Source organism: Lactuca serriola, chromosome 3 (genome assembly GCF_051521515.1).
Source record: "Lactuca serriola cultivar US96UC23 chromosome 3, Lser_US96UC23_V15, whole genome shotgun sequence".
Lineage (NCBI taxonomy): Eukaryota > Viridiplantae > Streptophyta > Magnoliopsida > Asterales > Asteraceae > Lactuca > Lactuca serriola.
This window is the reverse complement of record NC_136410.1, coordinates 302,892,667-302,964,755: the sequence shown is the minus strand read 5'-3', so window position 1 is coordinate 302,964,755 and position 72,089 is coordinate 302,892,667. Positions and strand designations below refer to the sequence as shown.

Here is a 72,089-nt window from a genome sequence, read left to right as displayed (position 1 = left end):
TCTTCTTAAAATCTCTCTTAGTGAAAGCATTTCCTCACAGTCATTTTCTTGAAGGATGGAATCTTATGACACTTAGATTTTATGGTGTATGTGTTCCTATCCATGTAAATTTTCCAAAACCAAGTTTGCGACAAATCCAAACTCATATGGATTGAACTTTCTTAATTTGATTTCTTGCCTTATGGTAATACGAGTGCCCACCATGTCTTCCAAGTAGTTTAGCAACTTATCCTTACATATCAATGTACTTTCCATCGATCAAGGTGTTTTGTCTTTATACATTCAAATGAAAACTCATAGAACTCACATACATAATTAACTCAATTGGAATGGCACAAAAACAAAATAATGTCAACACGATAGGTTGTAAACCTCAAGTCGTGTGCTAGTGATGATCGATAAGGTTTATTCTTGATTTGTTCTTGAAACCTTTTTCAAGATCATTAAAACTCCCACTGACCTCTTGACATATATGACTCTCTTGTCAGGAAACTTTCCTAAACAAATATTCAGCAGTTAGTGCGAAATCCTATCAAGACTAACACTTCACACAATTGGTCCTAGTTGGTCTATGTCTTATTGTAAAGCCCGAAAAATGGATCTACCAATTATCAAAGACAAATAACAGAAGCAAAGATGAAATAATAATCGAATAACAAAATGAACCAAGCTTGCATACGCCTTAAAGCAATAAAACGCCAGATACAACTTGGAGAAAACACGAAGGCATCAACAACCTTTAAAGACTGACACAACGCCGTATTTATAACCATGACTTACAACCGCAAGGAGTTTACGGCCGTAAGGAGTTTACGGCCGTAAACACATACCAACCGTAAACTAGACAAAATTGATTTTTCTACACAATCACTACCACTAATCAGTATACATAGACCAAACCATTAGACAGGGTCTTTCAATCTCCCCCTTGGTTTGGACTAGCTCGATCCCATTCCTTTGTCGACAATCATCACGTCCATCTGGCCCATTGCTCCATTCCACATTCTCTTGCTTAGAATCTCCGCGATCATCGTTGTGTACACCTTGTCTCCTTCCTCGTAAATATCTTCAACAACCTTAATTTGAAAGTTGCTAAGATAGTGAATATCCCATTTCCTGAACTGTAGCAAGTCGCTGCGATCGTACAAATGAATACACCCATTCTTAAGTTTGATAACAGCTCCCGATGTATTTTCATCATAAACCCAACATTCCAAAGAACTGAGAGACCCATCTTGATAGTCTTGAAGTACAGGAAATTGCTTGACTTGTTTTGTTGCTGGCCACATCACTACCTGCAACGGCTTGTCAGTAGACGGTTCCAAGACATCTGGGTGTTCAAATACAACTGACTCTGCCGTCGGCATCGATGGAAATCCTTTCTTCACTTGATCATCCAGAAAGTGTTTAAACTGAGTAACCTGAGGAGTGTTGAAAAGATTGATAAACGGAGCTTGAGACAATTCCGTTAGATCAATTCTCGTGAACGACCTAAATGCATGAATGTCCTTATACAACTCTGAATTACCACTCTTACGAATGACAATCCACATTCTGAGAGCATCATGAAATCCCCAGGCAGCCACTCCTGATGTATCTCCAAATGTATCTCGGAACCTAACAACTTCAAGATCAGTAACAGTTATTAAGGGTTCGCTCCGAAATGTATTCTGATTAATATTCCGTTTAAACAACAATTGTCCTTTCTGAACATCATCTCCTTGATTGCGACGAATAAGTTCTTGAATGTGTGGAGCTAATGGAGGTTCAACAACAACACACTCAGCAGTACCAGAAGACTGACCGACTAGTAGGTCAACTGGAAAAGCTTGTACGTGAAGATTAATCCTTTGTTCTTCAACAGCGTCTGGTATTTCTCACCAAAATCAGCTTCAAGTTTCTTATTTAACTCAAAATAACTCAAAGTCAGCAGATTAAAATGATCTTGTAAATCGGAGATCTGTTTGCTTTTCACCTTCTTATCCTTCTTAAGTCTAGCCAGTTGTCCACGAAGATCGACATTCTCGGCACGAAGCTCTGCCACCTGAATATCAAGTTCAATATTTTTCTGGCTAAGAATCGAAATTTCTTTCTGCAGACCAGCAAGAGTAAGATTGTCATCCCTCATACCACCTTCTTCAATGGAAACACCCTTTCCTCGAGAATCTGGCGATGCAATTTGTTCTTCAACCATGTGCAACGCCAGCCTTTCAGAAGCAACATCTCGACGGTATCTAGGGACTGAGAAACCAGGCGGTGCAAAGGAACCACCCACATCAAATGTTGAACTCGGACCAGTTGGAAACATCTTTGTAGTGGTGAGCCTTGTAGTAGTAGTAGTGAAAGGTGGGGTAGGAAGACCACTAACCAAACTTGTGATTAGTTCAGATTGTCTTGCATCAAGTCTTCTTCTTTTAGATTGTTGTTGGTCAGCTTCAGGAGAAAACACACTCACAAACGGTTCACGAGTAGGAGAAACAGACACAGGAGGGGAACATCCCATAACAATCTCCATAGGAATAGAAGTTGACACCATTTGCTTTGAAGTAGGAGTTCGCGTATCAAACATCTCGCTCGATTTCCTTGTCTCAGTTGTGTGAAGACCAAACTCATCGACATTATAGAAAATTGTGTCAAGATTTTCATGAGACACAACATTAGCACTGCTTGCCAACGAAGCTGCAATATCATCGCGATCAAAACTAGTCAAATCTAGATCATCAAAAGAGTCATTTCTCTCTTCACCCATACTCATCTCTCCACTAACTTGATCATCACTCAACTCTTTTTCATGTTCTGAGACAGTTTGAACTTCGGGAGTTGGAGAATCTTCTTTTTCGGTCTCTTCATCTTCGGACACATCTATAACAATGTTGTTTGGCGTTGACCTTTCAGCAGATGTCTGCTCCGAGGAAGTTTGCTCAGACGACTCATATGACTCTGGAGTCTCATCCAGTTTAGTAAATTTCCCAAACTTTTCAAGAGGATATAGTCCTCGAAATATGACTTTGCCTTTCCGATTTTGTTTGATGAGTCCCACCGTGTGGGGACCTAAGGACTTCATATCCAATGTCTCTCCCGTCTTCCTCACGTTTGGAAATTGAATGTTGATGAACACCTGTATGAAGCGGGGATACAACAGAAAAGTATCCCAAGTAGAAGCTCTGATGTTAATAACAAATTCCTCAAGGATGAACTTTGAGAAATTAAAGCGAAAACTAGCAGCAAGAGATACCAGAGCACCATTTGTGCGCTGAGAGATCTCATCTGCCCCAGACCCCTTTCCCGAGATGCAGCTTACAAAAACATGGCCCAAAAACCTCCAGTATGGGTGTAGCAACTTTTTCAGCGTCGGTGGAAAGGTTCCCTCGTAACTCATTCTTCGTAGAATCCTTTGAACATCTTTGATTCCAATCTCTGACGGGAAATTGGGTTGATCATCAATTAGCAGCGCTTCACGAATAAAGCCTTCATCAATGACAATTTCTAGATCCTGAACTTTCGCCTTCACCGTAAAATTGCCATCATCATCCATGTGTGTCTCCGCAGTCGCCCAAAACTCGCGTATCAAACTTTGATAAACCACCGGATTGATAGTGATTGCGGATGTTAAGCAGCATTCACGCAATTGATGAATCATCGAATGCATATCTGAGTGAACAGCTGGAGGGTCCGCGAGTACAATTGCCAGGTTGTGCATATCTGCAAATTTTAGGTTCGCCATTGTCTGCACTCAAACACAACTGTAAGAAACCAAAAAAAATTATTTTGACCAAAAAAATTATGAGCACAATAAAATTTCATAACATTAAGTTTACTGCCAAGATGATAAAGGAAATCGTGATAAATAGTGATAACGTAGTTTACGGCCAAGAAGTTGAAAATTCTGTTCTTGGGCCGTAAACTCGAGGTTTACGGTCTAAGAATTCTTTTGAAAATCAACACACGATATCCCTTTAATTATTTTATTCAAACCAAAAGCAGTAAACACATTGTTCCTGGGCCGTAAACACGGAGTTTACGGCCTAAGAACTTTCAGTGGAAAAACCGCAAAAATCGATTCTATACTTCGAATTAGCGCATAGGACTTGAAGATACGTAAATGTAAACGTCTATGGCACCAATATAAATTAAAAACAAGTCCAAAATTCAAGTGCTCGGAGTTTACGGCCTAAGCTTACGGCCGTAAGCTCCGTCGAATCATTTTTCGTGATTTCTGGTATAATAACACGGTGAAACACGAAACAAATTACATATTTGTGATCTAGAAGTGATTACCTTTGTGATGATGTAAGTGGTTTTCCGAAAATCAAAGAATTTTTTTTTTGCCTTTTGAGAGGGTTTAGAGAGAGTTTGCGGCCGGAAACTCGTGAATGAGGAGATTCCGGCAGTGAACTCCTTTTTACTCCTTTCACCCTCACTTACCCTCTTACCTGATAATTACCCAGTATTTCCAAAAACTTTGAGGATTTATTTAATTTTTGAAAAATAAAATAAAATAAAATAAAAGACACGAAATTAAAATAAAAAATTGAAATAGCAAAAGTAATTAAAAATTAAAGTCAAAATTAACATTTTTACAAAAAATAAAAATAAAATAAAATTAAAATTAAAAAATAAAAAATAAAAATAAAAAATAAAAAATAAATAAAAAAATAAAATTGAGAGAAAAATATTTTAACTAAAATAATTTTACACAACAAAATTTAACCACTGTAACCTTTGTGATGCTTGGATCAAAGTTGTTAGACGGCCTTATTCCGCTTGTCGGTACCCTTATCTTCACATCTTCGTCTGACCGATTGTCAGTATTGTGGTCCACTTAAGCACGAAAGATTTGTGACATTTTTTGGACATTTTACCAATGACATGATTCAGGCATATACCTAATTGTAAATTTCTGTAATTATGATAACTCCTAAATCTTAAATAAATTCACCTTATGACCATTTAACTGACTACAACCAGGGATATTGTTGTCCACCTAAATCGAGCAGCGAGATCTACAGACAATCTGTATGAGTTCAATTTTAAGTATACTGGAACGTGTTTCCCGCTTCCTGATATGCCCCAGCCATCAAGAACTTCCAGAGTACTCCTTACACCGGGTGAGCAGACAACCATTCAGAGAGAGAAGAGATTCAGAATTCTATTGCTAACTACTTCAGAGGGGTTGAGAAGAAGAAGGTTGCATATGCTGTGTACCAGGTCAGATTAGAAGTCGCGCAAAGGAGACAGCATATGGCTAACAGATGAGAAGTATTTCACACATATATTTCACACATATATATATCCTGCAGAGAAATAGAGTTGCATATGTTGTGTACCAGGTCGGATTAGAAGTCGCGCAAAGGAGACAACATATGACTAACAGACGGAAAGAAAGAAAATGATATTCTACAGACCTAATTTATCGGAATTTACCAGTCGCCCCATCCAACCGGAATTAAGGACAAAATACACACATCGAGGAAAAGTTAAGTCACGGTTCCAAGTACGGGTTCAATTAATGTGACGAGTAGATTCTCATGTTTATCTCCCTGCTCAACCTATCCGAGCATCGTGACATCAGGTTAAACGGATCTAACTAGGTCAAAGTTCGTCAAGTCCTCAAATTCATTAGGTTCAACTTTCCTAGTCAAGTCCATTTAAAATCTTTCGTGCCTACCAGCACATCGAGTACAGAGCGTAGACGATTCAACTTAGGTACGTTACGCCGATTCAGGTTGCCCTTTATCACTTGTTAATTTCATTTCCCATCACAGTACTTACAACCGAAGTTGTCAACAATAATTTTAAAATGCTGAACAGAAATGACACTATTTTTGGATTTTTGTAATTTTTTTTTGTTTTTGGATTTTTATTTCTCCCCCTAAATTTGTGCATGGGTGAGAATACGAAACAAAATAATGCGCAAATTTTAAACTATCCTGAAACAAAAATTTAAAAGGTAAACTAAGAAAACCAAAAATAAATTGAGAAGAAAAAGAAAAAGAAAAAGAAAAAATAAAGATAATAAAAAATAATAAAAAAACTTAATCCTCAAAACGTATCATTTTCAAAAATCCAACAAGCACATCGAAACGAGCTTTGTTAAAAGGCTTTGTGAACAAGTCCGCCACATTGTTATCAGTGTGGACTTGTTCAATTTGAATTAAAGATCGTTCATAACAGTTTCTGATAAAGTGAATTTTAATGTCGATGTGCTTGGTTTTAGAGTGTTGGACTGGGTTTTTAGCTATTTGAATTGCCGCTTCATTATCACAATAGATAGGGGTTTCGAAGTAATTCAAACCGTAGTCCAACAGCTGATGTTGGATCCAGATAACTTGAGAGCAGCAAGCTGAAGCAACAACATATTCCGCCTCTGCTGTTGAAGTCGAGACAGTGTGTTGTTTCTTGCATTGCCATGAAACTAATCTGTCACCTAGGTATTGACATCCTCCTGAAGTTGATTTCCTGTCAAGCTCACATCCTCCATAATTACTGTCAGTAAAAGCATAAAGATTAAATTCAGAATTTTTCGGATAACAAAGACCCAATTTAGGGCTTCCCTTGATATACCGAAAAATTCTTTTAACAGCAATAAGATGAGAGAGTTTAGGATTAGCCTGATATCGAGCGCATTGACAGACTGCAAACATATAGGTCGACTTGGAGTAAGATACATCAGCAATCCGATCATTGATCGATAGAGAGTTTGATCTACGGACTCGCCTTCAGGATCTGGAGTCAGGAGAGGTCGTTCAGCCATCGGTGTAGAAGCAGATTTAGCATTGTGAACCGCAAACTTCTCAAGAATATCCTCCACATACTTGGCTTGATGTAGCAGGATTCCGGTTGAATTCTGTTTAACCTGAAGCCCCAAAAACATGGTCATTTCCCCCAACGAACTCATTTCAAATCTTTTCTTCATTACACATTCGAACTCTTTGCAAAGCTTTTGGTTTGTTGATCCAAAGATTATGCCATCGACGTATATTTGTACGAGTATCTGATCCTTGTCGACATGCTTTATGAATAATGTTTGATCGATAGTGCCGCGAGTGTAACCATGTTCGAGCAGATGCTTTGTTAGGGTTGCATACCATGCTCTAGGAGCTTGATGTAGCCCATATAACGCTTTGTCCAACTTGTAGACATAATTAGGATACTTCGAGTCGACAAACCCTGGAGGTTGATCAACGTAGATTTCTTCCTTCACCTTTCCATACAAGAAGGCAGTCTTGACATCCATTTGAAAGAAAGTAAAGTTCATATACGAAGCATACGCTAGGAAGATACGAATAGCCTCCAGGCGAGCTACTGGAGCATAAACTTCAGTGTAGTCAAGACCCTCGACTTGTCGAAACCCACGTACTACCAGTCTGGCTTTGTTTCGCACGATAACCCCTGAATCGTCCTGTTTGTTGCGATAGACCCATCGTGTGTCAAGAGACTTCTTGCCCTTTGGTAACTCAACCAATTTCCAAACACCGAGTTTTTCAAATTGATGCAATTCTTCATGCATTGCATCCACCCAGCTAGGTTCATTTACAGCCATTTCTACATTCTTAGGCTTAATTTGAGAAATAAAGCAAGAATACAGACATGTATTCACGTCTCCACTCTGACTTCTAGTTTTAACACCAACATCTAGCTGGCCGATGACGTTTTCGATCGGATGATCCCGTTGAACCCTAGAAGGTATTTCTTGGCTGATGTCATTAAGAGAAACAGGTAGGGTGTGAATGTTGAGACCTCCTTCATTTTCTGGTTGAGTAGTACCAGATGGTTCTGCGACATACTCATCTACAATAAGGTCAGGAAAGAGTAATTCCATCAGGGTTGAAGAGGCAACGGAAGCATCATTTGGAACGAACTCTTTCTCTGAAGATATGTGACGTCTTGATTCAGCATCAGAAGAATCAGTGTGGTCTGATTGAGGACTATCATGTTCCAAGAGCGGCCTCCCTGGAGGAGTAGTAGAGGACTTTTCCGAGGGTGTTGCAAAAGACTCCCCCTCAATTGCAGCAGAAGGCTCCCCCTCAGTTGCATTGTAACAGCCCGGAATTCCAGGTAGTGTTACATTTATGATTTTGGGTGTTTTAAGAGGGGACTCGGCGAGTTGGAGCTCAGACTCGCCGAGTAGGATCGCGGATCTGGTCGCGGGTTCGCGACTGGACTCGGCGAGTCCGGATATGGACTCGGCGAGTCCGCGCTGTTTAGCGAAACCCTAACTTTCCAGGTTTGGGACATATATAAGGGGCCTTATGGCCGTCATTGTTCACCCTAGTCCTTTGTGTGAAACCCTAATTCGATTGTGAGCATCTGGAGCAAGGTAGAAGACCATTATTGATCTTGGAAGTGTTATTTTGCAAAGAGGAGGAGGCTTGGTTAAGGGAACAACAGGAGAAGCCATATTCTGAGGGTTGGGGACACAGAGCAACGTTATTCAGGTAATATTTTTGAGTTGTTCCCTTATATGTTGATGTGTATATGGATTTAGGGTTTATTGAACCCTTTTGTGGCTAGATTGAGTGTTTCCTTAGTCCCCCATGCGATTGGAATCCTATATTGGGACCCTTGGAAGTCCAGAGTGTCCCATGCCTGAGTTTTTCGGGAATCAATGGAGGTTTTGGATTGGAATCCTTATGCCTTAGGTCAAAACGTCAATTATGAGTCATGGGGTGTATTATGAGCACCGAAATAAGGACTTTACGTGATGAACCAGTCTAGGAAGGCCAGACCTATGAATTACCGGAGCAGATCTGACCTTAGAAAGCAGTTTGAGCGGTTGCATGGCATGGACTCGCCGAGTCTGATGAACCGACTCGGCGAGTAGCTTGAAGATTGCCTTAGAATGGTCCTGTCTGGGTTATGGGTTGGATCGGTGAGTCAGGGCGAGTTAGAGAGGGTTAACAGGTGGTCTGAGTCGAACTGGGACTCGCCGAGTTGTTCTTCAGACTCGGCGAGTTAAGTCGGGGTGGCCCCGCGATTCTTCCAAGAGGAACTCGTCGAGTCAGGGGAGATACTCGACGTGTAGAAAGGGAATCTTAGAGAATTGGGGAGGACGTCTAGACTCGCCGAGTCGCCCTAGCGCTCGCCGAGTCCGGTCAAAGTTGACCGTTGACCGTTGACCGTTGACCATTGACCAGAGTGGACCTGTGTTGACTTCTTAGGGATAGTCAACATTAGAGATATAAAGTGTTAACTAGGGACATATGATGTTATAGGAGGATTAGAGCTCGGAGAATCGGGCACGAGGGATTCCCAGGGTTGTGAGATATCGAGACACGCGAGGTGAGTCTTCTCACTATACTTTACCTTGAGTATGTAACCAGAGTTATGTGACAGAGTATTTGTATGCTATGTATGATATGTGTTGTACTGCATTATTTCTATGTGATTTATGCTGTGCCTGTTTGCAGAGTTGGAACCGAAGGGTTCCTAGAGTTAGAACCTGAGGGTTCACAGAGTTGGGTGCGCGGACCCATAGAGTTAGAGCCTCGAGTGGCTTATATGTGTTACATGTGTGGTATTTTGGGGAACTCGCTAAGCCTCGTGCTTACAGTGTTTTGTGTTATGTTGTTTTCAGGTTTCTTTCAGTATCACGGGACGGCACCGGCTTGATTGTACACACCAGAGAAAGAGTCATATTTTGGAGGATCCTGGCTTTCTATGCAAGTGGAAATGAAGCTATGTTTTGTAATTCAATTATGAATGAGATTTTAAACAAGTGTTCTAAGATTAAAATGATTATTTTAAACGAAAATTTTGTCTTGAAATTTACGGTGTTACATGCAGCAGAAGGCTCCCCCTCAGATGCAGCAAAAGATTCTCCCTTGTGCGAGTCAGAGGACTCCCATTCAGGTGAAGCTTTAGACTTTCCTTTCGATGAATTAGAAGGTTTATATACAGGCTTGTATACGACTTCTTCGTCTTCATCTTCAGAGATACTCTTCCAATGCGAACCAGTTCTAGATACATCATTTGAATACACGTTTAAGGATTTGAAAAGTGACGTATAATCAAACAACCAATCCGGACCCACTCTTGCGTCTGTCTCATTCTCTTCCAACCAACACACGTCATAGGATTCCACAATCTATTTGGTTTTCTTACTGTAGACTCTATAAGCGGTACAAGCAGCATACCCAACAAAATAGCAGTCATCGGCTTTGGCATGAAACTTCAGGTTGGCATCTAGGTGAAGAAGGGTGAAAGGACAGCCAAATACTCGGAAGTGACTGACTGACGGCTTGTGTCCATAGTAGATTTCATACGGAGTTTTCATTTGAGCTTTGTTGATGAGCACTCGATTCTGAACATAACAGGCAGTGTTTATCGCCTCCGCCCAAAAGAAAACAGGCAGCTTTGAGTCACACAGCATTGTTCTTGCAGCGTCTTTGAGTGTTCTGTTCCACCTTTCAGCAACACCATTTTGTTGAGGTGTATGAGCTGAACTGAATTGACGCAGGATACCCTTTTCAGCACAGAAGTGATTGAGAACGGAATTCTTGAACTTTGTTCCATTATCGGTATGAAGCGCCTTCACCCTATGATTGGTTTGATTCTCAACAAGTACAATGAACTTCTTGATCAATTTAGTGACACCCGCTTTGTTGGATAGAAAGAAAACCCACGTAAATCGAGAGAAATCATCAATCACAACTAAACAATAAGAACTTCTGTTGATGCTTAGCACGTTCACTGGACGAAACAAATCCATGTGAAGTAATTGAAGAACCTGACTGATTGAGTTAACCTGTTTTGGCAAGTGCGGCTTTCGATGGTGCTTTCCTTGAGCGCACAACACACATTTTTCAAACGTAATAAAGTCCTTGACGGGAAATCCACGGACCATCTCGTTTTTCACAAGACAATTTAGATTCTTGGCGTCAGCATGACCTAATCTTCGGTGCCACAGCATTGCAGTTTGCTCGGAAATCTTGGAAAATAGACATGTAACTTGTTCTGGGAGATTGCTATTCATATCAATAATATAGGCGTTCCCATCCCTTTTTGATCTTACAAGAATCTATTCTTCAGGGATGACAAAGCCTGGCTTTAAGACCATGCATTCCTTGTCAGTGAAATGCGTAGAATAGCCCTTGTCACAAATCTGAGAAACGCTTAACAGACGGTGTTTCAACTCGGGAGCGAAATTTACGTTTTCGAAACTTAGAACTCCATTTGACACGGTTCCCCTTTGAATGATTTTCCCTCCATCTCCACCCGCAAAAGAGACATACCCCCCATTAAATGATTGAATGTTGCGCAGTTGGGTGATATCTCCCGTCATATGCCGGGAACAGCCACTGTCGACAAACCAAGGTCTGACGACATTTCCCCGCAACTGTCCCTGCAAAATGTGCAAGTTTAATTAGATTTGGGCACCCAGGTCATGATCTTCCTGGGTGATCCCAATGCCTTTTCAGATTTATTGCACTTAAACTTCTCTGAGGACACAGATGATGTATTGGGAGCAGGTTTGGGCCTCCATTTATAATTAGGTTTTCTGAAAAACTCAGTCAACTTTGTCATTTTATGTTTAATAATCTGCTTAAAGCATGTGTTACTTCTACCAGAGTTGGTTGAAGATCCACTATTGCTTTGGGATGAGCTTGACCTTGGCGTGGCTATGCTCCTTTTTGGCAAACTGCTCGGGACAAAGTGATTAAAAACCTTTTTATGTCTGTGAGAAATATCCCTTTTTCTATTTCTTTCATCTGCCCAATCATCATTTCGAGAGCGACTTCTAGAGGAATTTCTTTTTAAAGACCTTCCTCTGAACTTGTTCTCCCCTCTTGGAAGATTATGACTCACAAACATTCGATTAAGACAATTTCTAGCAATATGACCACTAGTACCACAATTAAAACAAATCTGCTTGTTATTGTTAGAACTTGTATTGCATTTATCAGATTCATTTTCCCTACAAACACCCTTGCTTGTCTCATAGGAACATGCAACATTATTAGGTTGTGAGGCAAGTGAGGGAGCTATACTCATGGAGGGTTGTGAAACTAGTGGTGTCTCAACATTTTTATCACAAACATTCAAATTGTCAACCAAATTGTTCAAAAATTTATCAGTCATATTAAAAGCACTCAAAACGGTATCAGAAGTAGCAGCTACTGTATCAGAAGAATTAAAAACACCATAACAAATATTGTCACTTAAAACATTTGAAAAAGAATTGTCTTTATCTAAAATGAAAACTTCAGGTTTGGACTCGATTTTATTTTCAGAAACACATCCTTCAACTTTGTGCTTTGACTGATTCAAGGATTGATCTGCATGAGAAGTAGAAATGTTAGTATTTTCAACATTAATAAATCCTCCCGAAACAAGACCGGAGGGCTTGCCATAAATCATAAATGATTCATTGACAATCTCTTACTTGGACAAAGGCTTGGACACATATGAATGATTGAAAGGAGGGGGTACATGATTATACCCTAGACCTTTTGATTGATTCCTTTTAAACTGCATACTTTGGTCTATCATATTTGCAACCACCTCACTTGAGAAATCATATTTTTTAACATCAAGTTTGGCGGTCTCAAATTTTCCTTTCAAAGATTCAACTTCAGCCACTAGCTCAACATTTTGTTTGACTACATAATCATAGTTGTCACATTTGTTATTGTAGTCTTCCTGGAGTCTCCTAAAGTCTTTAATTTTTTATTCTAGTTGAGCTTTAAGTGGTTTTTGTCCTTTTCGAAGCCGGTACCCTTCATATCTAAGGTCTTCTATGTCTCTTATTAATTTGTCATTGAGTTCACGAAGAATCCTAAGATTTTCTACTTCATTGCCTAATGTCTCAATTTTATCCTGTAAAGTTTTTACATAATCTATACAAGCCTTAGAGCATGATGGAAGACTCACCTTGGACGAATTAGGTTCATGGGAAGAGGATACCATCAAAGCAAATTGTAGCTTCATCACACTGTCTTCAGCTGCTACAATCCCTGCAGTAGTATCATCCCTTACCTGTGCCAGATGAGCATTTTCTGGTCCAGATAAGTTGAGAGCTTGTATTTGATCATCCCAATCGAAAGATTGCGCAACCATAGCCTTTTCATTGTTTGCTTGACCAATGCTTCGGTTGTTCCCAACTGCAACCATTGTTCTGTCATTGTTAACCCTTCTATCTGGGTGTGGGCAATCACGAGCAAAATGCCCTGGCTCGTGGCAATTGAAACATCGAAGCTTTCCTTTGTTGAATCCAACTTTCTTATCAGCGCTCATTTCCCAATTGTTCTTTCCTGTCTTTTTGGCAAACTGTTTTGCCCTAAATACAGCCATGGCAATTTGCCATGTGATGTCCATTTCCTCAACATCCTCCGAATGAATTTGATCAAGATCTGCAAATGACAATTGAGGCGGAAGCTCCCCAGCTACAAGTGCATTGTAGCAATTCACAAGCCCTGCTGCAAAGACAAGGTTTTCATCACCCTCCTTTCCTTTTGAAGAGGAAGCCACATTAGAGGATGGAGCAGTTTGGGCAGACACGAGAGGTTGACTTTGTGGGTAGAGAATGACTGGTGCAGAAGAAGATGAACCTGTAGGGGTATAAGAGAAAGAAGAAAGAGCATTGTTAGTTGAAATGCCAAGATTGGCAGCTGAGTAGGAGTTCACATGATTGATCTCTCACTGCTTGTCATCAATATCACACGCTTTGATGACAGCCATCACTTCAGCTAGAGAAAGGCGATTGAGATCCTTAGTCTTCTTAATCACAGCTACGTTCATGTCCCAAGATTTTGGGAGAGCATTTAGTAGCTTCTTATTAATTTCTGACTTTGTATAGAAGATCCCTGCCACAGTCATCTCCGTATTGAGAGTTGTGAATCGCTGCAGTTGAGCTTCGAGAGTCTCTCCAGGCACATAGTTAAACATGTTGAAACGATGCCTTAGCATGTCTTGGCGACTCTCTCGCATGTCTTCATTTCCCTCATATATTTCAATAAGAGCTTCCCACAGTGATTTAGCAGAAGTATACTCTCTGAATCCTTGAGCAATGTCTGGAGATAAGGCCATAGTCAAAATAGCCAATGCCTTTTCTTGTTCTTCTACACTCTCAAAATCTTCATCAGTGTAGTTTTCAATTTTCTTGTCAACCACCTGCCCCCCAACTGTAGTGGTGATTCTGACTGGATCCTTTATAACACATTTCCAAATCTTGAAGTCCTTCATCTTTATATATTTTTCAATTCTATATTTCCACTCGGGGAAACCATCAGCGGACATGAGTCGTGGAATGCGCGTGGTTGTTCCCATCACAGCATCGAGTTCTTGATATTGATTAGGACTTTGTGATTCCATTTTTTTAAAATTAAAGTTAATTATTTATTTAATAAGTCTTAAAAAAATTTAATTAATTAATTTACTGTTATGAATTCCGAAAATTAATTAATTAAGATTTTAAAACAAGTTTACTGCCGAGAAAATGTTTACTGCCGAGAAATGTTTATGGCCGTAAACTAGGAGTTTATGGTCCGTGAAAATTTTAAATTCTTAATCAGAAAATGAAAGATGCAATTTATCTGAAATCGATTATCAGATAATCGATTTACGGCCAATGATTTTCTGAGAGAATTTTGAGTTTGCTGTCAATGAATCCGAGTTTACGGCCAATGAATTTCTTGTTAAAAAATTCCTTTTATTTGAGAATTAAATGCAATGAAATATTATTCTAAAAGCCTTAAGTCAGGAACTCGATTTGCTGGAGAAGAGATTCGATTGCAGTGTATGAACCTTGAATAGCTTGCGGCCGTGAACTTGGAGTTTACGGCCGTAAGCTCGGACCGTGAACTCTTAAACACACGAAAATTGACTGGAATAAAACCCTTCTTTCGCTGCGAATATCGTTTTGAGCTAAAACACAACTGTAGGACGTCTTTGACACTGGCCACGCTCTGATACCAATTGTAAAGCCCGAAAAATGGATCTACCAATGATCAAAGACAAATAACAGAAGCAAAGATGAAATAATAAGCGAATAACAAAACGAACCAAGCTTGCATACGCCTTAAAGCAATAAAACGTCGGATACAACTTGGAGAAAACACGAAGGCATCAACAACCTTTAAAGACTGACACAACGCCCTATTTATAACCATGACTTACAACCGCAAGGAGTTTATGGCCGTAAGGAGTTTACGGCCGTTAGGAGTTTACGGCCGTAAACACATACCAACCGTAAACTAGACAAAATTGATTTTTCTACACAATCACTACCACTAATCAGTATACCTAGACCAAACCATTAGACAGGGTCTTTCACTTATCCAAGACATCACAAGTTACCAATTTCAAATGTGCAAGAATAAGAAAACATTTCCAAATTCCACATTTGATGAGTTTTATAAACCTAGTTAAGACTTGTCACTCAATTCGCAATCTTGGAGTATGACTCTAAGATTTGATATTGGAACGAAGTATGATTAACTTCTTGATTTAACCATTTTCATAATTCCTGGTTCCTCTTCTTAGACATATAAATGTACTTAGACTCACTTAGAGGACCAATTGAGATATGGTTCTTAATCATTAAGACTTTATCATAAAACACAATAAAAGGTACTCTCCCTTCTTCTTAGAATAGAGAAACTTTTATCTTTCTGCCTACTTGATTCTTCTTTATTCGTTCTGCTATTCATTGAAACTCTTTCAATCAACTCAGAATTACACTTAATCTTATAAGTATAATCATATTTACTAAACTTTTAGTAAATCATGACGAATATCTTATCTCTCTTTATGGTGGACTTGATCAACGCACAACCTAGTGTACTCGATCTCCTAGTCCTTCACTTGACACTTTGTCAAAGAATTAATCTAATTTCAAAATATGAAAGTTTTCATTCATCACGCAACCATGTTGTATGATTCCAAGTTTCTGTCCAATTGAAACTTGGGCGATGAGAAACTCTCCCTATTTGGTAAATTCTTGACATCTCCACAAATAACATAATTAAGAATCAAATCCATTATTGCTAATAACAGAAACCTTCAAACATCAATTTTTCATACACACCATTACAAGGATAAATAAATAAGATAAAATCAAAATTTTTTTTATTGTGGAAAAATTTGTCCTTACAATGCAATTCAATTGAAAAACTATGTTATTACATATTTCTCAGCAATCTATTCTAACTCCAAGTAGTAGCTCAAGAATCTAATCTTCAAGCAATGCGATCGAAATCCATTTCTTCATGATTAGATTCAGCTCACTTCTTCCCTTAAGCTTCCTCTCTTTTCTTCGATCCTACAAAACATCAAAATGTAATCTTATCACATCATGTATTAAGAATCTAGAATAGGAACTTAAAAGAGTTAGATAATGGATTTTACCTAAAGTAGAGCCATACGTCTTGACTCACCTATCTCTTAGATCTCAGGTAAATAGGGCAGCTTTGTCTCAAATGCCCCTTCTCTTGGCAATAAAAGCAAATGGACTTTTTTTGGAATGACACAACGAACTATCTTAGAGTTTACCTTTTCTGGATCTCCAATGTCATCATTTTCAATGTCCATTGAAGTTTTGGAATTTGATTAACCAGTAAAATTTGCTTGACCAGCACGCCAAATCATTGTTGATTCGGCAGCTATAAGCAAATAGGTGAGATCAATGAGGGTCACGTCGTGATCCATCATATAGTACTCTCTAACGAACTCACTATATGATTCAGGAAGTGATAGAAGAACCCAGTCAACAGTCAAATCCTTGGGGATGACAACACCCAGCATACCCAACTTGTCAATGTGTAACTTCATCTCTAAGACGTGTGCACACACAGACTTTCCATCTTCATGCTTAATTGCCAATAGGGCTGAGTGAGCTTGAACTTTTCAAGCCTTCGAACTTGTGGGTTAGGGAGAACAATTAGAGGAGGTGGAGGAAGTGAATTATGATTTCTTGTTCCTCGATCATATCGTGGAATATCATCTTCGTTTGGAAAACTTGTTCCAAGGGATTTGGGAAGACCACGATTGTTAGAATTAGACATCTACAAAACGGGAGAAAATTCAAGTTAAGTTGATTGAGTCCTTAATAAAACACCTAAATGAATTATTAAGGCTAGGATCCATGTAACACCCAAAGTTTTGAAAAGCCAAGTAAAGAAAGAAAACCCCAATTTTAAGGGGAGACTCGGCGAGTCCAAGGAGGGACTCGGCGAGTCCGAGTGGGATCCGGGTTGAGGTGTAAGCGACCGACTCGGCGAGTCGGCCAAGGTGACTCGGCGAGTCTGGTCTGAGCAAGGAAAACCCTAAATTCGGGACTTGAAGCTTATTTAAACGTCTCATTCTCTCCCCTAGGGTTCCTTTACTGCCTCTCTAGCACATAACACTAAACCCTAGCCGCCATAATCGTTTTGGAGCAAGATCTACCCTTAGCGAAGCTTTTGGAGCTTGAGAGAGAAGTTAGTCTTTGTGGAGCAAGAAGGGGGCCTTGGATCCAGAGTTGGTGGATCATTTCTGAGCATTTAAAGGTAATAAATCGTTACCTTCCCTCTTTTGTTTAATAGATCAACCTTGACTATGTGATTTGGGGATTTTATGCCATGCTTAAGAACTATTTCGACTTAGAAGCCTAGATCTGAAGTTGCTACTTCAGACCTGAGTGTATCTTGGCCTAGAAAGTCATAAAGCATCTGTTCTTGGGTTGATAGTGAAGCTTCTTTGTCTTAAACCATAGTTTGGATTGTTTTAAGCCTAGATCTCTTGATCTACACGTAAAGTTTGCCACTTTACGTGGGGGATAGGCCTTAGAAATATGGATCTATGAGTTGGAAGCCCTGTTTGGCTCGAAAAGCCACTGCATGGATTAAGGACTGAATAGACTCGGCGAGTCCTTCGAGTGGACTCGACAAGTAGCTTGAAGATGAAGAGGAACTCGACGAGTGGGATGAACAGCTCGTCGAGTCGGATGAAGTTAGGCATGAACTCGGCGAGTTGGAAGAACAACTCGACGAGTTGGTTGAAGATTGCCTTGGGCTCGGCGAGTCTATTCTTGGACTCGGCGAGTCAGGTCGCGAAACCCCAAACCCTTCGAGTTGAAACTCGAATCAGCGAGTCGGGTGAAGACTCAGCGAGTTGGACAGGTCAGGACTCGGGAATAGTTGACTCGGCGAGTCATGGACTGACTCGGCGAGTCGAGTCGCGAATAGAAGGACCCTGAGCATATGAACTCGGTGAGTCATTAGGTGGACTCGGCGAGTAGGGTTGACCTGGAAGGTTGACTTTGACCAGGACTTTGACTTTGACCAGAGTTGACCTTGTTGACTTTTAGAGGACTGTAAAACTAAGTGTTATTTTGGCATTGGTAGCTCGAGGAGCTAGTGGAGCAGCAGTTCGGAGTCAGAGGTCGAGTAGCAGTCAAAGGATTAGCAGCATTAGTTCAGCAGTCTCAGGTGAGTTTCCTTCCAGTAGGAACGGGTCTAAGGCCACAATGCCGGCCCGTTTAGCTAGTAGTAGTTTCCAGATTTGATCCGATGCAGTAGTTAGCATGTTTGATGCCTTCGTGGCTCAGACAGGATTTATGTGTTATGTGATCCGGGCTACGGCCTGATGTAGTATATGTGTGTTCATGCTAATGCATATGTTTATCCTATGTTCAGTCAGCTTCGGACTTCGGTCCGATGTAGGGGACAGAGGTCCCAGTCAGCTTCGGACTTCGGTCCGATGTAGGGGACGGAGGTCCCAGTCAGCTTCGGACTTCGGTCCGATGTAGGGGGCAAGGCCCAAGTTAGCCCAGACTTCGGTTCGATGCAGTGGGCAAGGCCCAGTATGTGCTTTATATGTTATTGTGTGGTATGTGGTAGATTGGGGAGCTCACTAAGCTTCGTGCTTACGGTTTTTCAGTTTTGGTTTCAGGTACTCATTTTTCAAAGGAGGAGCTCGGGAAGATTATAGTGCACACACCATAGTCAGTTAACCTGGGAAAGTTTGACTCTGATAATGATAATATGATTTGAATTAATTCTCGAAAATTATGTTATGACTTATGATACAGTTTTTATAAATATAATTTAGTAATGTTTTTAAAGAAATTTTTAGCTGTGATTTTTGGGTCGTTACAAGTTGGTATCAGAGCCAGGGCACGGGTCGATGTGTTCGACGGGGACGTCGAACCCTATAATGGGGGGTGAAAGTGGGTTAGATCTGATCCCACATCGGCTTGAAAGGAGAACGAAACATTTCCTTATAAAGGGGTGTGGATACCTTCCCTATCACAACGCGTTTTAAAGCCGTGAGGGCAACAGATCCCATAAGAACTCTGCAGTTAAGTGTGCTCGGGCAGGAGTAGTACCAGGATGGGTGACCCCCTGGGAAGTCCTCGTGCCGAGTGGCCCAAAGCAGACAATATTGTGATACGTGCCAGAGGGGGATGTTACAATCCAACACAATACTCTACAACCTAGAAGAGGGATGTCGTAATCTAGTTGCATAATATTTGAAAGTCGGTAATTGACGATTTACCAATTTCCACCATGAAAAACGAAAAGGAAGTTTAAATTTTAAATGAATTGAAACTCCTAGATCTTTTGAGATTCATTGAACTTTTCAATGGCATGTTTAAATCTCGATTATGCCCTTCAATTTGTGACTGGGATGCCGAGGATCACAAATAAGGTGTGAATAACCATACGAATCACGTGGTGCACCCAACGCTACTATCACCTAATCAATGTGCCGGTTAGCCACACACGCTCCATTGATCTATGATAAGCACCGAGCCACCCTTCTCTACCAATGTCATCCCCAAATTAGTGTGCCGGTTAACCACACACGCTCCACTAACGTTTGACAAGGGTACAAAGTGTAATTCCATGGATTAGCATACAATTTCACATTTTTCCTAAAGTAACTATGATTTGGGAATTTGTAAAAGCATTTAGTTACTTTGCACTTCATTATACTTATAATGGAAGGTTTCTGTCCTATCCTACCCGTTCGGCTAACGACCCTCCACTAGTCAAGAGTGCGGTGGGTAAGAGTGGATACCCATTCAATCGTAATTTTATAGGCAATTTCCCTAAGCACCCCTTATAGACCAGCTTCGTGAATGAGGCCTACTAACGGTAAGACTGACTCTTTACTCATATATAGAATATTAGACTTTTAATTTTACATATATATAGTATAGGGTGTATTTTACACTTTTAAAATACTAGGTGGTTTTATTAACTTTCTCTTTTAATTAAACCTTTAATTAATTTAACAAAATCATTAGGGTGTAATTTGAACCTTTTCAAAATACTAGGGTTTTAGAATTTAACATTTCAACATTAAACTTTTAATCAACTTTTAAATTCCAAAACTTGAGGGCAAGTTTTGAAACATTTCAAAACATTAGGGTTTAGAATTTAAATATTTCAAAATTAAACTTATAATCAAAAATTTTAAATTTCAAAACTTGAGGGCAAGTTTTGAATCTTTTCAAAATATTTGAGTTTAACTTTTAAATTTCAAAAACAAAAACTCTTAAGTTCAAATTTAAACTATAAAACCTAAATGGGAAAATTGAAACTTTTTCAAAAGATAATTCAAATCTAATTACAAATAATCAATCTTTATCTAATAAAACAAAAGATTATCTAAATTTTGACAATTATCTTCTATTTTGGTAAGGATATTCACCCAAAATCAATAAAAAAAAAATTGGATTTTATCAATTAAAATTGTTTTGGTAATTATCCCACAGCAAAATAGGCAAGAAAATCGCAAAAACAACCTGCCAGATCCATGGACTCGCCGAGTCAGGGACTGGACTCGCCGAGTCAACCTGACTCGCTGAGTTCATCCACTGACTCACCGAGTTAGCAAGGTAGAGGGCAAAAAACTTCGTTTTTCATGCAAAAAATTGATCAATCAAGCATCAAATTCACTAACAAACAACCCTATGCTCTAATACCACTGATGGGTTTTGAGCATACATCATTCATATGGTGTACATGCAAACCCTAATAACTTTTGGATCTAGTTTGTCTAATGAACATGCAATTGAATATCCAAAGCTATAAACCCTACATCTAGCATACAATTAATCATATTAACATAAAATAGGGTTTAGATCTGGCCTTTGATTGTTATATAGCAATAACAATCAATCCTTAGCTTCAGAAAGCTTAGTGCTTCAAATGTTGCACTTCTAATGGAATCATAAACACCACTAAGCAACAAGATGAAGAAGAGAAGAGAGGGGAGGCACCAAAATCGGCTGGAAACCATAATCCAAGTGTTAGCCACGTTTTTGGTGCATAGAGCGCCTTTATATACATCTAGGCTATTAGGGTTTACAACTAGGAAACCCTAATCTGGCTGCTTAAGCCCTAAGCAGCCCATGGACTCCTTTAAAATATCCCTTGGACGAATTCCTTATGGGCTTCCCATAGAATTCGTCCAACCTATATTATTTAGGTAATCCATAGCCCAATTGCAATTATCTTTTAATTACAAATCCAGTCCCCTAAGCTTAATTAATCACTTTTAGCCACAAAATTAATTCTTAATTAATTCTTGATTAATATTAGTTAAACAATATGATTTCTCCTTTAATATATTATTCTCATAATATATTAATAAATCATAATCAAACATTTCTCTCCTTAATTCATCCTACATATTGTTATGGTGAAGGTAACCCAAAAGGACCATGCTCATAACCGGGTCAAGTACATACCAAAATAGTTATGGACTTAGACACTAATCCAAAAATATACACGGAGGGTAGAACTCTAAATTTTTTCATTGATCCGAGAGCATGGATTAGACACAATCATCCGTCCTTAGTCCGAGAATATGGAAAGGACATATTTATCGTTGATCCGAGAGTATGGATTAGACATACCTGATCCGGGAGCATGGATTGCGTAAATCCGTCCATTTTTTATTCGAGAGCATGTATTAGATATATCTGATCGGGATTAGGTAAAGCTGTTAATTTTAGATCCGAGAGTATGGATCATGTCGTTGTGAGGATCGACGGGGTGGGGTAAAATTGCTTATATGAGGTGGAGTTGTATATTACGAGTTCATATATATATATATATATATATATATATATATATATATATATATAGCATTGTGAGATTGAAATCTCTATGTACTCACTAGATTTCCCAACCTGATCGACTCGATTTATTTGTATCACAGGTGTCGATACGAAGCTACATTACATTAAAAGATTAAAGGAGATGTAAATCATTAGTGTAAATGAATGTAAGGTCTGTTTATGCTTATGTTTTTGTATTGACGATGACATCCCAATGTTTTTATATAAACAAAATACATTTCTTCGAAATGTTTTGATAATATATTTATCATGTTTTCTGGGAACAAATTCTGCAATATTATTCTTTAAAATAGATACTCTGATTTTTAAATAAGCATAAATAAAAATTTTAAAATAGCTGTGAATTTGGGGATGTCACATATAACATATAACATTTAGCACATATTAACGCATAAGACATTACTCCTAAAGTATGTTAGTGTACCTAATAGCAAGTAAGGTATACAACCTTAGGCATGTTATAAAATAACTTTATTGGGACTTAATATTAATTAAGGCATGTACCATAAAATATTCTATTGTTTGTGTCTTTTTAATATTAATTTAGGTAAACAACGTAAAATATACTAGACACATCTCTCATCATCATCGCTTAATCTCTAAGTTTATATATAGAAATATTCATTATTCCTTGTTCGCTTAAACTAATACTCTGATACCAATTGTGACATCCCCTATTTTTCAGAACCAAAAAAAAACCTTTTCTTTAGGCTTTAAAATCATATCACTTTTGTTTGCGTACAAATCCCAGTATAGTAAAACATTTTGCGGAAACTATTTCGCTTTATTAAAATATATTTGAGTAAAGATGTTTCAAAAGACAAAAACTCTAAGGATGCCATAATCAATACATAACATTGTTACAACGTAAAGACCTAATGGTCCTGAACACTATTGCAAATTATCTCTTAATCCCTCGACATCCTAAACAAGTTCCAACAGCTTTAACCCTGTTACATGTGATGCATTTAAATTGAGAAGGCCATGTTGGGAAACTTGGTGAGACACATAGGTTTTCAATCCCACAATATTATTATGATAATAATTTATAATTATCAAACCTGTAAAACCAACTGTTACCAAAAAATATAGATATATCATGTAACTTAGATATTTATAAAACATTACACCCATACATACCCATCACAACCAATTCTCACAATTACCAGTCTACGATTATCGGGAAAAATCAACTCGTCTGATGTATCGTTTAGAGTAATGGTTTGACTACACATTTGGGAGCTCCCTTGGTTAGTATAAGTCATAAAGACACTTAAGCAATCAAAGTATTTGATAAAATATGGTATCCCATTTCATCTACATCTGTGGGTAATGAGCCCACACTAGCAACATAATTCATAATACTATCTAGAATGTCAATTGTTGTCGTGCTGCCCTTTTAAATGACCAAACATACCCTCCAGTTTCTTGATTTGACCCACCATATCTGGCTATCCAAAGGAATACTATGTTGGAATAGTGTCTAAGGCTGCAAGTATATTAGGCAAGTATTTGACCCGATTGTGCATGGTCCTTTTGGGTTGCCTTCACCATAGCAACTTGATAGGATGATTTATTAAGAGAGAATAAATATTATTAATATATTATGAGAATAATATAAAGAATAATAATATTGTTATTTGATTAATATAAGTCATAAATTAATTGGTATTAATTTGGTGACTTAAAGAGATTAATTAAATAAGAGGGTATAAACTGTCAATTGTTTGATAGTTACACTTTAGACTGTAAATCCTTATTGGATAGGGGTTGGACGAATTCTAGAGCTAAGGATAGCTCAAAATCGTCCAAGGCTATCTATGGTAAGGATATGGATTGCTTTAAGAGAAGATTATCCAACTAGGGTTTAAGTTGTAACCCTTAAGGAGTCTACAAGTATAAATAGATCCCATGGCTTAGGGAAATCGGCACCTCATCGAGAATAGAGAACCCCTGGCCGATTTCCTCCTAGCCTCTCTCTCCCAAATCATCTTCTTTGCTTATTGGTGTTTGTAATCCATTAGAGGAGTGACAATTGTGACACTAGAGCTCCAAGACAACAAGATCAAACAAGAGTTTCAAAGGTATATTTCTAGATATAATTTTGTATTGTTTTATACCTAATTAGTTGTTAGAAGTCTTGGATTCAAAGCATGTTTAATTAGAAAGCCTAGATCCAAGCATTAGGGTTTTGCATGCGCACATAGGAAAGTTCTTATGGCTAAAACCCATCATACTATTCGTACTCCGGTACATAAACCGTACATCGACATTGTCATAGAATATAGTTCTAATCTTTGTTCCAATCTCACACACCATTAATATGATTCTACCTAAAATCCAAACTTAATTGAACTAAGCATCCTTTATATATATTATTTTATTACTAGGTAAGACTATAATACTTATAATGGATCTTCAAACCATTTTCCTGTTTATACCATACTATCGTAATATAGTATGTAACTATTCTTTTGTCCAACTCAACAGGATCTAAATATTCTCTATATGTCATAGTTTGAATCTTAAATAAGATTAAAATCCTTGTAATCAACTTTTAATACTAACTATTGTTTAAATGACACTTATCGTAACTTAGTGTCTATTTTTAACAAATAGTATCAAATATTTTAACAAGAAATAATATTTTAAAGTAATAATACTTATTTTTAAGATCATCATGTAATAATATCATATAAACATTTTAACAAATAATTAACCATAACTGGTTCACACAATGCATTTTATCAAATACACATTTAACAAATATTCCAAATAATAAACATCTAATTTCACATATAAACTTTCAACAAATATATAATACTTTTAATAAATACTGGTATTAAGTCATGTTCATGAAAGTAACTATACACTCACATGATTTAGGTGGAAGAGTCGTGGGAAAGTCAGATATTTGACTGACACTTCAGATTCCCTTTTAAAACGACCTAAACACGAATATTACTAAGCCTTAGTATTTGTTCATATTTATAAAGTTTAATCATTATAAGTTTTTATCAGATTAATCAGCAATCCCAAATGAAACAGTGACGTATAGTTGATAAGAAACAACCGGCTAAGATCGTATCAGAGGTAGGATCCGTTTGGTAAGATATACTATTTGGGAAATCCATATGAAACACCTCACTGATCTAGCCTTGTCATCATTCTCGTAAGTAGATCGGTCAGTATAACGACTGGTATTATTGATAGATCTTATTTATAAGTTCATAAAAACGTTTATAAACATAAATATAAGTTAAACTTAAAGCATGATAAACATAACTCAAGTTACAAGTTGTTTGACAAAAAACCGGACATAACTCATGTAGAACTTCGAAAACGAAAGCTTTATTTCTTGGGGTTCTCTGGCGCTCCAGATATTCGCTACTAACATCTAAGAACTACTAGATTCGAGCCTCAAGACCTCGGGAAAGTTTGGGAGAGAAATGAAAGGAATTGGCAACCAAAAGTGAAGAAAACCGAACCAATTTATAGGAAATAAATGGGGACGCGCTACGCCCTATGACGTGTCACAAAATTAGAGCGCCACATGTCACAATTCGGTGGAAATCCTTTGGGAAGAAGGGTGTCTTATGATTGCGCCACGTGTCAATATTTGGGACAGTCGAACTATTATTTTTCTAAAATTCATAACTTTCGTATACGGACTCCGTTTTCGATGGTTTTTATATTCGTGCGTAGCTATCGACTATTACTACAACTTTAATTTTGACCTTATCGGCTAATTTTCAGTTTATTTTTCATTTTACGGTTCAAGGAGGCTTAAACTATAAATAACATTGCGAAATTCATAAGTTCTTCATACGAACTCTGTTTTCAACGTTCTCTATATTCCTGACTTTGTATCGACGAGTACTACAACCTTTATGTAGTCTCCATTGGCTAATTCTCATTCTATTTCAATTTTGCAAATTTGAACAGATTTCGCCTGTGTTTTGAAACTTAGGGACCAAGTTTCACTTATATCCTTCACATACAAGCTTCGTTCTCGACTGTCTTTATATCGATGGATTCATATTTATGAGATCTTTAACTTCTGTTTACATTGTTTTGGCTAAAAATTAACAAATTTTAATTTCGATTTCTGTGTCGCACACTGATGTACTAGGTCGCATTCAAAATTTTGAAAAATCATTACTCCTTCATACCAAGTCAGATTTTGACGTTCATTATATCGACATGTTCCTATTAACGAACACCAAGACTTTCGTTTAGATTACTTAGGATAGTAAGTAACCTATATCCAATTCACTTTTTAAGATACATACATTCTGTCGTATCAAACGCGAAACTTAGATAAATAATAACTTCCTCATATAAAGTCTGATTTAAGCATTTTTTATATCTGCATGCTCATAATCACGACTACTACAACTTTCGTTAAGATTATTTTTCTTAAATAATATTTAATATTTAATGTTTAATTTATCGTTTGACGATAAATTATATATTAAGGTTTTCTACAATATTAAATGATCCTAATATTTGTCCACTTAATGTGTATATGATAATTATTTATTGGCTCGCAACACATACGAAGAACAATTACCCTGATCAAAATTTTTAATGGTTCGTTAAAATGTATTATTATTATTATACCTTAGACATGTAGTCCGAAATTACGGACGTTACAACAATATATATACTACAATATGTAACTGATGTATTAAAAACGAAATCCTAACAGTCAATTTAAAGAGCATAATTAATTGAGAAATAAAAATTTAAAATCATGATTAATAACTTTTAATTTTGTTTTGTAATTGTTAACTCAGAAGGAAAATAATTGCAAAAATGTTCTTGAATTTTTCTGGTCAATCGGTGGTGCATTTGTATCCCTCTTTGCACGTATAAGAGAGTGCATTGATTCTGTAAGTCATACAAATGCTAGTCTTTATAGTTATAAACTCATTTTCTTTTCATACTCCCACCAATGAGTTAAAAACCACTTAACCCATTTATTATTCTCTTCCAACTGTCTTATTTTGACGAGTAATTTCTTATTCATTTTTAATCCGTTTTGAACGTGTAATATATCAAAACGAATGTATCACGGAAGATAACACAAATATATACCCATTAATCCGTTTTGATTATATTTAGAATCTGAAATTCATGTTAAAAAAGGAGAAAAAAAACCATTTTTTGAAGTTAGTAAAACTAATTTTCCAAGAAAGATAACATAATAATTGATATGGTATATGGTTGAATCATATTTTTAGTTATTGACATTAGTTATTCTTTGCCGACCGCTATTTACCAATTATGAATAACCATCTAGTAACGATTAAGTTATATTCTTTTAAGGTGATCGATACAATTAAAATCTAGTAACAATTAAGTTATATTCTTTTAAGGTGATTGATACAATTAAAACACATTAGATCTTCAACTAAATAGGTTAAAAAAAGAAGAATCTAAAATTTGTTTTAGCTAAGTGTGTGCTTTTTGTGTGTTAGGCAGTCATGAGGATGTAAAACATCCTCAAATATTCAGGACGAGCCAGAGAAAAATGGCCATTATCGCTATTAGAAGTTTTTTATTTTTTTAATATATATATATATATATATATATATATATATATATATATATATATATATATATATATATATATATATATAAACAGGAGGGTTCAATTGAGAAAAAAAAAAGGTTGAAAATAGGGGAATCATTCTCAGCCGGTCATTTAATTAACATCTTAACATAAAATACACGCTGGCAAACTTGTAAATATGATATGATATCCTTCAATCACATATACGTAACTGTAGATAATTTGATAACAATTCAAATTCATTACTACTCGATCGTTCATCATCCAAATTTCTTCTCTAACCTTCAATGATCATCCAGATTCCTTCAATTAAATCCTCGATCAACATCATCCAGTGTTAATCACTCATCCATCTTCCTCAAAAACACGTTCATCAACATCATTTAACAGTAGACAAAAAAATTTGTTTTTGGTTCTTTCAATCCAACCTTCAATTATGCTTGAATACGAGCATATCTTCAACATCTACGATTAATTATACTCCCAGTGTCATTAGATCAATGATATGTGCATAATTAGTTAATTATTTAGCATACATTTTTATTCATTTTTAACTAATTATGTGAATAATATGGACAAAAGGTACTTAATATTGTTTAAATTTTGTTTAATTATACTCCCGGTGTCATTAGATCAATGATATGTGCATAATTAGTTAATTATTTAGCATACATTTTTATTCATTTTTAACTAATTATGTGAATAATATGGACAAAAGGTACTTAATATTGAGGGACAAAAGCTTACCTACTCGGCGAGTACACGAGCCTACTCGGCGAATCCATTAGAATATTCCAGAAGATAAGCCACGACTCCTGATTTAAGACGGATAACTAAGAGCCTACTCGGCGAGTTGGGTCTGCTACTCGCCGAGTACACCCTGTTTTGAGATAGCTATAAAAACCGAGCCTTTATCCGATGTGACTACTTTTCTGGCGTTTTTTGAAGATCCATCTGCGATTGAGAACCCTTGAAGGCGCTGAGGAATTGAGTATGTTTAATCTAGTTAAACTTGTTTTTGTGTTTGTTTTTGCTGCAACTATGAGCTAAATATGTTTTTGTTTCTGTTTGAGGAATACCAAGGAACTTCTATGGTTTAATTTTTAGCTTTTGGTTGATTGTTTATTGGTGATTTATTAAATTAAGTTTGTTAAAGAACCTTATGCATTAATCACAACTATTTTCTGTTAATTGGAAGACAATTAAGTTGCATGAACATCTCTTATTTGTTAACCTCATATGTCTATGTGAACACTTAATCATATGCTTAGGAATAATGAATATGAAACTAAGATTAACAAGGAAATAGGTAGATTAATGTGTGAGCTTGTTTGAGAAACCAACAAACAAGAGGTTAATTGAACTATTAATTTGATTAACCACTACAAATATTATTTAATCCAAATCATTAATCTAGGGAATTAATTAGTTTAAACACTTGATCACCGCTTAAATTAATTGATTATCTAAGGGTTAGGAGTAATGAACATGAACCTAACCACTATAGTTGGTAGCCAATAGCAATTAATCTATCATAAATACAAAATAACCATAGGAGTGAATTGGTTGAACCTAAATAGAAATATCTTTATCAAATTTGGTGAATTAGTTGTTTGCTTTAGTTACTTAGTTAATTAAGTGTTTTATGGTGTGTTTAAGTTTCTAGTCTTGCAAAACTAGAGAAAAACCTTTTTACTTTCATTAATTGTTTCGTTAAAATTAGCCATTAGTTTAATTTTCTGTTCCCTGAGTTTGAAACCCTACTTATTCAACTATACCACTAAAAGACAGGTTCACTGCCTTTGTGTGCTAAATGTATTAATAAAAAGTAAGAATAAAACAAGTGCATTTTACTGACCACTCGGCTATCAAGTATTTGTTTGCCAAACAGGATGCCAAGCCAAGACTGATACAATGGGTGCTATTTCTTCAAGAGTTTGACATAGAGATACGAGACAAGAAGGGAATGGAGAATGTAGCAGTTGACCACTTGTCAAGGCTTGAAAACCCGCAATTGCACGAAGATAGAGTTGACGATAATTTTCCGGACGAGTATATTATGGTGGCCATGGGAGAAGAACCATGGTTTGCAAATATAGCTAACTACTTAGCTAGAAGTTACATCCCAAAAGATCTCACAAGTCAACAAAAGAAGAAATTCTTTTCCGAGATAAAATATTGCTTTTGGGATGAACCATATCTTTTCCGAAGTTGCGCGGATGGGATCATACGAAAATGGTGTTCGGGAATGAAATCCGGAAGATATTAGAGCATTGTCATAGCGGTCCCACGGGTGGACATCATGGAGCACACTACACTGAAAAGAAGATCTTTGACATTGGGTTCTATTGGCCCACAAATTTTAAAGATGCAGCCCAATTTGTCAAAGAATGTGATGCTTGTCAAAGAGTAGGAAACATTTCATCTCGAAATGAAATGCCACAACATAGTATCCAAGTGTGCGAGGTGTTTGATGTGTGGGGAATCGACTTCATGGGACCATTTCCCATGTCTAAAGGAAACAAATACATATTAGTGACGGTGGATTATGTATCCAAATGGGCGGAGGCACAAGCGTTACCAACAAATGACGGTCGGGTGGTGGTGTGGTTTTTGAAGAAATTATTTTCACGATTTGGAGTCCCAAAAGCTCTTATAAGTGACCGAGGCACACATTTTGCCAATGACCAATTGGAGAAGGTGTTAAAGAAATATGGGGTAACCCATAAGTTTTCCACATCCTACCATCCACAAACTAGTGGACAAACCGGGGTGACAAATCGAGCGTTAAAGCGAATCTTGGAGAAATCGGTGGGGAGCAATCGCAAGGAATGGTCGGATAAGCTAGATGATGCACTTTGGGCTTTTCGTACAGCTTTCAAAACACCTATTGGTACTACACCATATAGGTTAGTTTATGGAAAGCAATGTCATTTGCCTGTAGAGATAGAGCATAAGGCGTTTTGGGCCTTAAAGATGTGTAACTTCGATATGAAGGAACTCAAGAGCAACGGGTTGATGCAAATGAATGCTCTTGAGGAGCTGAGGAATGATGCATACTCTAGTTCATGGCTTTATAAAGAGAAGACCAAGATGTGGCATGACAAAAGGATTAAAGAAAATAAAGAATTTCATGAAGGCCAAAAAGTGTTGCTCTTTAATTCACGACTAAAGCTTTTCTCGGGAAAACTTAAGTCAAGATGGGATGGTCCTTTTCTGGTGAAGAAGGTGTTTCCACATGGTGCTATAGAGCTGTTGTCAAGAGATGGAACACCTTTCAAGGTCAATGGCCATAGGGTCAAAAAGTATGAAGAAGGAGTCCCCCGGAATGAAGGAATGGAAGAGTTGCTGTTGCTGGAAGGGATTGCAACCACGTAGAAGGGGAGGAGTCCAGCTAATGACTCCTTAAAAAGAAGCGCTTCTCGGGAGGCAACCCGAGTCTCAAGTTTGCATTTTATTTTCTTTTATTTTATTTTATTTTTATCTTTTTCATTCGTCTTCTTCTGAGAATATAATTGCTTGAGGGCAAGCAATGCCTAGAGTGTGGGGTAGGTGGCTAAAAGAATGAAAAAAATACATTAAATTTTCAAACATTAAAATTTTTTCCAAACTGCAAGGATTACTCACCGAGTAGGAGCGTATACTCGGCGAGTACATGCCCGAGTAACCCAACAAAACGCGTAAAGGCATTTCTACTCGGCGAGTAGCCAACTCACACAGATGAGATAAAAATCTGTAAAAAGAGGGTTTTCACCCATTTAACCCCCATACTCGCCGTGCACAGCGTGTCCTCAAGCATCCCTACGATTTCTTGCGATTTCTTCAAATCTCTTCAATTTTCCACTTAATCTTCATCTTTCAAAGAAAAAGGTACCATCTTTACACTTAAAACTCATCAAAGGTTCAATCTTTATCATAGATTTGCCCCTATTTTGCTTAATTTCGGATTTGGGGGTTTCCTCAAATTCTAGGGTTTTAATTTAGCCATGAATTAGGTAATGTTAGGAGGAATTTCTTTTGGATTTATGGTTAGATAACTCATTACAACAAACCCCTGTGAAGAATTTGGAGTTTTGGACAGCCTATATACGACCGGCACCAAACAGTTCCCGATGTCCATCCTACTCGCCGAGTAGGTCGTGTACTCGACGAGTAGATGACTATTCAGACCTGATTTGTTCGTTTTTATTTACCGGGTATTGTTTGTTTGTGTGCTTTTGATGTTTTTATGAAGGTATCATGGCCAGAAGGGGGCAGTCTTCTCATGGGGGAGCCAAAGTGATATCCTGTGGCTTTCATTTCAACAAATCACTTCCAAGTCATCACAAGCTAGGGCCAAAAACATATTAGAGGCGCTCAAACAAAAGGAAATCCATTTACCCAACGCTGTTGACTGGGAGTGGTTGGGAAATGTGGGATTGGAGGAGGAGCTCACACCTTACTTGGTGAAGGAGTGCAGTTTGGGGTATACCACCGTCACATGTGATGGTTGGTTACAATTATTCAAGATACAAGAGCCTGTATATGCCGAGCTGTGTTGGGAATTTTTTGCTACCATCTCATTCCGAGGTGGTAGTGAGTATTACAACCCCGACATAATTTCTTTTTCTTTAGGCGGGGAGCTGCGACAATGCAGCATTGCTGGGTTTTCTTGGAGGCTGGGGATTTATGACCAGAGCACAATGATGTCTGAAGACTTTGAAGCTTTTCTGGAAAACTGCCATAAGGAACTTCCCGAGGCAGTGGTGGCCTCTACATGGTGGAACACCATTGCCAACCGGGTGTATATTCCTTCCACCGCTCAGGAGGGCCACATTCGCTCGCCAATCCATCGCCTTATTCACCGCTTCGTGGCTAGCACCATCAACATGCGGAAGGATTGGGACAAGGTCCCAACCCTTGATATCTTCTATCTATGGAGTATTATTACTCCCGAAGCTTTCTGCAATCTCCCCTATTGCATTGCCAAATTCCTTGCTGAAGGGGCGGTTAAGGAAAAAGTCAACTCCAAAATCAATGGAGGCATGTTTGTTACTAGGTTGGCCAAGTCGTTTGGGTTCCTAGATTTGCAACAAGCTAGGGCACTCACGGTTATCCACCCTCCACCATTCAACACTGCACTATATAGGAGGGCACAGATAGTTGAGAAGTTTAGTGATTCATTCTCCATTCCACATGAAGACGAGCCGGCAATCCCCGAGGAGCCGGGAATGCGGGTCCGACAACGTAGTAAGCGGGTACGAGAAGAACCACCGGTTATTCCGGTGGAAGAGGACAACGATGGATGGAACCAATTGGAGTACCGACGCTACTTGGAAGACATTGGACGAGGGGTGAATTATAATAATCAATCTTTTGAATACCTCTTCCAACAGATGAACATTGCCCCAAGACCCAGACCCAGCTATCCATACATTATGAGTTGGGACGAGAGAATGAGGAGAAGAAATGGAGAAGGAGGAAGTGGCGCGGGAGGAGCCGATATGGAAGATGAAGATTGAAGAGTTTTCTTTTATGTTTTGTGTTTTTATGATGTTATGTTTTGAACAATTGTTAAACACTTGGATGATTTTTATTTTTATTAGGATGGTTATTACTTTCACTTTTAGTTGTTTATTTTTCAGGAATGGAAGGTTAGGAAGCATACTAAATTGTTGAGGGTCAAGTAAGGAATGAGAGATGTTCACGAAGAGTACAAAGTTTTGTCCCTAGGATTGAGTCCGTTAGAGTCGAGAGTAATGGAGGGTGTTGCTGCTGAAGGATTTAGGGTGAGGGTCAGTGAAATTTCCAATTTCAAAACCTGAGTCAAAAGGAGCATGAGCTGGATCAGTTTTGGCAATACAGCGCCTACTCGCCGAGTGCACAAATTCTACTCAGCGAGTACATGGGATATTACACAATACAGTTCCAAGTCAAGAGATACTCTCCGAGTAGACTTGCAATTTTCGATTTCCAGGACTGCTTTGAGCACTTTCACTGCAGCATTTATCCACTTTTTGTGAGGAATTGTCACTGGAGATTTTATAAGAAGCTTGTTTCGTGAAATTTTCGAGCTGTCAACCACACGAGACGCATGACACCCAAGACATGGATGAGTTGTTCCCATGGCTAAAGTCAAGTGAAGATGGAGCTGAAGAGAAGAGTATCAACCTATCGACCGCTACCCCAGGGGAGTTTGTTCCAATTCTCTCTATATTTGCATTTTTATTTTGCATAATATGCAATGAGGGCATTGCATAAAATAAGTGTGGGGTAGAGGGTTGGTCACATATTAGAAAATTTAGAATCTTAATTTAGGCTAATTTAAAAAAAAAATTTGCATACCAAAAATATTACTTAGGACTTAATTTAGAAAATTTTGGTAAAAGCAAATTAGGATTCCATGTTAGAATTGTGTTGATGATTACATGAAAACCCAAATGTTTAGTTGAGCCTATACACGTTCTAGTGCATTTGTGGCTTCCTTATTCCAGTGAAATCATGGGACAAAAACACGACCCTGCTCAGCCAGAGGGATGCAATATGTTTAGCAACCTAAACCTAAAATATCCAGTAAAATTATTATCGTTAGCCAATAAAGGTTGAGGTTGAGCGCCCCTGCTTAAGCATGTAGGTTTTTGAGTGAAAAAAGAGAGGTACATGTAAAAAAAAAAAAAAAAAAAAAAGAGAGAGAATTGCAAGAAAAGTTGAAGAATTTTGGAGCAAATAAAGTGAAGATCAAAAGATCAAAATTCCAAGAAATTCAAAAAGTTGAAGATACCAAAAATCAAACAATAAAGGTGGTGAATTCAAAGAGATCAAAGATCAAATTATCAAGGAAGTGAAGAATTCAAAAGAGCTCCATAGTGATATCGAAAAGTTGTAATTCTAGATTATGTATGCTTGGGTTGCTCAACTAAAAATACCTTGAGGGTAAGAGGTTTTCTGCGGATGGATTCGGAGGGTTGCATAAAATGAGCATAGTTCGGGGTGAGTGGGCAAATGTTTATGAGTATTGTGAGTATTTGGAGTATGGGGGTACTTAGGACAGCGTTAGACACAAATGCATGTGTTGCGGTCTTGGCATAATGGTTGGGTTAGATTGGAATTGTCATATGTGATTCTAATATGTTTAAAATTCAGTTTTGCTTGGGGGCAAGCAAAAGTCAAGTGTGGGGTATTTTGATATGTGCATAATTAGTTAATTATTTAGCATACATTTTTATTCATTTTTAACTAATTATGTGAATAATATGGACAAAAGGTACTTAATATTGTTTAAATTTTGTTTTCAGTCCAAAAGACATGCTTGGGAGTGAAAGGGAACAATGGAAAGCAATTAGAGACCAAAGAATGAAGATTGAGGGACAAAAGCTTACCTACTCGGCGAGTACACGAGCCTACTCGGCGAGTCCATTAGAATATTCCAGAAGATAAGCCACGACTCCTGATTTAAGACGGATAACTACGAGCCTACTCGGCGAGTTGGGTCTGCTACTCGCCGAGTACACCCTGTTTTGAGATAGCTATAAAAACCGAGCCTTTATCCGATGTGACTACTTTTCTGGCGTTTTTTGAAGATCCATCTGCGATTGAGAACCCTTGAAGGTGCTAAGGAACTCTAATCTACAAACTTTTGAAGAATTAAAGCAACTAGGTTAATCATTCCACTTAGCTTTAGGAATTGAGTATGTTTAATCTAGTTAAACTTGTTTTTGTGTTTGTTTTTGCTGCAACTATGAGCTAAATACGTTTTTGTTTCTGTTTGGGGAATACCAAGCAACTTCTATGGTTTAATTCTTAGCTTTTGGTTGATTGTTTATTGGTGATTTATTAAATTAAGTTTGTTAAAGAACCTTATGCATTAATCACAACTATTTTCTGTTAATTGGAAGACAATTAAGTTGCATGAACATCTCTTATTTGTTAACCTCATATGTCTATGTGAACACTTAATCATATGCTTAGGAATAATGAATATGAAACTAAGATTAACAAGGAAATAGGTAGATTAATGTGTGAGCTTGTTTGAGAAACCAACAAACAAGAGGTTAATTGAACTATTAATTTGATTAACCACTACAAATCTTATTTAATCCAAATCATTAATCTAGGGAATTAATTAGTTTAAACACTTGATCACCGCTTAAACTAATTGATTGTCTAAGGGTTAGGAGTAATTAAGATGAACCTAACCACTATAGTTGGTAGCCAATAGCAATTAATCTATCATAAATACAAAATAACCATAGGAGTGAATTGGTTGAACCTAAATAGAAACATCTTTATCAAATTTGGTGAATTAGTTGTTTGCTTCAGTTACTTAGTTAATTAAGTGTTTTATGGTGTGTTTAAGTTTCTAGTCTTGCAAAACTAGAGAAAAACCTTTTTACTTTCATTAATTGTTTAGTTAAAATTAGCCATTAGTTTAATTTTACCGTTCCCTGAGTTCGATACCCTACTTATTCAACTATACCACTAAAAGACAGGTTCACTGCCTTTGTGTGCTAAATTTATTAATAAAAAGTAGGAATAAAACAAGTGCATTTTACACACATCAATCAACATCATCGATAATCAACAACAGTTTCACTTCATATCATTCATTCAACATCGATCATCAAACAAAACTTCGAAATTAAGGTTAGAAAAACATCAAATCATTTTTTTTTGAAAAATTTCATATAATTCTCTATCAATCTATTATTTTGTAAGTTTTAAGTAGTCAAAGTATCATGTTTTTAGCAATTGTTAAAAAAGCTTACTTGTATGCACTCCAACTGTTTAATGAAAGGCATGAACTAAATTACCACGTTATATTTACATATGAATATGTTTTGCAACCTTAATCAGTATATGATTATTAAAACACAAAACAAATATACAATTTTATATGTTTTTCATATGTGAATAACATATAAAAATTATATATATTTGTGAATATACCTTGTAATATTCATATGTTAATATCCTGTGTAATATTCATATGTGAATAAACTATGTAATATTCACATATGAATATATCATCTAATATTCATAAGTGAATATATCATCTAATACTTACAAGTGAAAATACTATGTAATATTCACAAGTGAATGCTTCGTTTAATATTTAAATATGAATATACTCTATCATATTCACAAGTGTATATTCTATATATTATTCATATGTGAATATACTATGTAATATTCATGAATGAATATACCATGCAATATTTAGATGTGACTAGAATGTGTAATATTCACAAGTAAATATATCATATAATATTCACATGTGAATCTACCATATAATACTCATATGTGAATATACTATGTAATATTCATATGTGAATATACTATGTAATATTCATTTGTGAATATACCATGTAATATCACATGTAAATATACAATATAAACAACATATATCATATAATATTCACATATGATTATACATTCATGTGTGAATATACCTGTTGGATTAGTGTCTAAGTCCATAACTATTTTCGTATGTACTTGACCCGATGGTGCATGGTCCTTTTGGGTTGCCTTCACCAAAGCAACTTGATAGGATGAATTATGGAGAGAAAGGATTAAATATGATTTATTAATATATTATGAGAATAATATATTAAAGGAGAAAATCATACTATTTAATTAATATTAGTCAATAATTAATTGGTAATTAGTTTTGTGACTAAAAGAGATTAATTAAACTTAAAGGACTGGAATTGTAATTATAAGATAATTGCAATTTGGGCCATGGATTGCCTTTTATTATAAGGTGGACGAATTCTATGGGGGAAGCCCATATGAAATCGTCCAAGGCCTTATGGAAAGGGCTCCATGGGTTGCTTAGGGCTTAAACATCCAAATTAGGGTTTCCATGTTAGATAACCCTAATTGCCTCACTATATATAGATCCCTTAAGGACCAAAAACGTGGCTAAGCTTCTTGCTAGGGTTTCACACGAGTTTTGGTAGCCTCCATCCTCCATCCTCTCTCCTCTTCATCCTCTTGCTTATGGTGTTTGTAAACCATTAGAGGAGTGACACTTGTGACTCTAAGCCTTCCAAAGTCAATAACAAGGAGATTTGGGATTGTTATTGTTACATAACAATCAAGGTAACATTATAAACCTATTCTCATGTTAATATGATTATTTGAATGCTAGAATTAGGGTTTATAGCCTTGGATAACTTGCATGTACAATAGAGAAACCTAGATCCAAGCATTAGGGTTTGTATGAGCACATAGGATGTCTTATGACAAAAACCCGACAATGGTATCAGAGCCTAGACCGGTTTCAATTGTATTGATGCATTGTATATCTGGAAAATTCGTTTTTTGGGTTTCTGGAGGCTGGACTCGCCGAGTCCATGCAGACTCGACGAGTCCAAGCCTGACTCGACGAGTCAACTCGTCAGATGGAGGGTATTTCGCAATTTCTTGCTGTTTTTGCTTATGAATAGTTACCTTATCATGTTAGATCAATATTAATCCGATTATATGATATATTTGACTATAATTTTGATCTAATTGAAGATATTTATCAATTAATAAGATAATTGTTTCCTTATAAGATAATTGATTAATTATTTTGACTAAATTGATAAATTGTTTTGCAAGAAATCATTAAGTAAATCAAATATGGATAATTATGTGATTAAATGTTAATTTGAATTATTTGTTATTTGATCCTTGTTGTTATGAAAAGTTTCATATTTTGCCCTTTAGGTTTTATAGTTTAAATTTGAACCCAAAAGTTTTGAAATTTAAATAGTTGAAACCCTTATGTTTTGAAAAAGGTTTCAAAACTTGCCCTCAAGTTTTGGAATTTAAATTTTGATTAAATAGTTTAATTTTGATATATATTTAAATTCTAAACCCTAATGTTTGAAATGTTTCAAAACTTGCCCTCAAGTTTTGGAATTTAAAAGTTGATTAAAAGTTTAATTAGGAATGTTAAATTCTAAAACTCTATTATAGTTTTGAAAAAGTTCAAATCACACCCTTATGGTTTTATTAATTAATTAAGGTGTATAATTAAAAGAAGTTTAATAAATCCATAAAAGTTTTGGTTTACAATTTAATTGAATTAAAGGTATAATTGTTAAATTAGACCACCTAATATTTTAAAAGTATAAAATACACCCTATACTATATATAACATTAAAAGTCTAACATTATATATATATATATATATATATATATATATATATATATATATATATATATATGTATGAGTAAAAGTCAGTCTTACCGTTAGTAGACCTCATTCACGAAGTTGGTCTATGAGGGGTGTTTAAGGAAATTGCCTATAAAATGGCGATTGAATGGGTATCCACTCTTACCCACCGCACTCTTGACTAGTGGATGGTCGTTAGCCGAACGGGTAGGATAGGACGAAACATTCCATTATAAGTATAATGAATTATCAAAGTAACTAAATGTTTTTATAAAATTCTCAATCTTAGTTACTTAGGCAAAAGTGAATTGATACAATTCCATGAAATTACACTTTGTGCCCTTGCGAAGACGTTAGTGGAGCGTGTGTGGTTTACCGGCACACTAAATGGTTCTAAGCAAAGGTAGCAAAGGGTGACTCAATGTTTGTCATAGTTCAGTGGAGCGTGTGTGGTTTACCGGCACATCGAATAGGTGATTGTAACATGTGAGGGCACCATGTAAGTTTGCATGGTTATTCACACCCGCTTTGTGATCCTCGGCATCCCAGTCACAAACAAGAGGGGCATATCGAGATTTAAACATGCCATTGAAAGTTCAATGAATCTCAAAGGATCTAGGAGTTTTCATAGATTTAAAACTTAAATTTCTTTTGCGTTTTTCGTGGTGGAAATTAGTGAATCGTCATTTACTTACCTTCAAATATTCTACAATTAGAGTTACAGCATCCCTCTCCCGAGTTGTAGAATATTGTGTTGGGTCCTAGCCTTAGTATCTCATTTGGGTGATTTACTAAGGACTCAATCAATCAACTAACTTGAATTCGTTTTCTCCCGTTTTGTAGATGTCAAAGTTTGACAACTATGGTCTTCTCAAATCCCGTGGAGCAAACATTCCACATGAAGATGATATTCCACGATTCGATCAAGGAACAAGAGATCATACTTCACTTCCTCCTCCTCCTCCAATTATTCTCCCTAACCCACAAGTTCAAAGGCTTGAAAATTTCAAGATCACTCAAGCCCTTTTGGCAAGTAAACATAAAGAAGGAAAGTCGATGTGTGCACACGTCCTAGGGATGAAGTCACACATTGATAGGTTAAGAATGTTGGGATCCGTCATCTGTGAGGAAATGGCTGTTGATTGGGTTCTTCAGTCACTTCCTAACTCATATAGTGAGTTCGTAAGAGAGTACTATATGATGAACCGCGACGTGACCCTTATAGATCTCACCTACATGCTTATTGCTGCTGAATCAGCAATGGTTTGGCGCAATAGAAAAGCAATGTTGATTGGTGAATCTGCCTTCAAGAACTCTATGGATATAGACAATGGCAACGAAATACATGCTATGATCGAAAAGTTTGATAATAAGAGAAAGGCAATGTCTGAAGTAGTTCCATGTCATGTTCGAACAGAGTCAATTTGCTTTTATTGCCAAGAGAAAAGGCATTGGAGACGAAGCTGCCCCATTTACCTAAGAGATCTAAGAGATGGGAGAGTCGAAACGTATGGCTCTAATTTAGGTAAAATCCATTAACTAACTCTTTTAAGCTTCATTCTAGATTCTAAATACATAATGTGATAAGATTGCAATTGATATTTTGTAGGATCGAAGAAAAGAAAGGAAGCTTAAGGGAAGAAGTGAGCAGAATCTAACCATGAAGGAATGGATTTGGATCGCATTTCTCGAAGATTAGATTTTTGAGCTACTACTTAGAGTTAGAATTAGTTTGCTAAGAAAGATGTATTAGCATAGTTTTTCAATGAATTGCATTGTAAGGACAAAATTTTTTCCGCAATAAAATAAATTTTGATTTTATATTATTTATTTATCCATGCAATGGCGTATATGAAAAATTGATGTTTGGATGTTTCTATTATTAGCAATAATAGATTTGATTCTTAGTTATGGAAAGTCGAGAATTTACCAAATAGGGAGAGTTTCTCATCGCCCAAGTTACAATTGGACAGAAACTTGGAATCATGCAACTTGGTTGCACGATGAATGAGAAATTTCATATTTTGGAAATTAGACTAATTCATTGACAAAGTGTCAAGTGAAGGACTAGGAGATCGAGCACACAAAGTTGCGTGTTGGTCAAAGTCCACCATAAGAGTAACAAAGATATTCGTCATGATTTACTAAAGGTTTAGTAAATGTGATTATACTTACAAGATTAAGTGTAATTCGGAATTGATTAAAAAGGTTTAAATCAATAGCAAAACGAATAAGAAGAATCAAGTAGGCAGAAAGATAAAAGTTTCTCCATTCTAAGAAGAAGGGAGAGTAGCTTTTATGCTTTATGATAGGTCTTAATGATTAAGAACCATATCTCAATTGATCCTCTAAGTAAGTCTTAGTACAATTATATGTTTAAGAAGAGGAATCAAGAATTGAAGAAATGGTTAAATCAAGAAGTCAATCATACTTCGTTCCAATAACAAGTCTTAAAGCTAAGATTGTGACATTGAGTGAAAAGTATTAAGAAGGTTTGTAACATTCATCAAATGTGGAAAGTTGTGACGTCTTGGATAAGACAAAGACCAACTAGGACCAATTTATGAAGAGTTTTGATAAAAGCTACACTAACTCTTGAATATTTGTTTGTCAAGAAATGTTTTGACAAGAGAATCTTATATGTCAAGGAGTCAGTGGGAGGCTTAATGGTATTGAAAGGTTTCAAGAACAAATCAAATAAACATTATCAATCATCACTAGCACACGAGTTGAGGTTTACAACCTATCGTGTTGACATTATTTTGTTTCTGTGTTTTTCCAATCGAGTTAATTATGCATGTGAGTCCTATGAGTTCTCATTTGAATGCATAAAATGCAAGGACCTTGATCAATGGAAAGTACACTGATAAGAAAAGGTGAGCTGCTTAACTACTTGGAAGACATGGTGGGCAGCTGTGCTACCATAAAGGCAAGAAATCGAGATCAAGAAAGTTCGATCCATATAAGTTTGAATTTGTCGTAAACTTTGGTTTTAACAAATTCACATGGATAGGAACAAATACACCATTTAAATCTAAGTGTCATAAGATTTCCTCCTTCATGAAAATGATTGTGAGGAAATGCTTTCACTAAGAAAGATTTTAAGAAGATAGTGATTGTAAAATTGCATTCTCGAATTCGATTATGGTTACGGTATCCCTTTCCATAATTTGAATTGTGAGGTTTGGCAATTAGTCTTAATTGTTTAGACACACATATGAACTATCTAAGGCAAAGGTGTATAAGTTCAAGAAGCCTTGATAAAAGAGTATCAAAGCACTAAGTATTAGAAACATGAACTTAAGAAATTCAATAAGTATTGTTTTTCTGAAAGTTAAGATGTTTATGAATACATGTCGAAGCTAGTGGGAGCATAAGTGTTATGTTTTATAATAATCATCATGATAGTGGGAGCATAAAAGTTATGATTGTGTGATTATTAAGGCATGTACTGCAAGTTGGCAATATTAATTATAGAAAACAAGAGTTATACCTTGCAAAGTCGTAAGGGTTGTAAAGTTGTTTTTCTATAATTAAGGGAGAGAATATTATGCTTCATTTCAAATCTAAAGGCTTAGGTTGTGGAATGTTAATAGATTTAGTCAAAGGTATATAGTGTGTTCTTAAAATTTCGATTATGATTACGACATTCCTCTTCACAATTCGAATTTTGAGAACATAGCAAATAAAACATTATGCGTCATGTCCCATACGCTTCGGGTATAGGATCGATTGCAAATGCTTTGATATTTGACCATTCTAAAATTTTCCAAACGTCGAGCGTATTTAGAGGGAAAAGGGACTAGAATTGGTTTTGACTAAAATAATTAAACAACTATCAAAGGACAATCCAAAGTTCGACGAGGATTGGTCGCTTGTGAGTAGTTGGAAGTATAGTATTGGAAAATATGGAAATGTTTTCATATTGGATGGACCATATAGACATCATTACGAATAGATAAGATTCTATTAAGAATGAGTTGACATATGGAAAATATGGAAGCGTGTCCCTGTTGGGAATTGAATATTAAAAATCTATGTCTAGATTAGAAACCTTTATGCAAAAGGATGTTCAAAGGAATGTACTTTGAGTGAGAGACATCATATCTAAGGAATTGTCTTGTAACAATCCCCAATAAAAGACTTTGTAATATCATTGGCAATAGTCTTTGTGACTTTGGTACAGTGACATTACGAAAGAATAATTGCATAAAATGTTAGAATCTAGCATATTCTATAAGTAACAAGAATTTGATATTCTTACATTTATGGAAAAGGATTTGGAGTTGTGAAATGAGAATGATTGGAAATGTGTTCAATGTGATATATTTCACAAAGTAAGAACCATAGGTAAACATTGTGTGCATGCTAGGAGCATGGGACAAGTGTTGTAATTCAAGTAAGAAGTTGATTACCCGAAACGACAAATAATGAGTAATCGATATGGTGATAAATAAAAGGTGTTTTATTTATACTCAAAGGTTTGAGGCCATATGGGATTAATATTATTCTTGTGTTTCACATTTGCATGTTTTGACTTCCAGAATAATTGAGTTTATTAAGAATAATCGAATTATTCGAACGGGCCACAGTCGTTCATATGTTGGAAGTAGATATGAATGAAGACTGTCGTGAATTGGTGTGTGGATTGTCTAAAAGAGTATTAGACATAAGCAAATGTTTGCTGCAATGTTCATGAGTGCTTATGAATATGATTTGAGCATTAGATTAAACCCACGCTCACTTGGATCACTCCATGAATTGTATCACGAGTGATTGGTGAGAAGATAACATCTTATATTCTTGAAACCGAGATGTGTGAGTTGTATCTTGCGAATCGGTTGCACATTGATAATATGTAAACGCACTAGTAACTTGGTGTTATAAAACATATTGTTGTGTGTGATTTGGTGTGTGAGTACAAGCAAGCATTGTATCAAAGTTTATCCATTCCTTTTATTCAAAGTAGGATAAAAGCGATATCTTTGGGCCCCTCGATGATTTTGTGATGACAAACGTAAATGCTCGGCCGGGCTAGGGCTAATTTGATTTGTTCAATTAGTCAGTCGTCATAAATCGGGAATCGAGATATAGTACAAAGAGAATGATTTGAAATCATGTCTCATACGATATCTAGAATGGAGGAATATATGATCCCTTATCTAAGGACACGCGTATCTGATATGATCAGAGTTGATAGCGGCTTTGGAAAGCTACGATTGCAGATCAGGATCTGAAGTCATACGCAGAATAGTTATTAGACTTATCCAAGTGGGAGACTGTTGGATTAGTGTCTAGGTCCATAACTATTTTGGTATGTACTTGACCCGATGGTGCATGGTCCTTTTGGGTTGCCTTCACCAAAGCAACTTGATAGGATGAATTATGGAGAGAAAGGATTAAATATGATTTATTAATATATTATGAGAATAATATATTAAAGGAGAAAATCATATTGTTTAATTAATATTAGTCAATAATTAATTGGTAATTAGTTTTGTGACTAAAAGAGATTAATTAAACTTAAGGGACTGGAATTGTAATTATAAGATAATTGCAATTTGGGCCATGGATTGCATTTTATTATAAGGTGGACGAATTTTATGGGGGAAGCCCATATGAAATCGTCCAAGGCCTTATGGAAAGGGCTCCATGGGTTGCTTAGGGCTTAAGCATCCAAATTAGGGTTTCCATGTTAGATAACCCTAATTGCCTCACTATATATAGATCCCTTAAGGACCAAAAATGTGGCTAAGCTTCTTGCTAGGGTTTCACACGAGTTTTGGTAGCCTCCATCCTCCATCCTCTCTCCTCTTCATCCTCTTGCTTATGGTGTTTGTAAACCATTAGAGGAGTGACACTTGTGACTCTAAGCCTTCCAAAGTCAATAACAAGGAGATTTGGGATTGTTATTGCTACATAACAATCAAGGTAACATTATAAACCTATTCTCATGTTAATATGATTATTTGAATGCTAGAATTAGGGTTTATAGCCTTGGATAACTTGCATGTACAATAGAGAAACCTAGATCCAAGCATTAGGGTTTGTATGAGCACATAGGATGTCTTATGACCAAAAACCCGACAATACCATGTGATAAATCGCTATTATTATGAACTAAAAGTATAGTTTTAACATTTTTTATGTGTATTCACATGTTTTTCGGGTATCATTATAACTCAATAAAAGAATGACATTTCAATCAATGGTTGATTCATATCCCGGTGGTTGACATAAATGAGAAGATATCATTGACGAAGACAATATGTTTTTATATTCACGTGTAAATGTTATACAATTTAATATATTCTTCATTTTGATCGTGTTTAATTTAAATGCAAATGATATTCATTAACCAATACAATGTTGTTTGTCTTAGTATAATGTTGATTTTACATGTAAAATAATATTGTTACAATATACAAAAAAACTATTCACAAACCAATTCTTATAGTGTATTATTTATTTTTATATATAAAGGTTGTATTCACAAAATAAATAAATCAACATGTATAGTTTATTCACATAAGTAAAATTAACACATTACAATGATGTTTTTACTAGTGAGATTGAAGTTAGTAACATCATCAGTAAATATGTCGTAATGATTTCTAAACTTTATTCATATATGAATAAATAGCATGTCATGATGTTGTCATCACTAGTAGCAATGAAAATTTAGTGACATCATCAAAACAATTTGCCGCAATGAAGTTTAGTCTCGGAATTGGACGAAATTCGCATATTTGATGTAAAATGGTGCGATTTACAAAACGCACAGCTTTGCTGTGATGTATGGTGTTTTTTGGCCATTCGGGACTGTTTAGGGCCTCAAAATGACATTTTTCTATTTTTATAATTTTCCGAAAAAAGTTATCATTTATTCACAAATAAATATAACATTAATAAAAATATCTATGCTTATATAATTATTTTATTAACCTAAAAAGATTAGTTGTATATGAATAAATATATATTCTTATCAAATACTTTTTTATCTTTAATTTTATATATTTTGTAGTCCTCGGTTTTATTGACAGTTTTATTCATTTGTGAATAATACATATATATTCACATTTGATTATTATTATTATTATTATTATTATTATTATTATATATATATATATATATATATATATATATATATATTGTTATAAGGTATGATTAAATAACAAGATAAATTATAAAGCAAAGAAAGACATGAGAGTAGAGAGAACTTTTATTCCAATATTTGTGATGAACTCATCAAAATTTACAATACATAATATTCACTATTTATACTAGACAAAGAAGATGAAAGGTGATGTATGATATGAATGCTCATTATAGTGGTGCATAACTACACTCATAAAACACATAATAATGTTTGCTATAATGTTCACTAATTATGGAGAGTAATGGGGGAATATGGAGAATCCAATAGTCATTCACTAAATAATAATTCATAACACTCCCCCCTTGAATGACGATTGTATCATGCCTCGTTAAAACCTTAATCGGTAAAACCTCATGGGAAAAACCCTTTATTAAGGAAAAAGAGTACATGATTAATAATAGATATTGGAAACAATTGCCTCGTTAAAAACCTTGCTAAGAAAACCCAGTGGGAAAAACATAGCTAAGGAAAAGAGTACAATATGTTTCCAACTCCCCCTGATTAGCACATCACTTGATTCTCTTGAAGCACCGCATAACAATGTTTCGTACCATCTTTTCAATTTCGATGTAAGAAGTGCTTTAGTAAACCAATCAGGAAAATTGTTACTGGATTGAATTTTCTAGATGTTGATGCCACACTCTTTTTGAAGATCATGAGTGAAAAAAACTTTGGTGATATATGCTTGGTTCTGTCTCTTTTTATAAAACCTTCCTTGAATGGAGCTATACAAGTTGTATTATCTTCATATAGTATGGTTGGAACATCCCTGTTAGAAGTTAGACCATAATTCTTGCAAATGTATTGAGTTAAATTTCTTAACCATATACATTCATGACTTGCCTTATAAATTGCTATAATCTCTGCATGGTTAGAATAAGTAGCAACTAAAGTTTGTTTAACAAAATGACAAGAAATTACGTTACCTCTACAAGTGAATAAATAACATGTTTGGGATCGAGCTTTATGTGGATCAGATAAATATCCAGCATCTCGAAGATATCAAAGAGTGTGTTTGACTCTATTCCATTATCTTCTTGTTGGACAAGAGCTATATCTTGCTAATAAGTTTACGACAAAAGATTTATCAGGTCATGTATTAATAGTAAGATATATTAGTGCACCAATAGCACTAAGATATAGTTCTTCAAGAACAGGAAGATTTTCATGTTTTTTATGATGCTGAAATTGGTCCTTTTTGGCATCTAAGTGCCTTACCACCTTCGGGTTACTCATGGATGTGAGTTATTCATATAAAACCTTTTAGCACATTTTCTAGATATTAATGTACAAAAACTCCATGTTTGTGTGCTTAATTTGAAGACCCAAATAGAATTTCATCTTACCAAGATCATTCATTTCAAAAGTTTCTTTCAAACAAGAAGTGACCTTTTCCAATTCTCTAGGAATTCCAATTATGTTCAAATCATCTACAATAACATCAATTATGATAAATTCTTATCTGGATCTTTTTATGAATACACACTTACTTAATGGATCATTTTTATAGCACTCTTTCAACAGAAATGTACTTAAACAATTGAAGCACATACGGTCAGATTGTTTCAATCTATAATTTATTTAATTTTACCAAATATACTTCACGAGAATTAGAAGTTTGTGCTTCTGGCACCTTAAACCCTTATAGGATTTTCATATAAATATCATTTTGAAGTGAACCATATAAATAGGCGGTAAATACATCCGTTAGACACATCTCCAGTTTTGCATATATTGTTAAACTTATAAAATAACTGAATGTAATTGCATCAACTACCGGAGAATACGTTTCTTCATAATCAATTTCGGGCCTTTGGGTAAAACCTTGTGCAACAAGTATTGTTTTATATCTCACAACTTCATTTTTCTCGTTTCTTTTGTGCACAAATACCCATTCATGTCCCACTGTTCATACTCTGTTTGGTGTATGGACTTCAGGTCCAATAACTTTTCGTTGAGTAAGAGAAATAAGCTCTTTATTTATTTCATCTTTCCATTTTGGTCAATATTTTCTATTCATACATTTCTCAATAGATTTAGGTTCAAGATCCTCATTTTCTTTATAATCACATGCGGAACATGATATGAAAATTTATCGTCGACTTCTGTCTTATGTTGGTTCCGTCTTATTTTTGTCATGACATAATTTATTGAGATCTCATCATTTTAATTTTTTTCAGGTACCCTATATTCTTTTGTTATGTCATTGGCTCTTCTAGAGCTTCATTAATCTTTTCAAGAGATATTGTTTTCTCTTTTTGACCATCAATTATATTTTTTCCCATTCCTTTTCAAGGATTTTTATCTTTAGAACAAGTTGTTCTTTCACGCTTCAGGCGTGGCTTAGATTCATTTGTAGTTGTATTTTTCCTTCTGGGATATCAATTCTAACTGGATCCTTATATTAGTACATGAGATTTTATTTTCCAACTTCTTTATTTCTTCCCCTAATGTTGGAAAATATGATTCATCAAAATAATAATCATCAAATATAGCTATAAATAAATCTCCGGTTGATGATTTTAAGTATTTTACTATAGATGGAGATTCATATCCAACATAAATTCTCATTCTTCTTTGAGGTAGAGAAATGAGTACATTAATTTCACATCTAAATGTCCTTAGATGGAAATATTTGGTTCCTGGCCGCAAACCATTTGAATAGGGGATAACTAATGATAACTGGTTGGCTTGATGCGTATAAGTGATGTTGCATGTAAAATTGCATGTCCCATGTCAATGTAGGAAGTTTAGAATGCATTAGTAATGGTCTTGCAATTAATTAAAGATGTTTGATTAACGACTCAGCTAAACCATTTTGTGTATGAACATATGCGACATGATGTTCAATAGTTATCTTAATCGACATGCAATAATCATTAAAAGCTTATGATGTAAATTCTCCAACATTATCAAGTCCAATTTTCATAATTGGGTAATCGGGAAAATGTACCCTTAGGCTGATTATTTATGCAAGTAATCTTGCAAAAACCAAATTACAACTAGACAACAAGCACACATGTGACCATCTAGTTGACTCATTAATTAAAACCATAAAATATCTAAATGGTCCACATGGTGGTTGAATTGGTCGACATATATCCCTTTGAAATCTTTCTTAAAACTATGACTTTCATACCCAACTTTGTTCAATGATGGATGGGAAATTAATTTTCCTTAAGAGCATATAACACAAGATAATTCATTAGCTTAAAAAATCTTCTGGTTTTTCAATGAATGATCACTTGAAGTTTCAATTATTTTGCGCATCATAATTTATCCGGGATGGCCCAACCGGTCATGTAAGGTATTATAATACCTTTTTTTATTTTCAATAGCATGAATCATTGTAATATTTGTATAGTACAATCAAGAGGACAATACATATAATTTTTCCAAAAAAAGTTTCATACCCGATATCGTTTTTGTAATGTTAAGATAATTTGTATTACTATTATTAGTTGTTTCAATATGATATCCATTAAACCGAATATCCTTAAAACTTAATAAATTTCTTGGTGATTTTAATGAAAATAATGCATCACCAATTGTAATTATTATCATTTGTGGTAATACTATATTCACTCTTCCGGAGCCTTCAATCTTGGTGATTTAGACGAAAATAATGCATCACTAATTTATAATTAGTGTCCCTTGTTGTAATATTATATTCGCTTTTCCGGAGCCTTCAATCATTTTTGCATTACCTGTTATTATATTAACATTTGCTTCTCTAATTGATAAGTAAGCAAAATACTTTTCATTATTAAAAATGTTATGTGTTATTGCAGTGTCTACAAGAAATATATCTTCATTATTTCTTTTGTGAATATCCATATTTCTTTTCAATAAATAAATAAAACATAAGAAACATTCGACTTAGAAAAATAAATTCATATTTTATTTCATTGATAAGATTGTGATGGCATCATTTCTCACAATATGAATATGACATAAAAACATAATAAATGACATGAAACAAAACTATTATCTATTATTTTTCCATCACCATCAATAGCACCACTTGTCCCTTCTGGGTAGACAAGATAATTCGCAACATTTATATTTTAGAGAATCTTCATAAAGATCAACAAAATGCTTTGATAAACGGCATGTACAAGACCAATGATCGGTCATTCCACATCAGTGACAAACATTTTCAACTTTCTTTCTTTTTTTCCTTCACCACTTTATCATTAGGATGTGGATTTTTGCTATTTTCCAACTTCTGGTGGTTGCTTGTAATCTTGTTATTTTTTATGATAATAAGCTCCATGACCTCGATTATACCCATGACTATTATGATTATATGATATTGCATTCACTTCAGGAAACGCACTAGAACCGGTCGGGATTGATTGATGATTTTTCATCAATAGTTCATAGTTTTATTCAGCCACAAGAAGAAATGAGATTAATTCATAATATATTCTTTTTAAATCTTTCTCACGATATTGCTACTGCAGGAGCATGTTGGTGGCATGGAAAGTAGAGAAAATTTTCTCTAGCATAACATAGTTTTCCATAGTGAAAATACTAATCAAAATAAAGACTTGTATGTTCAAGAATTGTTAGTTAATAAATTTCATAAAATAATTTGTAAGCATTGTACATGTAAACTTATAAAAAATACATACCTGAAAATAAATAATAAGAGCGATAAAGAGTTAGAGCTCTATGGTAGTGTCGTGTTGATAACGTGTTATAAGGTATGATTAAATAACAAGATAAATTATAAAGTAAAGAAAGACATGAGAGTAGAGAGAACTTTTATTCCAATATTTGTGATGAACTCATCAAAATTTACAATACATAATATTCACTATTTATACTAGACAAAGAAGATGAAAGGTGATGCATGATATGAATGTTCATTATAGTGGTGCATAACTACACTCATAAAACACATAATAATGTTTGCTATAATGTTCACTAATTATGGAGAGTAATGGGGGAATATGGAGAATCCAATAGTCATTCACTAAATAATAATTCATAACACACACACACATATATATATATATATATATATATATATATATTCATTTGTGAATATTATATATGTTCACATGCAGATATAATTCATATATGTCATTCACATATGAATTACAAACTTGGTTAGGACCTCAAAACAATGTTTTTTTTTTTCAAAAAAAATACATTATCATTTATGAATATTACATGTATTCATTTGTGAATATTACATGTATTTGCATGTGAAAATATTTTTTATATGTTATTCACATATGAATTACATATTTGCTCTGTATTTTTAAAAGACATACATTGATTCTCGTGTAAAGGCATATTCACTTATGAATATTACGTGATATATTTAGTTTATGCATTTCATTGAACAGTTAGTGTGCAAATAAATTAACTTATATAATTATGGTAAAAAAATTAACAATTGAAGCCAATAATTACAACACAAATCAAATCCTATCAGTAATCAGTAGGTTTAGATAAAAAAATTGTGATTTTTTTTATGAAAAACGAAGTTTTTCAAGCCTGAAAAGAGATTTAAAAAAAATCTTCAAATATATGGTTATGTTGATGCACTTTCGATTGTTATCTGTTTTTTGATATTGCTGAAGGTTCGATTGATGAAGTTTCGATGACTGGTGATCACAAAATGATGTGACATCGATAAATATGGATTATGTTTATCGATTTTGCTTGACATCAACGAAATTGGACAAGATTGAATCACGACTTACACTTAATAGTACGAATAAATGTTTTTGATGATGAATCACAACATTTTGATGACATAACGAAGATTTTTGATGAAGAATTCATGTTTTATGAAGTGTCGATGTTTTTTGATGATGAACAGGTGACGTTGATGTTTTTTTGATGAAAAACAGATGACGTTGATGAAGAACAGATGACGTTGATAGAAAATATATGATGTTGATGAAGAACAAAGGAACGATCCAGATGAATGAATAACATATTGTGTTGATGAAGAACAAATGAACGATTCAGAAAAACAACGTGTCTTTAATGACTTAATTTGCCACTCCTCACGCCCCATGCTTTTTGGTGGAATGACTTATTAGTCTTTTTATACGTAACTTACATGGCAATTTAATTATATATGATGCAAAATATTCTATCAAGCAAGAAGAAGGAAAGAGTAAGTATAGTGATCAATCATAACCATATAAATTATATTGATCTAGAATGTTATCTTTAATTTATACATAATAATAATAATGATAATAATAATAATAATAATTAAATTCATATATTAATATTAATTATGCGGTGTGGTGCGGTTTGAACCGCGATTTTATAACCATAAAACGCAAACCACACCGCATAATATGGTTTACAAAAATTATGAACCTCAAACTGCACCGCAAATGTTCAAAACCACATTATGCGGTGCGGGCAATTTGTACGATTTTTTGCATACCTCTAGTTCATATAATCGAAGTCAAATTGTTTATGCATTTGCAACCCCATCGCATGTAAACGAGAGGTAGAAGTATATTATGGTTCACATTTATGAGTGTAACATCCGGATTTTCAGGTATTATATTTGATCATTTATTTTTTTGAGTAAAAGGGAGGGACTCGACGAGTTGGGGCAATAGACTCGTCGAGTAGGATCGTTTGTGCTGAATGGATTAATGAACGGACTCGACGAGTCAGAATGGATGGACTCAACGAGTCCGCGTTGTTAAGAGAAACCCTAAATCTCAGGGCCTGAGCCCTATATAAAGGCCCTTATGGCCGTCATTTGTGGCCATTACTCCCATGAGAAACCCTAGAGAGCAGAGAGATCGTTTGTGGTGCAAGAGGAAGGCTAATTCACCATTTCTTGTGTGTTTTAGCAAGAAGAAAGGAGGTAGAACAAGCTAGGCGGGTTGAGGAGCTTGGATCCACTTCTATTTGGTCAGAGGAAGCTGTTGGAGGTAACAATCTGTGCCATTCTCGCTTTTATAATGATTCTAGTGAAATCTAGGGTTTTCTTTATGCCTCTTTAGTTGAATCTAGAGTATGTGAAGTCCCAAGACGAGTTGGTTCATAGATCTGGACCTTAAGAGGTCCAGAGAGTCCTTACCACTTTGCTTTATGCCATACCTTTTGAGTTATGAGCCTAGGAGGCCATTTTAGAGGTTATTTCACCAAAAGAAGCTTTGGGTGTGTTGCATGTGTACCAAGATTTGACCTTTACATGATTATCATGCTTGGGAAGGTCAGATATATAGATTAGAGAAGCAGATATGACCTTAGAAGGTTATTTGAGTGTGGCCATGGAAGCAACTCGCCGAGTTCATAAGTGGACTCGACGAGTCGAGTCGGGGTTGCCCCGCGATTCGTGACAGGAGGAACCCGTCGAGTGGAAGGATGACTCGACGAGCCAAGAGAGGCTAGAAGGGTTCAGAGGACCCGCATGGACTCGACGAGTCAGGTCAAAGTTTGACCGTTGACTTTCGTTGACCTTAGGGTTCTGGTCAAGACTGATTCAAGAGAGTTTAGGAAGGGTAGAATGGCCTTCTACCCAATCTTTAGAGATGAGACTATGAGAGAGTATTGATCGGGGATGTTATTTGAATGATAGGAGGAGGCTAGGTCGGGACGTTGAGCATGAGAGTTATCCGACTTCATTGAGGTGAGTCTTCTCACTATACTGTACCTGGAAGGGTACCTATGTGTGACCGAAAGGTCTTATATGCTATGAGATGTATGTGGTATATGATATGTGGTATGTATGCGTTATGTATGATAAGGACCGGAAGGTCAAGATGATATGGACCGGAAGGTCAAGAGGACATGGACCGGAAGGTCAGGAGATTACAGACCGGAAGGTCTACCGGGATTCGGGACGGAAGTCCCCTGAGACACTTGGACCGGAAGGTCCCATAGAGTTATGGCCTAGAAAGGCGTATGTGTTATATGTGATATTTTGGGGAACTCACTAAGCATTTATGCTTACAGTTGTTGTGTTATGTGTTTTAGGTACTAGCGAGGATCGCGAGAAGGCGCCGACATAATCTGTACACACTCCTAGAGATTATGTTTTGAGATTCTGGGAACTGTTTTTGTGATGATGACATTGGATACTTTATGTTTTGATATTGTTTTTGATGATTAAAAGTATGGTTTAAAAATGAAAATTTGTTTTGGAAATTCACGTTGTTACAATGAGTCTTACAACGCTTAGAAAGTCTACGGGTGTGTTCGACAAAACTAACTGGTAGCGTGTAGCTTGTAACGGGTAGTTTGTAGTTTGTAATGTTTTGTTAAACGCTACATGAAGTATCATTTGGATTTTAAGTTTTTTTTAAACTAAATGCTAGAAGTTTGTTGTGTCAAACGAGATTTTCTGTTCAAAATGGAGCGTTTTGTCAAAAGTTAAAAGCTAGAAGCTCTCAAGCACTCCCAAACGCTCCGTATCGAACACGCCATATGTAAAACCATTTTCTTTTCACTTTCCATATATATGTAATGACTTAAAAGACATTTAGCCACTTAATCAGCGTCTTACTTTGGTAATTAGTTTCTAATTCATTTGAAGTTTGTTTTGGACTTTAAATGCTAGAGCAAATATGCCACGAAGGAGAATATAAATGTATAACAATTTTTTATTTTTAGAATGTATAAAGCCGGTAATTTTGTTGAAAAAAATGGGAAAAATCCTATTTTTGGGAAATGGCCAAACCTACTTTTTTTTCACACATTTAACACCGTCATCATCGAACAAAACCAACAAATTAGCAAAATAGATCGTTGTAGCTATCCTATAACATATGTCCTAGAAGCATACTACAACGATCAAGTTAGATCATATCATTAGATAGAGGGAGTAGAGTTCGTTCTCCCAAATAAGAGAAAGATCTCTAATATACGAAGAGAATATTGTTTCGGTGGAAAAAATGGTAACTAGTAATGTGTGAACACCATGTCTAATTATAAGTAAGAGGTATATATTGCTCTCAACATCAAAAGATGAAGCTAGATATGGATATTTCGTCATCATTAACATAATAAATCTATGTTTTAACCACAAACATAATTTATAAGGTACTAATAGATTACGAAAAATCATGTTAATTATAAGAAGGACAATAATTTTATAGGTCTTGTTAAGTTTGATAATTATTATTTTGACAAGGGACATACTATCTCATGAACTTATGATTACAGTTATAATTCTTTCAGGAAAAATCAATGATCAATAACAGTTTATACAACCAACGATGTTATTTGATAAATCAAATCCGAAAAATAAAAAGATAGCCTAATAATTTGCTTTTAAGTATTTTATAAGTTTTATAACCTTTGTTTCCACTTGCCAATTATGTTTTTGCCAAATACTCAAAGTGAATTTACCAAAATACCCTTCCTCTTTGTGAAACAAAGAAGATGATTAGATTCATCAGCTCCACTATAAATAAACATTCTTTGTTGCCCAATACTTGAAAAAAAAAGCCCTAGTTTTAATTTTCCCATCACATCTCTTCTTCACCCCTCTTTCAATCTTCCCCCAAAAAGCCCCTTTTCAATAAATAAAATCCAAAGGGGCTAAAGAGAAGGAAAGACACAAAGACGAGGCCCCTCTACGCAGCACAAAAAACTGGTAATGTTTCTCCCCTTTGAAAATTCGTGACAAAATTCTTTGAATTTTTTCTTTTTTTCGTATCTTCTTCTGTTCAAAAAAACTTGAAATGTCTCTTCCACCCTCCCCTCTAGCCCTCTCTCTCTTCCCATCTGCGTTTCTTGAGAGAGAGAAAGGGCGGGGAGTTCAAAATCGTCTAAATTTTTTTCCTCCCTCGTTTCATCTCAAGCCCTAAAAACCAGATTTAAAACCCTTAGATTGTTAATTTGAACTTATTTGGGTGACTCTTTGTTTGTTTTTCACTTCATTTTTCTTTTTGTAGAATTTTGTTTAGTTCATGCAATCCTGTTTGATTTCTATACGATCTATTATACGCTTTGTTTAGATTTGTAAATGAACTCATCTGGGTAACTCCTTATTTTATTTTTCTGTAGAATTTTGTTTTGCTTCTCGTAATCCTGTTTTATTTCATACGATCTATTATTATACTGTCTGTTTAGGGTTTGAAAAACTTGAATAATGGCAGGGTGGTCAAAGCTAGCAGATGGGTCTGCATTAGATTGTTTTAGAACCCTAGAAGAGATTCACAAAATTGGGGTTTCTATAAAATGTGGTGAATTCGACACTAAGTTCACTAAATCATTCAATCAAATTGTTTCTAGGTTCTCAAAAGAGATCTGTCAAAATAATTGTTTCACACCCTTTCCCCCAATGCTTAGAGATGGTAAACCTATTGATTTGTTGACGCTTTATTTGTGTGTGAGAGAAAAAGGTGGATACGAGAGTGTTTCCAGATATGGGATTTGGGATTTGGTAGCAAAAGAAATCGGGTTCAATTCGAGTGATTCTGCATACTTGAAGGTGGTTTACTTAAAGTATCTCGAGTCATTGGAACAATGGTTTTGTAAAATTGTTAAAGATAAAGATTCAGTGAATAATTCAGACATGAATTTTGATCCTCGGAAATTCTTTTTGGATGTTGAGATGAAAGATTACAACGAGTTTGTTGATACAAGTGTGAAGAAAGAATCAGAAGTTATAGATTTGGAGAATATTGTTGAAAGATTTGATGTTGAAGAAAATGAGTCGAGTAAAAAGAGGAAAAGAGAAAGATATTTGCCATTGTTGGATTGGGTGAAAAGAGTGGCAAAAGACCCTTGTGACCCTGCAATTGGGATTATACCTGAAAGGAATAAATGGAAGGCTTATGGAGGTGAACATGTTTGGAAACAGGTTTTATCAGCTCGTGAAGCAAGACTTTTGCAACTTGATCTTGATTCCAAGGCTAAAGTTATATGGCAGGTATTTTTCGATTTAATTTTAATATTTTCTTGTTTTTGATATTAGCTTTGTATATAACATATCAATTTTGCTATTTGAATTTATGAAACTTTATTGTTTAATAAGGCAATTTACAGAGACGCCGTTATTGTGGTTTAACAACTTATTCTTTATTTTTATCCGATCAAAACCATATTAAGATTTTTTTTACATTTTCCAATTTAACCATTTTGAGTTGATATTATGTAATAATAGGTCATAATGGTTAATTTGGAAAATGTCTGAATTTTTATGGTTTGATTGGAAAAATAAAGTATTAGTGGTTAAGCAGAAAATATAATGGTTTTCTTTTTCCTGTAAACTGTCCTTTAAAGATTATATGATTAGCAAATTCTAAACTGGGAAAAAAAAGAAAAAGTATAGGTGGAATAAATGATCTGTTTGCCTTTTTCCACAATTACAAATTTATAAAGGGTGTTTGGTTGTGTTCTTTGGAACTTTTTTTTGTTATTAAGACATTGTATTTTGAAAAATCTAGCTAGTTATAGCATTGTACTTTTTATTGTTTTCTATTAGGATATTATATGTTGAAAGTTTTATCAAAATATAAACAACTAATAAAAGTAAATTATTATTTCTTACACTTAACCTTTTTGAATTATTGAATGTAATAGAACTTAGTGAAAATATCAAATAATCATAAGCAACAACTTTGCATTGATGTTGTGTAAGCATTAATATTCACATGTTTAATATTCCATGCGTTTTTTCTCATGATTTTACGGATTATTATTACTAGTTTAAATTAAGATAATGTTTTAAATTTTGTTAAATTGTTAAGAATAAGTTTTTTGTCATTGCTTTTATTTTTCTTTTAATCATTTTGTATAAAGCAGGGGTGCTTTTATCTGTCTTTGACAATTGACATTGATCATGACTAGAAGTGACATATAATAGATTGGCGTCTTCATTTTGTTTGATTTTTATAAATAATTAATGTATCTAATATAATCAAAATATTTATATCATTAAAATAAAAATTATGTATTTAATTACATGGTTCGTTTATTAAATATAATGTACTTATGTATGTAGGTAGTGTAATGCAAAACTGTAGTTGGTGAAAATAATTTTGGAAATTAGGCCTTAAATATAATGTACTTATTTTGTGCATTAATTACTAGGTTTTTAAAATTTGACTAACGTCTTTTTGATACAGTAATCTATTAGATTTTATTATCAGACAATGATGACAAAAAGAAATTATTCATGTATAATTAATTTCGAATTACAAATTGTAAATTTTCAATTATGTGTTATTTATTATTATATGTATTGTGTTTTAAATTATTAAAATAGCATTACTGTTCTAAATAAGTTAGAAACATAAAAATAAAATATAACATATATCATAAATTTATATCAGCTTAATTTATATTATAATATTACAAGTAACAAATGTTACAAAGTTGATTTTAACACCAAATTTTGTTGATTTTAACATCAAAATGGTCAATTTCAAAAAATATCTGGAACTGTTACAGTTTTGTTGGAAAAATAAAGTATTTCCGTAATTTTCACTATAATTCGTTTTTGTTCAACGCACATCCAAACATCCACATGGTTTAACAAAAGTATTTGACGTCTGTAAAATTCCTAAAATGCCCTTGTATCTTTTGCAGAAAAAAAATCATATGCATCCGGCAATGTACGAAGACCGAACAGAAAAGTCAACATCAAGATTCAGTCAAAGGCTCATTACAGCTAAAGAAACCCAATCAATCCCCCCTTCAAGAAAACCCCCAACACAAGATTCCCCTGAGTCATCTTCGGGCAGCCCGAGTGACCGTGACCGAGATGAAGAACATTCGTTCTACGGTTGCAACTTAAAGCGAAAACGCACCCCATTAGGCCGCTCATTTCAAGCCAAACTGCCCGAACTGCCCGAACCCGATTACTCACCCGACCCCAAATGGCTGGGCACCCAAATTTGGCCCTTACAAAAAGGCGAAACAAGAAGTAGTTTGCTCGAGCTTGACCGAATCGGAAAGGGCAGGCAAGATTCATGTGGCTGCCAGTTTCAAGGCTCGTTAGAATGCGTAAAGTTTCATATTTCCGAAAAAAGAAACCGAGGCAAACTCGAACTCGGGTCCGCTTTCTATAAATGGAAATTTAATGAGATGGGTGAAAATGTCGCGATAAGTTGGACACTAGATGAAGAGAAGAAGTTTGAGGAGATAATAAAATCGACTCCGTCTTCTACGGGCAGGAGTTTTTGGGATGAATTAAGGCGCAATTTTAAGAATAAAAGTATGCGGGCTATGGTGAGCTACTATTTCAATGTGTATCTTTTGAGGCGTAGGGCCCACCAGAATCGATCGGATCCAAACAATATAGATAGTGATGATGATGAGCTTGAGAAAATTGAGAATGAAGCAAACAAGAATGATATGGGTTCGATCTTGTGTTCCCCAAAGAAGGTGCATTTAAATGCTAGATGATGTTTTCTTAAATGTGTTTAGTGTAAGTTTGTTGTTTTTTTTTTGGCATGAATCTATGTGTTTTTTTGTTATAGAGATTTTGACTCAATTGAAAAGGGAAGAAAGAGGTTTTAAGTGTTTGAACTTTTATGGTTATTAATGTACATGGAAAGAGGTATTTGTGGTTTTGGTTAATTTGGTTTTTCACAAAAGTCTTTAGTTTATTTTGATGTATCTACATGAAGGTCTATGTTGCACCTAGGAACATATATGATATGCGTCTACTAGTTCTAATCTTCTTATTGGTATGTACAATTGGATATGTTTATAAAGGATAAGTACCAATACGTGACTTCAAATCCTGTATAGTGGTTACATGTGTTTGAATTGCTTCGTATCATTTATGACCTCATTTCGGAATTGTCTCTAGGCTATATGATATTTGTTTGGATTTTTATCAAGGTTGTTAGAAATATGAGTTTTAAAACTTGATTTAAGATAGCCAGAAAATATATGAATCTTAAAAGTTGTTCTTAGACGATCGATTTTTTGGATTTGGATAGTAAACCTTGAAAATTTAGGATTCATATCAAATGAGTCCACTTTCATAATGGGCATACATGGTATTTGTGCTATGTATTTTCATAATGGTCATACATGGTTAATCATGGTATTTCGATGGCTTTGACTATGAGAAAAGTAAATTGTGCGATCTCGTCTTGTCATTCTTGTAACGATGGGATGGATGAATCTAACAACATACTTGTCAATTGTCCGATTGCTAGAGGTGCGTTGGGTTGGATCCTGAATTGGTGTCAAATTTCTGATCAACAATTCAATTCGGTGGCTGAGTTGGTGGGTTTTGTTGCACAATGGGGGAGGTGTCCTAAGAAAAGAACGATTTTCATTGCTATCATTTACGGATTTCTTTGGTGCGGTTGGAAAGCTAGGAATGCGAAAGTCTTCGATAAGGTTAGGACGTCTTCGCTAAATTTGACGGATAATATAATCACCTTGGTGTTCAATTGGGTAAAATATAGAGGCAAGTTTGGTGATTGTAACTGATATGTTTGGAGTTGTAATCTTTTTGACATTTTGTAATTGTTTTTCTGCCCAACCTTGTTTCTTTAAAGGTTGGTGCTAATATATTTCCACCGTTTCAAAAAAATATATGAAGATTGTTGTTGCACGTTAGTTATTGTGTTTGTCCGTAGATTTAATTGTCAGGAAAAAAAGTGAAGAGTAGTTGCTAATTTGACTTGTCAAAGTGGTAATCAACAATTATTCTAAATGGTGTGTCATGAGGAAAAAAAGTGAAGAGTAGTTGCTAATTTGACTTGTCAAAGTGGTAATAAGGTCCAACAATTATTCTAAATGGTGTGTCATGATAGTGTCCAATAATACATATTGAAATTAATACATTATCGTAAATTAGGATATTGTGGATTATCTCAAATCTGATTTTATGTTATCCAAAACATTGTGATTGAAATTACATATTTTTGAAATCATATTATACATGATGATTGTGTTGTATTTGGTATGAAAGAAACAAAAAATTACAGTACAATTGATTATATATGAATCTGTGAGGTCACACCAAAAGAACATTACGATGGTTTAAAATAAATTTAAAGTACGGTTGGGATCAAATAACCCTACACTATGTGAAACATTTTTATCTTCTATTTCAAAATAACCAATAAAACTACAAAACCTGCAAGTTTTCGAAGTTATTAAATTTTTTTTTCTTGAAAAAAAACTTGCTTTTTACAACAAAAAAGCTTGCTAAAATTTGCTACGAATTTTCATGAATTAACGAGTCTCATTTAACGAGAATTGTGGTTTTTTTTTTGTAATAGATGGTAAGTGGAGTGGTTTTAGGGTAATATATGAGCTTTAAAAGTGAAATTGTAACATCCTGTTTCGAGACGTTCTTATTCTGGGATTTTGGACAATAAATTGATCAAGTAAAGTTATTGGGCTTCAAATGAATAGGTTTTAGACCCTATTGGATGTTGATAATATTTGTTATGCGATCCAAGCCCTTGGTTTGTGTTTTGTAGTCAAATGGTAAAATGAGAAAAGTGATGTTTTAGGTTTTTTTTTTTCATGAATTAAGGATTTTAGTTAGTTATGTTTTAAGTCAAAAGCAATTAGATAGAATTGTGGAGCTCTTCAATACATTTTCCGTGCATATAAAAAACACTGAAAACGGAGTTGAAACAAAGAAGTTATGACTGTTTGAAGTTGAAATGGAAACTGGGGGTTTTATCCTACACAGGGTGTAGGAAAGTTAGGCAGGGCGCAACTTGCTAAGTGTGGATCGCATTTCTAATGGGCTATGCATGGTGTAACTTAGGTTACGTAGGGCGTAATCGCGGCAGATCAAAACCCTAATTTTTCGGTTTTGAGCCCTATTTAAGGGCTCTAACTTATGAGAAACCCTCTTGTGACCAACCTTCATCACCTAAGATCATTCCTTGAGAAATCCTAGCCTTCTCTCACTTGTTTTGTGTAACATCCCGACTCCCATGTATAATATATAATTAAATTATATTCATTTTGTCAGGGCAACTCGACGAGTTGGAGGCCCCAACTCGAGTAGAGATTGAGATGGCCGCATGATTTTTAGGTGCTGTTTTTTTTTGTAAAAAAACATCTTCAAACCACTTTTTGTTTCGCAGTGTAGCACACGCGCAACACTTTCCCTCTCGCAACAGTTTGTTTTTTGGAAGACTTCAGACTACAAAACCTCTGCGCATGTGTTGCGTGGCGCAACACTTGAATTGCCTTTCAAACCTCTTCAACTTTCATTTTATCCAAGTGTTTTTTTTAGGATTTTGGTATAACTTATTTTTTTAACTTTTATTTTAGACAAAACTTCAAAAATGGTCCCTATGGTTTTCGAAAATATCAAGTTTAGTCCCTAAGTTCAAAAAACCTCACGGATCGTCCTTGTGGTTTCAAAACTTTAAACAGTTGGTCCTTCCGGCTAACTCCGTTACCATTTAGCCGTTAAGTCAGGGGCATTTTTGTCATTTCACTACACAGGGACCATTTATGAGGTTTTCAATTACTTTGTTTTTTAAAAATAAATAAATAAATAATATTTAATATTAAAGGGTCCCACCCACCCACCCTCTTCTCTCTCTCTCTCTCTCTCTCTCCAAAGAGCGTGGTTGCTGGGTACTTCCCTTTCAGTTGTTTCCCTTAAAAACCCAAACCAACATACGCCCCTCCCATTTGCTTCATTCTGGCATTCAATCGATCACCGACACAGAGAACCCTTCCTTTGTTCTTCTTTATCTTCGTTAATTGTATACCTCCACCATCTATTTCCTGAGAAAAAAATGGATGATGCTTCAACCCTAATCACATTCCAAGATTCGTAAGTATCCATATTGACGCCACCTTGATACAACCAGCGCTCGGGGAGTTTGTCTCCAACGAAGATGGTGGCGGTGATTATGGGGGTGGTGGAGTATCTTATGACGTGATGTGATGTGACAGGTAGGCGAGGCGGAGGCTTTGTCATTTGATGCGGAGGGGAGAGATGGGGAAGAACAAGGGAGATAATGAGATTTTAGATGAGAAATACATTGAAGAATTCAATCTACAAAACCCCTTTCATTTTCTTCAAATAGGTTCATTGCCTACTGTGCCCTCAATTTGTTGGGTTTCAAAACGAAAAATATGTTATGCTGGTTATAAAATCAAAATCCCAGGAAGGTAATGTTTGTATTTTGCTAGATTTCAAGATCAATTTTGATTTCTTCCATAAATATGTGTTTTGTTGGTTTTAAAATTGAAATCCCAGCAACTCAACATCCAGTTTAAGTGACTATGGTTTGCTTTTTTGTTCTCACCGATTGAAATCACCAGGGGCAAAATGGTCAAAAGTTTAATCTACTGCCTCTGTTGTTTACCTTGTTGAAGGATAGCAATTGAATCTCATTAAACACTGCATCTTGATGATTAAAAACTCTAGAGTTTTCCAACTAGAGCATATAACTATACAACATAAGGCTCCCAACAATTCTACTTTCAGACCCCTTTTTGGAGAAGTACAAAATATTCTCGCCATCTCAGAGATTGAAGATGATGGTTTCGACACTAGCTTACACTATTAACAAAACCAATTCCAGACCATATAACTAAACCTAGTTTCTGATCTCTTGCTAAACTCAAAGTATCTCAATGTTGTAGAAAAGAAAAGAAATAGGATGAAGAAAAGAAAAGGAAGAAGAAACACGAAGAAGACAAAAATCAAGAGGAAGAAAAGGGGTGGGTGTGGTGGGTTAGTGTTTTTATTTCTTTATTTTTTTTATTTGAGAGAGAGAGAGAGGGTGGGCGGGACCCTTGCATATTAAATATTATTTATTTATTTATTTTTAAAAAACAAAGTAATTGAAAACCTCATAAATGGTCCCTGTGTAGTGAAATGACAAAAATGCCCTTGACTTAACGGCTAAATGGTAACGGAGTTAGCTGGAAGGACCAACTGTTAAAAGTTTTGAAACCACAGGGACGATCCGTGAGGTTTTTTGAACTTAGGGACTAAACTTGATATTTTCAAAAACCATAGGGACCATTTTTGAAGTTTTGTCTTTATTTTATTTTTAAAAAACTTTGATTTTTTTAAAATTTTTATTTACGGATTTGATACAATTTCTCTTTATAGTTTCCACAAATTTATTTAACTTGATTTAAAAAAAAAAACTTTGATTTTTTTAATTTTTTTTACCGTTTCTGTTAATAATATTTTCAGTTTCAATTGCATCTTTTTTAACGTGTGTAATTTTTTACGAATTTCGTAGACATCGTTTGCAATACTTTTCTTAATTTTTTTATTATTTTCTTTTTTATGTTTTATAAAATTAATTTTTTTTCTAGAATAAAACTATTAGATTCTTTTATATTTTTTTAAGTTTTTTTTTTAAAAAAGTTTTATATATTTTTTTACATGTTCTTTTTAGTATTCTTTCAATGTTTTAAGAGTAGCATTATTAAAATTTCGGTGTTGAGAACTATTTTCAGTTTATAAAATTAGTTAATTTCAATTTCAATTTATTGCAGCAGTCTGTAGATGTTAAAAAACAAACATGTTTCTTATTATAGGTTGCACCCGTTTGTTCCACCTCTTCTGCTACAGAGGATTGCAGAGGTGGTCCACAGACTTCATGAATTTTCTCTTTGAAAAAACAAACAGCACCTTAGAGTCTACTGGACAAGTTGGGGGACTCGACCCAACTCGACGAGTAAGAGTTGAGTGTGAAAACCCTATTTGTAGGGTTTGCACCCTATTTAAAGGACCTTAAGTCCTTTACCCCGCCTCCCTCACCACCTTAACACGCTGGGTGAAACCCTAATTGAGTTATTTTCATCTCTCTGTGTGTGTGTAAGAGAGAGAGAGAGAGAGGCTAAAAGTGTGTGTTTTAGTGCATTATTGGAAGGAGTTTGAGGAGCAAAAGGCTTGGAACGAGAAAGAGCCCTTGGATCCAGTATTCTCTCAGTGTTAGCTGCCATTTGGAGGTAAAAAGCTATTACCTTGACCACTTATGTGTTAGAACTCTCCATTAGGGAGTTTATGGCCATTTCAATCTTCTCTATAAGTCCCTTAGTTGTTTGAGCATGCCTTGAAGATGAGACTTCAGATCTGGACAATATTAGGTCCCTTGGGCCTAAAGATTCTAGCTTTATCAAGCTTTGGCCAACTCTCATGCATTAAAACTTTGTTGATCTTTGGTTTGGCAACTTAGCCCTAGATACCATGCATGAATGTAAAGCTTGCAACTTTACGTGTTATTTCAGCCTTGGGAGGCTAGATCTAGAGTATGGGGCCTTAGTTCTGCTTAAAAACGTCTGAATGAGAGAATGGACTAAAGGGACTCGACGAGTTGGTTAGGGTTTTCCCCGATAGTCTGGACGCGTTACGAACTCGGCGAATTGGTGAGACAACTCGGCGAGTTGAGTTAGATTCCCAATTTTTCAGAGAAAGAAGGAACTCGACGAGTCACATAGATGCACTTGACGAGTTGGGTCAACATGGACTGTTGACTCGAGTGTTGACTTCCGTTGACTTTTAGGGTATGGTCAAGTTATGGATTATGGATCTACAGTGCTTACCTTTTCATATCAGAAGAAGCCAAAAGTGAACCTCTAGCAATCCCAAGAAATCAAGTTTCGAAGTTAGCTTGTGTCCGAGATATGATGAAGTTCCGAAGCCAGATCAATCCCGAGATCAAGATGTTCAGAAGTCAGAAGTATTACATGCATTTAATGCATTTTGTATTTTTTTCATGATGTAACAATTCATAGGATTAAAACGTGTGTATCTTTCAAGTGTAAGTTTGTCAAACACTGAGCTTTATCCGGTCCTTAGAATGTTTTGTACTATGTTCCTTCTTCACTATTTAAGGAGTGAATGTTTCATGAGTTGTAATAAAAGTATCAATCCAAGAAAAGCAATTATTCTCTTCACATCACTTTCAAATTTCCTTTAAGTCAAAGTTATTTCTTAACATTCTTCTTGTTCTTAAATTATATTTGCATTGATTATACTCATGTTTACTTCATTTATTACTTGAATACTTTGTTGATTGATTATCTTCAAGTCTTGAATGGTTTACCAGACTTGACTGTAACTACTTATTAGAAGCAAACATTGATCTTAAAAGTGTTAACTCTAGGTTTGAGTTTTCAAACCTTGTCCGCGCATAGATCGTGTTCTCTCACATACTCCCAACCCATTAAAGTTTTTATTTTTAAATAAACACAAACTAAAACTAAAAACATAGAAAACTAATTATTAAAAATATTAAAAACATACAAAACTAATATCAAAAAATATTTAAAAACATACAAACACATTTTGGTACAACATAGAGAGATAGAGAGAGAGAGAGAGAGAGTAGAGAGTCTAGGGGGAGAAATGGAGAGAGATACTGAAAATGGGTGAACTAACCCACTTTTCTTCCTTTTCTCAGTACCTCGCCTTGCTCATAGTCATCTTTAAAAGTATGTTGTTATTTTGACAAATTAGAAAGTTGTTAAACCTATCACAATAGTAACCTATATTAGAAAAAAGAAGTGTCAAATTATGAGATGTTTAACTATTGTTAATGTGTGTTTGTGTTGGGATTTAAACCCTAATTGTGATTTGATGAACAAGATGCAGAAAATAAGAACAAACACAAATATGAAGATATGTCGAATGATCACTCGATTTATTTAATTATGAGGAACAAATTACACTTTAAGAATAAGAATCTAACTCTACAAGAAACCTCACAACGTGGCGGCTACATTTTGCCTCACTCTTTACCCTAATAATGAATAATACATTACTATTTATAGGGAAAAGACAAGTCTTGGGCTTTTAACCTACACTTCATCAAGGGGGCCCCTTGCCATCATCCATTGAGTACTTTGAAACCCTACAATCTCCCCATCAATAGTATGGAATGGATGAAAATGCTTTAACTTCCAAAACAAGCATTTAGCAAATAAGAAAAGATCTCGCAACGAGGAATATTTGAAGCAATCCACGAACCTTGATTCTTCAATAGTCTTCAGTAATGGGTTCTAGGATATATATATATATATATATATATATATATATATATATATATATATATATATATATATAAACCAAGCACTGAAGTAATGTTTTTAAACTTCGTTTTCTAATGTAATCCCAAAGATCTTCAATAAAGCCAAACCCACCATAAAAACCCATTTCAGAATAAAGAAACAAAATCACTTCTTGTCTTTGAAGAACTCCCCCTCCAAGTGACAATGATCTTCAAATAAGCTAATGATATAAGCCACCAAAAATATCATGTAACATCCAAAATTTTAAGATTCGTAACGCCACTTGATCGAGAAAATACTAGAAGTCAGAGATATAACAAGGCCTTAGAAGAGCTCGATGAAGAACTGCTACCGTAAATGCTACTTCTTTGTAAAAGCTTTAGAAGAGCTCGATGAAGAGCTGCTACTGTAGAAGCTACCTTCATAATTCTACCACAAGCTTTATAAAAAATCTTCAAATTTGAAAAGTCACAAATCCAAATTCAAATGGCCATATCAAATTCTCCTCCGATTTATAATAAAAAACGTGATTATAAAACCTTCAAATGGTCATGAGAATTATCTTGAATGGATAAATAATTATTATGCTCGCCCGCGACAAAATAATATAAACAATGAAGTTTAAAATTCGAAAGAGTCGAAAAAATTTGACGTTATTGTGAAAAACGACTTTCCGAACCGCCAAGACTTGATGGAATCCTTATTTTTATGTTCACGAAAAAATATGTGCATTAAAGAATCTAAAACTGTTCACCAGCTGTAACATCCAAAATTCTGGTATGTCTTGAAACCCTAAGAAATGATAATTTTTGCATAATTGGTCCCTTAAGTACGCTGGGTGTACTGTCACACCCATGAACCAGACGGCGGAAACGTCTGAGGGCTCGCATGACTTAATTGAAATATCATCACAATGAATATACATGAAACATAACATAAACATCACCATGCATTAATACATTACAACTGACCTTGTTCACATCAAGTACATTGTCTAAATATTACATATCCATAACATAAATTGTTTGAGAGTTTTCAAAACATAACATCCTAACACACATGGTATTGTTCTTCAGCTTATCTGTTACCTGAGAATACAAGTTATTTTGAAAACGTCAACATATATAATGTTGGTGAGTTCATAAGCAGGGTTGATATGAAAATATTTTGTATAGTTTGTAAAACCCAAAAAATCCAATATTTTCTGAAACGGCAATTATTTATACAATAGGTGTGATGATCCATAAGTATATGCGTGAATAATTTCAAAACGTGTAAAAATGATATGTTTCACATGATAAAAATTCTTGCATTTTAGTTATTGAAAGTACAAGTGAATAATGTTATTTCCCCGGAAAACCCGATGTTTTCCGATAAAATAGTATGATCGTTTTGTAGTATTGTGTCGTCACAACGAATGATCTTACTAGCAACGCCAATGGGCCACTGAGGCCCAGTAACATGTAAAAGTCATTGAGGGTCCCTTAGGCATGTAATTGGGTCACAGAAGGCCCAATAAACATGTGTGAATATATCGGTCCCAATAAACATGATATTGGGCCACAAAGGCCCAATAGCACGTATAGTAGGTATTTGAGCCCAACTTTTGAATCGTGTATGTTTTATCGAGTGTGAGTCGTATTGTTGGTATTCGTGGTATGTTAAATGTTTATTCACAATAACGAATTATTTTAACGTTTAATTTATAATGAAGTTTTTATTTTATATATATATATATATATATATATATATATATATATATATATATATATATATATATATATATATATATATATATATATATATATATAAACTATGTGTTATAAGCTTGCTATTTTTAACCCCAAAAGTTATAGTCGTTTTAATTGGCCCAAAAACATTTAGATTAACCATTGTGACACCTTTTTCTATAAAATGACCGTTTTAGTCCCTTTTTATGAAAATTGATATTTTTGGTCATTAAACCATTTTTATTGACATTTTTCACCCAAACTTTATTTGAATAGAAATTTTTGCCCAAAACTATTGCATTTCTCATTTCTAGCCTTTATTTGTAAAATGTTTATATTTTTGGCCCAAATTCCGTAAGTTTTACAATTTTGACCCCAAAATCAAAAACTTTGCATTTTTAATCAATATTTGGTAATAAACTCATTTTTAACCCATGAAAAAGTTTATTTACATTTTAGACCCATAGTTTGTTAATTTTTCCAATTCAGCCCCTCAAAATCTCATTTTTTCGCAACCTTGGGCCCAAAACCCATTAGGCCCACTTTTAAGCCCATTAAGCTAAAATTTATGTTTTAGACCATTTAAAAAGTGTTATTTTCACAAAAAACAAAATTTACACAAATACAAAACTTATAACCCTCATAAAACTGACAATTTACAATTTATACCCAATCTTTGTTATTTTTGCAAAAATGACACTTGTAAGGTTCTTTTGGTTTTGTTTTTCACTTTTTAAACTTAAGGACCCTTAGATCCATGATGTATGTTGTTTATTATGTTTTTGTTTATGATTCTTTCATCCTTTTTGCTGAAGCTCCACAGCTGGTGCAAACTCCGCCCTGAATCTGGTCACAAAGTCTGACCAGGTCATAGCCTCAACAGCCGAGGCTCCCAGAGAGTCGCCAACCGACTCCCACCAATCTCTAGCCCTGTCTTTCAAACACCCTCCAGCGAAACGGACCTTCGACCATTCTGGGCAGAAGCTCATCAGCTGCGCAGACTCGATGTCTACGATCCATCTCCTAGCAGCAATGGGGTCTTTCAACCCATGGAAATCCGACGCACCACTCCCTCTGAAGTCCTTAAAGGGCAGTGTGCGTGATCCTGACTGTCTGGCTGCCATGTCACTTCTGAATTCCCTGAGGCGATCCTCCATCAACTCAATGATCCCTTCCTTGATCGACCCGAAGATAACCGGCGTCGCATCAAGGATACCTCTCGTGATCTCGAACTCGATGAACTTGTGTAACCCATCATCCACATGCTTGGATCCTGCGCCCGAGCCCGATCCTGACCCAGATCCTGAACCTCCTGCTCCATGTTGCGTGACCACCATTCTGAAAATAAACATACGAATGTCAGGGTCACATATACCTTTCGGAGGTCTCACATACTTTCCAAGTTTCTAGGTTCCATCTAGGCCCTCCTTGATTCGAGTACAGGTCCTCTGCTTTCAGTAGTACGGGCCCATACTACCTTCCACATCTACCCGTACTTTCCTCAAGGATTGCTTCGACTTCACCAAGTCCCTTTTACCGATACCCTTTCCACTGACCTAATCCTAAGTTTCCCTAGGGCACCCTCCGATCTACCCTCCGCCATCAACTGCACTAGGTGTAACATCCTGATTCGGATTGTCCATGATTAGGGTTCGTGGGCCACGATCCGGGCATAAGGAAGTCTCGGGTTGTGGCGAGTTGCTGGAATCGTAAGACAACTCATCACCTTTCCGTAGGTATGAGGATCTTTGGAATCGAAGTTATATCAAAGAAGCTATGGAAGTTTGAAGATTTGGCAAGATGAGTCCCTAAAGTGGAGAAGTGTGGCAGCGAAGTGTGTTGGGCGTACGTATGCATACGCTTAGCGAACAAATGCACGTGTTCCTTAAGCAAGAGCCACCTAGTACGTTGGGCGTACTAGATGGTACGTTGGGCGTATTAGGCACAGAAGGAAAACCCTAATATTTTAAGTGACCCTATATAAAGAATGAGATGGCCTCCTTCCTCACCACCTTTCTTAGAGAGCAAAACCTCCAAAACCCTAGTCCTTCATTCTTGGAGCTTGTATGTGTATTTAAGAGATTTTATGATTTTTGTGTGCTCTTAAGGAGAAGTGGAAGCCTTGAAGAAGAAGGAGCTGGAGTCCAAGCTTTTAGATCTGAGCATATCTGAGATGGGAGCATCTTTTTGAGGTATAAAGCTTCAAACTTTACCTCTCTTTTGTTTTAAGTATGTTAATGGGGTATTTTAGGGTTTTGTCCCAAAAAGGTGGAGACTTGATGAGATCCTGAACTCCAGAGACTAAGACCCCCCCCCCCCCCTTTTGAGCTTATTAGTGGTGTAATGTCATAAAAATGAGACCTTGGGTGTTGGAACCAAGTTATGCATGCGATAAGTGTTGGATAAGGTGTCTAAGTCCATAACTTATTTGGTATATACTTGACTCGACCCGGCATGGTCCATTTGGGTTGCACTTCACCCAAACTATTTATGGATAATTTTATGAGAATTATATACTTACAATTTATTAATACATTATAAGTTATAATATATTAATATAAAGTCATGCTATTTAATTAGTTTTAATCATGAATTAATTATGAATTAATTTAGTGATTAAAAGGAAGACTAATTAAATCATGGGCTATTATATTTATATGATGTGGGCTAATACTCATTTGTTAATGGGCTAAGCTTATATGGAAGTCCATGGATGATCAATGGAGCTTTTAACCCATGGATCCTTGGAAAGGAAAGACATGGGTTATTAGGGTTTCACCCTAACCATGCACACTATATAAACAAGCTTATGTTGCATGAAAAAGCACCCTAGTGTGTGTAATAGTGGTGGCCAATTTCTAAGTATTAGTATACTCTCTCATACATTTTCCAAGTTTGTGGTGATTTGTGATTTCCATTTGAGGCATTCACATTATTGGTTCTTGGCTCTTAAACTCCAAGGAATCAACAATAAACAAAAGGTATGTAATTCATCTAGTTCTTTTATGTTTAAAAGTACCCCATGCCATGCTAGATAGGTTATAAACCTTGGAAAATAATATTTTTCATGTACCTTAGACAAACATAGATCCAAGGTTTATTAGGGTTGCATGTACACTTAGGAAGTGTTAGAATGCTTAAAACCCAACAGTGGTATCAGATCCTAGGCTTGTTTGTTTGATACTTGATGCAAAATAGTGAAAAAAGTCGAATTTTTGCTGTCTGCCTGATGAACTCGCCGAGTCCATGGGGGGACTCGCCGAGTTCATGTGTAAACTCATCCTATTCGCCGATTAGGTTCGTGCACTCGACGGGAGCCTCAGAATGCAGATTTTCGACTTTTGCTGCTGGAAATGGACTAGAAACATTACCCTAAATTGTTTTGGTGTTTTAAAACTTGTTTTAGTTGGTGTAATGGTTGTTCTAATCCATTTACAATAACTTATATCAAAATTTCACGCTTTGTATGTGTTCAT

The 72,089-nt window shown here is 35.4% G+C and overlaps 1 protein-coding gene across 2 annotated transcripts; it reads left to right on the top strand.

Annotated features, from left to right (window-relative positions):
* Positions 1–55,406: 55,406 nt before the first annotated feature.
* LOC145094125 (AT-rich interactive domain-containing protein 1-like) lies at positions 55,407–59,482 on the top strand. 2 transcript variants are annotated; one of them, XM_079032410.1, is made up of 3 exons: positions 55,407–55,547; positions 56,053–56,828; positions 58,490–59,482. In XM_079032410.1, exons 2-3 carry the CDS (start codon positions 56,238–56,240, stop codon positions 59,306–59,308), a joined length of 1,410 nt encoding a protein of 469 aa, XP_078888536.1. In that variant the 5' UTR covers positions 55,407–55,547; positions 56,053–56,237; the 3' UTR covers positions 59,309–59,482. The 2 variants fall into 2 exon arrangements, with proteins under 2 accessions (XP_078888536.1, XP_078888535.1); XM_079032409.1 differs by lacking the exon at positions 55,407–55,547 and having other exon boundaries at positions 55,555–56,828.
* The last annotated feature ends 12,607 nt before the right edge of the window (positions 59,483–72,089 follow it).

What these genes read in the sequence shown, in the direction of transcription:
- LOC145094125 (XM_079032409.1), top strand. Translation starts at nt 56,046, where the DNA reads ATGGCAGGGTGGTCAAAGCTAGCAGATGGGTCTGCATTAGATTGTTTT. An exon ending in AGGCTAAAGTTATATGGCAG is followed by an intron (nt 56,829 to 58,489) that starts GTATTTTTCGAT and finishes TATCTTTTGCAG; the next exon opens with AAAAAAAATCATATGCATCC.